This window comes from Humulus lupulus, chromosome 8 (assembly GCF_963169125.1).
Source record: "Humulus lupulus chromosome 8, drHumLupu1.1, whole genome shotgun sequence".
NCBI lineage: Eukaryota > Viridiplantae > Streptophyta > Magnoliopsida > Rosales > Cannabaceae > Humulus > Humulus lupulus.
Genome location: NC_084800.1, coordinates 10,830,012 through 10,902,100, shown reverse-complemented (window position 1 = coordinate 10,902,100; position 72,089 = coordinate 10,830,012). Strand labels below are relative to the sequence as shown.

Sequence of the window (72,089 nt, the reverse complement as noted above, 5' to 3'; positions counted from 1 at the left end):
ATTTGATGAAGAAAAATAGTTCTCTAATCACTTGATAAAAAATAAACTATCACACAAATTTATAAGATAAAAAATTATATGTATGCCTTTATTATTTATATATATATATGATTTAATTATTTAAATTATCATAAAATATTTTTAAAATATTATATTTCCATTAATTAATTTTAGTTTAAGTTTATGTGTTCTAGTTTTTTAATTTGGTCCTGACAATAAAAAATTATATATTATATATTTAATATAATATTCTTTGTGTATAATATTAAGTTTTTATTAATTAAAATATATGGTTTTATTATTTTTAAATAATTATCATGGTAAAATATCTCAAAAATATTATATTTTAATTTTTTTGTAATTAATTATTTATTTAATTTTATTTAAATTTAAGTCATGTTTATAATCTACTGTTAAATATAAAAATATTCAGTTAAAGTTAATGAAAATAAAAATAAAAATCCGTTAAAACCAATAATTTCTAATATCTACACACTTGTTATATAGAAGAGATTTTAATATCATATATTATTATACTTGGGTGTGAGCTAGTTTAGCTTTTGGAGTGAATGACTAAGATTAATAAAATTTCTTAATATAGTTCAAAACCTCTCTCAATTTCCTAAATAGACAAATAATAATAAAATAGAATGTCAATCAATGTAATGAAGAACTTTCCGCCTTCGTAATAACAATTTTCACAGCACAAAAGTCAGTTATATCTATTAGATTGCAAGACACTGCCACCATATAATACTGTACTTGGTTGAATGTGTTTGGTTTTACAATAAACATTTGTGTTTCAATACAATGTTATTTATTTTCACAATTTGTGTTTCAATGTTATTTATTTTTATATGTTTAATAAATTGTTTTGTTTAGTACTAAGTTTGAATGGTTTTATTTCTATGTGTACGATCTATATGAACAATAAACATATTTGTTTATAAATCAATATTGATAGTTTTATTTAACTTAGTTTATTTTTCTAATTTTATAATATATAAATAAACCTTTTTGTATTAAATATTGTAATATAATACATAAATAAACACATTTGTTTATGAATCAATATTAATTGTTGATAGTTTTTTTTGTTCATGTTTATAAACCTAGTAGCCAATTTATTGATTTTGGTCGGCAAAATTATCATATTATACTTGTTTTGTTGCAAGAAAAAACCTTTTACCTTTTTTGTTTTTTTCTTCAATATCTTAAGTGAATAACTTAATAATAACAATGCTCATTTAATATAATAAACACTTTTTGTTTACAGATTTGTTTTTTTTTTTTAACTATACTGTTATATTTTTTTCAATTATATATTATCATATACTATTTTGTTTATAAAGCTTCAGGTAGAGTATTTTGAATATTATAAAAATATTAAACTTTATATTACCAAAAGAAGAACTTGTTGGTTTATTTCAATGAGATAAGTGAATTAATTAAAGATTGATAAGTCATTTGATGTAATAAACAATTTTTTTTATTAATGGGCCTATGTTTGTGCTGTGCAATGTAATCCTTATTAATATTGTATTTACTGTAAATTTTGATGTAATAAAAATAGTTATGCAACAATATAATCATTTTTTTCGATGTTAGTTTTTATAAAATGGGCGGTTGATGATTCTATAATAAATAATAAAATCTGTATAAATTGTTATGTATAATCAATTAAGATCATTTCTTAAATGGAAAGTGTATATTCATTATCATTAATTACAAATATTTATTTTGGTTTAATTTGTATATATTAATGTAAATATTTTCATGTATTATTATTGTTATTAAGGAATTGTTGTTATAGTATTATATAGATAAAAAGACCATTTAAATTTTACTGTGTCAATCCTCGTTATCATATCATATAGCAATATGGTAGTAGTAGTAGTAGTAGTAGTAGTGTGCAAATCTAAATGATCATTATTGGAAGATCGAAATAGGGTATATATGTATGATAATGGAGAAATAAAATCTTATTTACCATTAATCCAAGTCCAGATTTTGAAACAAAGATATATTATTATTGTCCACAAGTATCTACCCTTTTATGTGGGGTTTGTTATTAGAGCGCATTGGAATTAAAAACAATAAAGCTGAATGATCAATTAACCAGAGAGTCAGTCAACTGGTAGGTCCAGGTTTCAAAAAATGTAATTGCAAAAAGTGTATATATATTTTTTAGAGTAGTAGAAAGCATAAAAAGAAAAGAGCCCCACTCCACAGTAGAGAGGTGGCGCTGAGCTTAAGTCCAAGTAATAGTTTCAAACGTATCATGATCACTCTTTTCTCAGAACATAATGAATCACATAAGACCTTTGAACAAACTAATAAATCAATTTGAGCTAGATATTGTAATAAATAACCTTTAGGATCTCATTCAGCAAAAAAAAAAAAAACCAATATATAGGATCTTAGAATGACAGTAAATATTCAATAACGTGTATTTTACAAGAGTAGCTGGATCTCGTCAAAACCAAAAGAAGGAAAGTAAAAGAAAAAGAAGATAACTTTTACATCATTTTTGGAAAAAGCCACAGCACTATAATACAAGATTGTGTTTCACACAGTCAAGAAGTCTTTGGTATAGTCAAAGAAGCATACTAACTCAGGTGAGCTTTAGACAGTGTGCACTTCAACCAACAATTGTTGTTTATATTTTTTAAAATCACAAAAATAAAATCCAAAAGCTTTTGCTTAACATGGGTAGATGAGTGTGACACTACCAATGTTGGAAAGAGGTGTATTGAAGGGGAAAATGAAGCTAAGAGGAGATATTTGATTTGGATTCATGAACATAAGGCTAAAGGGAGAGTTAGTTGAGGCACATTAAAGGAGAAGGAAGGGGGCATGTGTTTTGGGGCAGGGTATACAGAGGTCCTAACAGTCCTCACCTCAGTGCACTTCTCTGACACTTCCCTGCCAAGTGACACCCTTCAAGAAAAAAAAGAAAAAGAAAAGAAAGGAGAAAGAAAAAAGTGCTTTCAAGTGCAACCAAACAAATCCATACCTCCTTGTAACCAATAGTTTTTCCTTTGCCTCCTCTCCTGACATCATCACTTACACTTATCTTAATGCCTCCTTACCACCCCCCAGCCAGTTCAGCCCAGCCCCAGCCCCAGCCCCAGACCCAGACCCAGCCCCAGCCCCCTTCAATACCATTTTCCTAAGAATATATTTATAATTAATAGAAAGAGAGAGAAAGAAAGAGAAATAGGGATATCTTTGTTTCATTTAAAACAATTCTTTTTTCCAAGAAAAAGAACTTTGGTCCAATCCTATTATATAAGAGAAAAGAAAAGTATTGTGTAGTAATAATGTTTGTATCAGTAAAATGCTCACAAATAATTGAACAAGTATGAACAATCTGTAATACGTGTAAGAGAATCATATTGCAAGCTCTAAATTTTATTCCACCTGCGACCAATTAATTTCCAGCAAAGCTTTAAGAAATGTCATTCTAACCGTAACTTTCTAAAGCTAATATTTTTGTAGAGATTTCAGGTCGGTTATATAGATTTGACAGCAGTCTCTACCTGCTGTCCAGTGAGGCTTAAAGTCTCTATAGTAGAACTGGAGGTTTTTAGCTTCTTTTCTTAGCCTTGACCTCTAATGGAATCTGATCAAACAATGATATACATCTTTGTACTGCTACAGTAAAATACATTTGTCTATTTTGCCTTCTTTTTTGTTTTTGTTTTTGTTTTTTTTATAAAACATTTTCATTCATTCAAATTGTTATGTTCACACAGTAGGTAAAACATTTTCAATGAAATGTGTGATGGTAAAAATAGGATAAAAAGTAAGGTAAAAAAGAGAGAAAAAGCATCAATCCGTACCCCAAAGCAGTGCTGAGCTGCTCTTATTGGCCTCTTATGTCTCTCAATAAGAGCAAGACATGTACAGACTCTATTACTGACTCACGCCAAGCTTTAGTACCCTCTAAACATCACAAACAAAAGAGATTTACCAAACCCACTAGCACTACTACTACTACAACTTCTGCAGCTTCATATTCATATATACATAGGGCACCCTTAAAATTATTTATTATTATTATTATTATTCATATTGTTATTGTAATTTTATTTTTACTATATATATTTCTTTTTGTGGGACTATATGATGTGTATACATCAAAATAAGAGGTGCATAGAAGTACCCATATTTGAGATTTTAATCTTTATTCTTGCTTTCCACATTTGTTTATGAATTTTCGTAAAAATTTCAGAGACAAAGGCAGCAACACAGGCCTCTGCAGAAAAGAAGCAGTAGCATCAGAGATGCAGTCATAATAAGAGCAGAACTCAGAAGAAGAGAGAGAAAGAGAGTGAGCGAGTGAGTGAGTGAGAGGAAGAGAGAGGTTGTGGCAGCGGTGTCATCAGGGCTATAAGTTTTATTTATTGACAGAAGAATCTGCAACCATCTGTTTTTGCAAAAATACCCCTCAAAAACAAAACAATGAGCCAAAACAAGAACAAAGCCGCTTACTCTTTGTCTCAGAGATATTTATAAAGCTCATCTTCCATCTTTGTTCTTACTTTTCCCCTTCTTCTTTTTTTTTGTTTTCTTTTTTCTTTTTTTCTTTTTGAATATTAGTTTAGTTGCCTTTCCTTCTTTTTCCACACTTCAGAAAATGATAAGTCCAAACTCAAGTGCAGCACGAAATAGGTCTCCTTTCACAGCAACACAGTGGCAAGAGCTTGAACACCAAGCTCTTATCTTCAAGTACATGGTTTCAGGAGTGCCCATTCCATCTGATCTCATATACTCAGTTAAAAGAAGCTTGGACTCCTCATTCTCTTCAAGACTTTTCTCCCAGCATCCTAGTAAGCATTTATAATGAACACAAGCCTCATTTATGTGACTACTTTTACTAATTTTTCCTTTGTTTTAAACAAGACGATGATCTTCTTTTTAAAATATTAAGACAATCAAAACTTGCGATCTAAATCTGACCCTGGATTTGCAGCTGGATGGGGATGTTTTGAAATGGGTTTTGGCCGAAAAGTAGACCCGGAGCCCGGAAGGTGCAGAAGAACAGATGGAAAAAAATGGAGATGCTCAAAAGAAGCATACCCAGACTCCAAATACTGTGAAAGACATATGCATAGAGGCAGAAATCGTTCAAGAAAGCCTGTGGAAGTTTCTTCAAATACTACAACCATATTAACATCATCAACAACTGCTATGCCAACCCCATCTCCGGCCATTTCATCTGTCAACCGAAATCTTCCCGGAACTGGTCCCACTATCTCTTCCTACTCTCAACTTTCTTCGTCATCAATAATGTCTGAACCCCTTTCCGGCCATAACCCCTCAGCTTATCCCTTTGTGTACTCTCATTCCTCTTCTTCTAGACCTCCCGACTATGGCTTGTCACCACAGAACAATACTAGCTCTCCTTACTTCTGCCTGAAACCGGAGCCTGATAAAGAATACAGGTGTTTTAGACTTGAACTAGTTCCTTGTTAGTTTTCCTGTATAAAGGTTATAGCTTTATTTTAGTTGTAATGAGCGAGTTTTCCTTTTTGTGTTATTTTCCTTTTTTTTTTTTGGCTACAAATAGGTATTTTCAAGGTACGAAGGAAAGCATGGACGAGCTAGCTTTCTTTCCTGAATCATCAGGGAATGCAAGAAACTTTCCTGACTCATGTCATTCCCTAATGAATTCTTATAGAGGCTACTCTCAACACCAGTTCCAAGGCCTTACAGACGAGTCCAAAGATGCCATAAAGCAATCAGCTGATCAGGACCAGCAGCATTGTTTCATATTGGGAACTGATTTCAAATCAGAAAGGGCAACAAATAAAACTGGGAAAGAATCAGAAACCCAAAAGCCACTCCACCACTTCTTTGGGGAATGGCCACCAAAGAACACAGCTGCAGCAGACTCCTGGCTAGACCTTGCATCAAATTCTAGAGTACCTAATGGTAAAAATAACGTATTCATTTGATTTTAATCTTCTTCAGTATTCAACATTTCATTTCTTTCAATATGCAAAGGAAATAAAAATAAAATACTTTCATTTTTTTCTGCGCAGATGGTTAAAAGTCTCAAAGTCTCAATAATGGCTTTTCTCGATCAAAGGCCAAAAGAGTACTTGGCCTTGGCCCCCCCGCGTGGGTCAGTATACTTTTTCCATGTTTGAAATTGTGGCTAGGGAGGCGTTCTTAGGATTTTGATTGAATAATGTAGGGCCACCGGAGGATCCTGTCCTTCTTGCTATTATATACTTAATATCTTCATCCCTCGTAAGAAACATGTCTGATATTTTGAGACTTGCTTGTTTGACCGGAGACATAATATTCTATGGACTATTTGCTTCGGGGGCCTCTAGGCTCTATCTAAAGTCTGCATTTTGGTATCTTTTATAGTAAGAATATTTTCATTTGTTTTCTTCTTTTTCTTTTCAAACTAATACAACAATGCTAATTACAACGAACTGGGATCACATACTCTTCTTATATAGACTTGCAGCGAGAGGATCCTTTATTTCATCTGCAAAAGTTGTTATTACTATTTGGCTCACCCAATTCCAGGACCCCATAAGAGTTTATAAGGTTTTGCTACTAGATTTTATGTCAGAATTTAAGCATACATACCAGTTTTTTTATTTTTTTTGTCGGAATATATAAGCACACTGAATCACTAACTATGTTTCAGTTATCACATTTAATGTCCAACAACTGTAGTCACTGAATAATAAATTTGAAACTAGGGAATCGTTGAAACAAATGTTTAAATATATTCCAGAATCTTAAGAACACGTGAACGTGGATTCCTAGCAAGCCGTTTTTACCAAACAAAAGCGAAGTTTAGTCTTTTTTTTTTCTCACCAGGCTTTACCACTAGAAAGATTTATACGAGTTACACTAAGCTTCTTCACTTTGTGCACTTTTGCACCGAATCTATTCTAAGACTTGAGATTAAGTAGGGCATTATTCTCTCCAATGAAGTGGTGTAATGCATCCTTATCTACGTTTCTATAAAAAATAAAAAAACGGTGTAATTTATTTCTCCCACGGGTCAATGTTGGAATATATTTCTCGTCATTCTGGTCATTTGAGGACAGTACTTAGTTAAATGGCATACGTGATCAGAGGAGGTGTGATGATTACAGCTACTCATCTCATATCAAACAACACAAAACAACGTCAAGAACATACACCAAGTCAATGCCTACATCCAGGGCTACACTCATAAGATTATACACGTGCTTGTTACAATTTTTCTTGTGATATTTTCAGGTTCCAACACACAATCTCATGAATACAAAACTTTTCTCTCATAACATAATTAACTACTACATTTAGTCCTCTCTCCAAACATCTCTATATAACTCTTGGCTGATTAATATAAGCCAACTTGGTCACATTTGTTATATTTTCTTAGTCGAATAGCTGAGCTCCAACTGGTGTGCTAACCTAGCCTCATCCTTTTATCCTTCTGAACAATCATCCCAAGGTTTGAAGCAAACAAACCTTCCTGCCCTCTTGCTCAAAAACTTCTAATCGACTCATCAAGATCTTCTCTTCCAGACTGACACGTAGAAATAATGTATTTGTTTCGCTACAGCTGGATCTTGTATATTAGTCATAGCTATCGCATCGAAAAGATATTAACACACTAATATATTTGTAAAAATTACAAGTCATTCCACTTAGTTTAAAACTGGAACTCCATGCTTCTAATAGTTAACTAATACACCTCATGCGTGGCGTGGCAGGTTTTCTTTGATCCACTTGTATGCCTCATTGTAGATTTTGTTATCTAGTACGTAGTTCTAAGATATCAAACACACAGATTCAGAGAAAATGTGTAGAAAAACTAATAGCTAGGCAATGAACAAAACAAAATATACATGAAAATCCTTCCAAAAAAAATTATGGCAAACGAGAGAAAATTTACTGTCAAAAACTAAATGGTACAATGTACGCTCAGCGATACAACCACAAAACTTCATTTTTTCTCAATATTGTATTGTACCACAGCACTACGAGTTTCTCAAGCTGTGCCAATTACGAAAAGAAAATCTAGAACGTAGCTTTAATTATTTGCTGAAATACCATTCACAACACCATTATTAAGGTTTGACTTGTCTAGTTCTGATCATTTGTTTGATCCATTTCCACAACAAATTCCTTATATAATCTACCATGGTTTGACTGATGTACATCTAGGAATATGAGCTTATAATCAACATGCAATCAAAAAAAATAATAAGCGGATTGGAGATATATAGTTTCAAATTATTTTTTCTATTGTCGCAAGTTTAATCACAATACCATCCCATTAAAGATCGTTAAAGATGCAAAATCGTACTGCGACTTGTATCAAGATTTTGGTGGCAAATGTTTTTTTTAATAATAGTATATCACTTTCTTCCTTTTTTTGTGGCAATTATGAAATGTATTGGCCACCAAAAAAAAACATAAAAGAAATGCATTAGACCTTTCAATTATTTGACCACATACCAAACTGTAATTGAGACACACGGAAATGCCTTTGAAAATACCGGATGGTACTTCTCCAATAACATTTTCAAACTATGGTATTTTATAACTATGTTTCTGTTGAAATATTAAATTTGATTTATTATTGTTAGTTTTTAGAATTTTCATGAATTTAGAATTCTAGAGTTTCCATCTATTTACTAAATTCTAGTGTCTTCATATATTTACTAGAGTTTCTAAAATATTCATGTATTTACTAGAGGTTGGTGAGTCTTTAGTATTTTTAGAACTCTCATTTCTTAGTTAGTAGATGAGAATTATCTAGAATAATCTACTAGTTAATAATTTAATTGTGTTTCTAGAAAAGTCCATAGAATCCTATAAATAGAGATATAGTCCCACCATTTTGTATCAAGCCAAAAACACAAGTTGAGTTCTATAAAAAAGCATCTTCCATCATAATATTATCTCTCATATTAACATTAGTTTTCAACAAAGTCTTCAAGTTCTCTTCCAAATTCATCTTAATTTTCAACAAAGTGGTACCAGAGCAAGGTTATTGAAGAAAAATGGCAAGTGGAGGAATGATCCCCTTCCAAGTTTCAATGCTCACCAAGAGCAACTATGACAATTGGAGTATCAAGATGAAGGCGCTATTAGGAGCTCAAGATGTTTGGGAGATTGTTGAGAAAGGCCATAAGGAGCAAGAAGATGTTGCTCTTTCTCAAGCTCAACGGGAAGCCTTGAGGGATTCAAGAAAGAGAGACAAGAAAGCTCTCTACCTCATCTATCAAGCGGTGGATGAAGATGCATTCGAGAAAATCTCAAATGCAATTACGGCCAAAGAAGCATGTGAGAAGCGTCAAACTTGCAACAAATGAGTGGAGCAAGTTAAAAAAGATCTGTCTTCAAACTCTTAGAGGTGAGTTTGAACTTTTGTTCATGGAAGAATCTGAATCAATTTCTGATTATTTTGCTAGAGTATTGGCAACTGTCAATCAATTAAGAAGAAATGGTGAAGACATTAGTGAAGTGAAGGTTATAGAGAAAATTCTTCGCACTGAAACTCCAACCTTTGAATACATTGCTACAAACATTGAAGAAAATAAAGATTTAGAACCTATGACTGTTTAGCAACTCATGGGATCTTTACAAGCCTATGAGAAGAAACAAAAGAGGAAAAAGAAGCACAAGGAGACGGTGGAGCAATTACTACAACTCAACTTGAAGGAAGAAAATTTTGGCAATTATAGAGATCAAAGAGGAAGAGGATGTGACCAAGGAAGTGGATGTGGACGTGGACGTGGACGTGGACAAGGAAGAGTAGAAAGGGGTGACTTCAACAACTTCACTAATGGAGAAAGAAGTCGAAATCCACAAGCAACAAGAGGACGCGGAAGAGGCAACTCATGGTCAAGGAATGATAAATCCCACATCAAATGCTACAATTGCAATAAGTTCAGCCACTATTCCTCTGAATGTAGATCAAGGAAGGTTGAAGAAAATGCCAATTTTGTCGAAGACAAAGGTAGAGAAGAAGGAATATTGCTACTAGCTTGCAAAGACAAAGACAAAAGCCAAGAAAATAGATGGTATCTTGACACCGGCGCTAGCAATCACATGTGTGGACAAAGAAGAATGTTCGTGGAGCTCAATGAAGCGATAAAAGGAAATATCTCTTTTGAAGATGATTCAAAAATACCCATGGAAGGCCAAGGTAAAATTCTCATACGCTTGAAAAATGGAGGCCATCAATTCATCTCAAACATTTACTTTGTGCCCAACATGAAGAATAATATTTTGAGTTTGGGACAATTGCTAGAGAAAGGGTACAATATTCACTTAAAATAAAATAATCTTTCCTTAAGAGATGATAAAAGTAATTTGATTGTCAAAGTGCCCATGTCAAAGAATAGAGTGTTCCTCTTGAATATTCAATATGATGTTCCAAAATGCCTAAAGGCCTGCTATAACGACCCATCATGGCTTTGTCATCTCTATGCTTTGGACACCTTAATTTTCGCGGGCTCAAGCTTTTGAAGAAGAAGGAGATGGTGAGAGGCCTTCCGTGCATACACCAACCAGATCAACTTTGTGAAGGATGTTTACTTGGTAAGCAATCTTGGAGAAGCTTCCCGAATGAGTCATCTTCAAAAGTCACCAAGCCGCTCGGGCTCGTACATACTGATGTCTGTGGACCAATAAAACCAAACTCTTTTGGTAAGAGTAAATACTTTCTCCTTTTCATTGATGATATTCAAGAAAAACATGGGCTTATTTCATAAAGGAGAAGTCAGAAGTGTTTGAGAATTTCAAGAAGTTCAAAGCTCTTGTTGAGAAAGAAAGCGGTCTTCCTATTAAGGCCATGAGATCTGACCGAGGAGGAGAATTCACATCAAACGAGTTCCAAAAGTATTGTGAAGAGCATGGAATCCGTCGCCCTTTAATGGTGCCAAGATCCCCCCAACAAAACGAAGTGGCAGAGAGGAAGAATCGAACTATACTAAACACGGCTCGTAGCATGCTCTAAAGCAAAGGAATGCCCAAGGAGTTTTGGGCTGAAGCAATGGCTTGTGCGGTCTATTTGGCAAATCTCTCTCCAACAAGAAGTGTGTATGAGAAGACACCTCAAGAAGCATGGAGTGGAAGAAAGCCCAAAAAATTTCACCTCAAAGTCTTTGGAAGTATTGCCTATGCTCATGTGCCCGATGAGAAGAGAACCAAGCTTGATGATAAAAGGGAGAAGTATGTATTCATCGACTATGACTCAAGGTCCAAAGGCTACAAGTTGTACAACCCAATTACCGGCAAGATTCTCAGTAGTCGTGATGTAGAGTTCGATGAAGAAGATTCATGGGATTGGAACACACAAGAAGACAAGTATGATTTTCTTCCTTACTTTGAGGAAGAAGAAGTGGAACAACCAAGGATGGAAGAAGAACCTCAAGAGCCTACTACTCCACTGATCCACCAACCAAAAACTTATTGTATCGCCCTGGTTACTCCAAGACCGTTACTATGAACTTTAAACCGTGCTTAACTCGCTAAACGAGTCATTTGGTTATAAACGTGTATCTAGGTGTCATTGATAGACTAAGGTGAAAATATCGATCAAAAGCAAAGGATATATTTTATTTAAAACATAAAACTGTACATGGGCCCATAAAAGCGTTTACAAGTTATTTACAATCCAAAATGGTCATTATAGTGCAAAAATTACAACCCGCCGACCTAAGCGGCAAAATATAGGGTTAACCCCTAGTTTCTCTGAGAAACACATTGGCCGTGGTGGTCAAGCGGCCGCATATGTACACATTGCCACCTAAACTCTCTACTCACGGCTGGGTGAGCTTTTCTTTCCCTTTACTTGCACCATATAGCACCTGTGAGCCAAGGCTCGACAAGAAAACTCATTACTGCATGTATTCAATATCAATATCAATTGATGATTATGATAATCATACTGGGCTTGTAGCCCAAATCAGATAATATTGAGATTCTAATAATCATGTTGGGGTGTGTAGCCCTAATAAGATGGTGTCGAGATTCTAATAATTATGATGGGGCGTGTAGCCCTAACCAGATAAGTGACTGATGAGTAAGTCACGAACTGAAACCAGATGAGTGATATGGAGTCACAAACTTGAATCAGATAAGTGACTGATGAGTGAGTCACGAACTTGGGCTCCGCACCTTTAGCCATGTGACGATGCAGTCACTGGGCCTTCTGGCCCTGGCTCTAAGTAACTAGCCTTTAGACTAGACAAGCGCTTTTATTTTCATTGAACTTAAGGTCGATCAAGCATTTCATGCTTATGACGATAATGCTTATGTCGATTAGATCTAATCTTTTCGGCTTGCGTTAAACACGCTAATACCATTCTTGACTCATAAGCCAATACCATACGACTAGTGCTCAGTACTACTGCCGAACTTGACTAATGAGTTACAACTTCACAGTCAATACTGACTCCATTGTCGATTATAACTAATAAGTCAGTGTCATTCACAAGTATGCAAGATTGCTAAGCATTTAATATGCAATCAATGTCCACATTTAGAGCACTCAACATGCTTCATCAATAACCATGCATGTCACATACTGGGTACAATTTTCCTACCTCTGGTTCGAGCAAGAAATAATAATAGAACAACCCTTGAGAATGATCGATCATTTGATCCCTTAGCAGTCACCTAGTCATAACCAAATATGGAATCTCATCAATAAAATAAATCAATAAAAGGTTTATAATATAAAACCTCGCTACTGGGACCAATCCCGTGTTCTCAGGACTCCCAATCCACCCAAAAGGGTAGTGGAACCATCCCCCGAGCCCCCAAAGTCATCCCAAGCCCTAAAAATAGGTCTTGCTGGAAATGACCTAGCGCTGGGGCACTGCCCCAAGTCAGAGAGAACCCCATTCTCTCATCTGCCTAACGATGGGGCGCCACTGATAGATTAGAAAATTCTAGTCTTTTCCCCTCTGATTTCCCCTGAAAACCAAGCTTCAAAATAAACCCTAAACATCATCCAAACCTATAATTTAACCCCAAAACTTCATCCATACCTCAACCTCATCAAAACCCAAGCAAACTTTCCCAAAAACCTCCATCAATTCTCAACTATCCACTTCAAAATTCCAGCTGAAAATCAAATGAAAAACAGAGTATAACCAGAGTTTCTATGGCTGAATTCTTACCTCAAGCTCAAGATTAAACCCTCTTTAATGGTTGAACTAAGGTCCTAAGCTCCAAACCTTGATCTCTTAGCTTGAATCCTCAAATGGAGTTCAAAAATTCCAACGGAAGAAGAAGGAAAAATGGTGATCGTGAGAGAGAAAGAGAGTCTCTGTTTTCAACTGCCTAAAGCTTCTACAACCAGCCTAATTTGAATATATCCTAAGGTCAAATGACCAAATGCCCCTAGGTTATAATTATTTCCTTAACAGGCCCCAAGGGAAAAATCGTCATTTCTCGACTATCTCGTTAATTATAATTAACGTCCTCCAACTCCCGTTATTCCCAATATTCTCAAATGCTAATAAATCATATCACATTATCATTTAATTCTTGGTAATGTTCTAATCATTAAATTACCCCCGGACTCACCCTGAGCCCTGTAAATAACCTCGTTATGACCGAACCGCTAATTTGCATTCTAAGATCGTCTCATGTCGAAAAGCTCGAACATATCCACATAATAATGTGGCCTCGTTCATAATTCACCAACATGCATGAAAATATACAAATATGCCCTCAACAGGCCAAATTATCAAAATACCCTTATAATGAAAAGTGGACCCACATGCATGCATTTATCATCATATAATAATATAATTCACATAATCGTGCATATAATCATTTAATGGCATAATAAATCAATTATGGCTCTCTCGGCCTACTAATCCAACCATTAAACCTCATTAGGGATTTTGGGGCATTACACTTGCATGTAGATTCATCAGGAGAAAGTTCGAATGAGAAGATGCCACACTTTGGAAGCCTACAAGAGCTTTATGAGGTAACTAAAAACCAAAATGATATCTCTTTTATATGTCTATTTGGTGATTGTGAACCTTTAAGTTACCAAGAAGCGGCAGAAAGCAAGAAGTGGAGAGACGCCATGGATGAAGAAATCAATTCAATCATGAAGCATATCACATGGGAGCTAGCTACGCTTCCACAAGGACACAAGGCGATTGGAGTAAAATGGGTGTACAAGAAAAAAATGAATGTCAATGGAGACGTGGAAAGATACAAAGCAAGATTGGTTACAAAAGGCTATAGTCAAAGACTATGACGAGGTATTTGCTCATGTTGCTCGTCTTGAAACTGTTGGATTAATTATTTCCTTGGCAGCCCAAAATAGATGGAAGATATACCAAATGGATGTAATGTCTGCTTTCTTGAATTGTTTCCTCAAAGAAGAAGTCTACATTGAGCAAACATTGGGCTATGAAGTAAAAGGACATGAAAATAAAGTATTGAAGTTAAAGAAGGCTTTGTATGGACTAAAGCAAGCCCATAGACCCTAGAATACACGAATTGACAAGTACTTTCAAGACAAGAATTTTCAGTGTCCATATAAGCATGCACTCTATATCAAGGTTACAAATGAAGATAGTTTGATTGTATGCTTGTATGTAGATGACTTGATCTTTACAGGTAGCAACCCGAGTATGTTTGAGGAGTTCAAGAAAGACATGGCGAAAGAGTTTGAGATGACAGACATTGGGCTAATGTCTTATTACCTCGGCATTGAAGTGAAGCAAGAAGACAAAGACATTTTCATCACTCAAGAAGGCTATGCTAGAGAAATGCTTAAGAAGTTCAAGATGGATGAATCTAATCCAATTTGCACACCGATGGAATGTGGAATCAAGTTGTCAAAGCATGATGAAGGAGAAAAGGTGGATCCAACTCTCTACAAAAGACTTGTTGGAAGTTTGTGCTACCTAACTTGTACGAGGCTGGATATTCTCTATGTTGTTGGAATCATTAGTCGCTATATGGAAGCTCCAACAACAACTCATTTCAAGACTGCAAAGAGAATACTTCGGTACATCAAAGGTACAACCAACTATGGCTTGTTTTATTTATCTTCTAACAATTATGAGATAGTTGGATATAGTGATAGCGATTGGAGTAGAGACTTGGATGATAGAAAGAGCACCACCAGATTTGTGTTTTTCATGGGAAACACTGCTTTTACTTGGATGTCAAAGAAGCAACCAATCGTCACACTATCAACTTGTGAAGCTGAATATGTTGTTGCAACTTCATGTGTTTGCCATGTTATTTGGCTAAGAAACTTGCTGAAAGATTTGAATGTGCCACAAAAGAGTCTATCGAGATTCGTGTTGACAGCAAATCAGCACTTGCACTAGCAAAGAATCCTGTATTTCATGAAAGAAGCAAGCACATCGACACACATTATCATTACATACGAGAATGCATTGGAAGAAAAGAAGTGAGGTTGGAGTATGTGAAGTCTCAAGATCAAGCGGCAAACATCTTCACCAAGCCACTCAAGGGAGAAATGTTCGCCAAGTTACGAAGCATTCTTGGAGTCACAAATCAAGTTTAAGGGAGGGTGTTGAAATATTAAACTTGATTTATAATGGTTAGTTTCTAGAATTTTCATGAATTTAGAGTTTCCATGTATTTACTAAAGTTTCTAGTGCCTTCATGTATTTACTAAAGGTTGTTAAGTTGTAATGCCCCGAATTCTCTGATGAGGTTTAGTGGCGGTTTAGTAGGTCGGGAGGGCCGTAATTGTTTAATTACGCCATTAAATGAATATATGCATGTTTATGTGAATTTTATTATAATATGATGATATATGCATGCATGTGGGTCCACATTTGAAATATTATGATGTTCTGATCATTTGGCCCATTGAGGGTAAGTTTGCATATTTGGGTGCATGATGTGATTTGTGAATGAGATTCCATTATTATATATTCGAGCTATTCGGCCTGAGACGATCATATTTAGTGGATTAGCGGTTTTGTCATAAAGGGGTCAATTTTGGGGTAATAGGAATGTTTATTTGATGATAAATTGGGAATCTTTGAGATCATGGTGAAATTCTGGAAGTTTTGACTATAATGTCCTCGGGGGTATTTTCGGGACCCCGAGCATTAGGTTTTATTTGAGGTTACGTAAGCTTGAAGTAGCTGTCAGATAGAACGTACGATTAGAAAACCTCTCGTTCTCCTTCGTTAGTTCATTTTTGCCACCCGAAGCATATTCGAAGAAATCTTGAGTTCTAGGAGTCAGAATCGAGCGAGGATCGAGGCATAACGATCCTAGGAAAGATTAGAAGCTTCTTGACCGAAGGATTTGACAGAAAACAACCTAATCGAAGGTAATCTAAGTTTAAAGTTTTGAGTTTTTAGAGTTTCTAAGCTTTGAATTGGACTTTGTGAATTGTTGGGTTTTCGATTTGTTTGAACCTTGGGTTTTGAAGCATTGGGAAGCTTGAGAACTTTGATTTGATGATTGGGGAATGTTTAGGTGTGATTTTGGAGGCTTTGGAGTGTTAGAAACATGTTTTGGAATGGCCCAGAGTTGGGGGTCGCGGCCCTGTTCTTGGGGTGCCGCGACCTTGTCTTGAAGAAGCAGGTGGGGCTTTTTGTGCCTGCTGGGCGCCGCGGCCCTTGCTTCAGGGAACTCTGGGGGCTGCGGCCCAAGGTGCTAGGGCCGCAGCCCTTGCCCTGTTTTCGCCCCGTTTGCTCGTTTTGACCCCGGGAACCTAGTTTTAGGCCTCGGGAGTGTCCCTACTACTTGGATTAGTTTGGATTGATCTCTCGAAGGCTAGATATTGGTTTGAGAACCTTTGATTATCATGTTATTGATGGTATCCTATAATGTGTTATTATTAGGTAACCGCTAAAGGACTAAAAGCTAAACCGTTCTCAAGGGTCGTTCTTTTGTTCATTCTAGCTCGAATCGGAGGTAAGAAAACCGCACCCCAAATGTGACATGCATGGTTATTCATGAGGCAAGTTGGTTGTATAAATGTGGACATGGATTGATTGTGGAATGCTTAGCAAATGTTGCTCACTTGTGCATGGTACTGACTCATTAGTTAGATTTGGCAAAGGTGCTAGTATCAACTGTGAAGGTGTAACTCATTAGTCAGGTTCGGCAGTAGTACTGGGCACTAGTCACATTGCGCTGACTCATTAGTCAGGACGGCCTTAGCGTGTTCCACGCAAGCCAATAAAGATTAGATCTAATCGACTTTCTGCATTGAATGACTCAAAGAGCATTAATGCCGGACCGACCTCAAGTTCGATGAATATCATAAGCGCTTGTGTGGCTTACCCATCAGTCACTCATTTGTTAAAGTAGGGACTTACCCATCAGTCTCTCATTTGTTGAAGGCTAGTGGCTTACCCAGCAGCCACTCTTCCATTTGAATTAGTGACCTGCTTGTCAGTCACTCAGTATGGTTTACTAGAACCTCATGTGATATTCACTCATCTGTTTGAAAGCTATGAGCTCTGTGTGATTATAATGATAAATCATTTGATGATGTTTACATATGATACTGTGTTTTCTTGCTGGGCTTTGGCTCATGGGTGCTATGTGGTGCAGGTAAAGGAAAAGAAAAGTTCACCCAGCCTTGAGTGGAGAGCTTAGGTGGTGATGTGTACATATGCGGCCGCTTGACCACCACGGCCAAGGAATTCTTAGAGGAACCAGGGGGTTTACCCTATTTTTGTCGCTTAGGTCGGCAGGATTTGAACTTTTGGAATAGTAATGACATTTTTGAGTTGTAAATAACCTGTAAATGTTCTTGTGGGCCCATGAACAGCTTTATGTATCAAATAAAATATATCCTTCCCTTTTTATTGGTTTTCACCTTAACCTGTTAATAACACTTAGAAAACGTTTTTAACCAAAGGACTCAGGCAATGAGTCAAATTTCATGTTCACCGTAACTGTTTTGGGGTAACCAGGGCGTTACATAAGTCTTTAGTATTCTAGAACTCACATTTCTTAGTTAGAATATGAGAATTATCTAGAATAATCTACTAGTTAATAATTTAATTATGTTTCTAGAAAAGTACATAGTCCTATAAATAGAGTTGTAGTTCCACTATTTTGTATCAAGCCAAAAACACAAGTTGAGTTCTATAAAAAAAAACATCTTCCATCATAATATTATCTCTTGTATTAACATTAGTTTTTAACAAAGTCTTCAAGTTCTCTCTCAAATTCATCTTAATTTTCAATAGTTTCCACAATCAGGTATTTACAATGTGGTATTTCTATAGCCAAGTTTATTTTGGTATTGCGAAAGCATAAAATAAGAATATATAATAAAAAAACCATACAACTATTTTTGTAGCCAAAATGGTTACCTTAAGCTCCATCTATGGTTATAATTGATTTTTTTTTTTAGGGGAGTTATAGTTGATTATTACTGTGTGAATTGTAACCAGATCAGCAAATTGTTAATGGTTGGTATAACTCATATTTAATGGTAATATTTTCGTATCATAATAGAAATAGATCAGCAATGGAGAACGAAACCCGAAACTAAAAAGGTTATAATTACCGATTACAGTTACCCCGGGCTCATTTTATTTATTTTGTCCTAAATCATATTTTTACTAATTTTAACTCTGTTAAAGATATCCAATAAGACATACGGTAACTTTCTAAGTTACATTTAAACTATGATAAATTTCTAATGAGTGTGATGAAATCTCTTTCTTTTAACCTTTTTAAACATAAATAATAATTATTTTAATAAAAATTAAGATTATGTATTATATATTACTATTATAATAATATTTTATAATATTTAAATTTATATTAATATAAGTATTAAATATCTAGTTTTGTATTAAACATAATTATCATAATAATATTTTATAATATTTGAATTCATATTAATATAATTAGTAAAAAATAATGATTATATATTATTATCACAATAATACATTTAAATTTATATTAATATAATTATTGAATATCTAGTCTTATATTTTATAACATTTGAATTTAAATTTATATCATAATATTTGAATTTATATTAATATAATTAATAAAAATCTATTTTTAATTAATTTTAAAGGTATATTCTGTTAAATATTTAAAACATTCTATTAAATTTAACAAAACAAATTGTTAAAAACAAGAATTTTTATTATCTACACACTTTGATATATATAGAAGAGATATATATATATATATGAATAGTATAAGTTACATTATATAAAAATTTACAAAATATAAATAAATATGTACATGAGATAATCTTTTATTAATATTAAAAAATATAGGTAAAAAAATTTTTAATTAAAAATTAATTTAATTTGTAAAACTATTAAATATTTTTTTAAATGTCATGAAAATATATATTTTTCAATATTATGTTTGGTATTGTCATAAATTAAGGTCCACTTTTTTAAAAATTGATTCACCATTTTTTATATTTTATTTAGAGTAATTGGTGAAAATTGTCTCTTTTTTTTAGTCTTTTTACACTCTGGCCTAGTTTTGATATTTTTTTGCAAAATGACCTGTCTAAAATTTCTATCTAAAAATTTTCAACCAGCTGTCTGGAGTGTCAGAAGTCATTTTACAAAAAATTATCAAAACTAGGCCAGAGTGCAAAATGCCTTCAAAAAATAAATCAATTTTACAAATGACTTTTTGTATTTATGTATTTTGAAAGAAAAAAGAAATTAAAATTTAAAATGATACTTGTTGACCTGTGAAATTGGCCAACGGTCGTATGTACAGTATACGACACATTTTAAACGAACTAAATATAATATACAACAGAGTACAAATATATAAACAAACACACAGAAATTTATAGTGGGACAACCCTGTTCTAATGAACATTAATAACCTAATTCACTTAGTCTTTAGTATTGAATGACTCGATAGACAATTACACAAATGAATTGAAGAGTTCACTCGTCACTAATTTTCCCAGAGTTTTTCCCCATAAAATATCCGTCTAACAATCGATCCAAAAGTCCCATTTATGAAACTCTGGGTCATTTATTTATAGTACCCAGTAGTTGTTACATGATCAGTAATACTGGGGATCATAGTTTGGTACACGATTATTAGGTAGTGGAGATATGTGTCTACATCTCCATGATTATGAGATCGTGGGTTTCTCGTTGTTTCTCTAGATTGTGGTTGACAATGCACGATTGAAACCTTCAGGAAAACGCTAAGTATCAGTTGGTCTATGAAACTTAGGTGCTAAGCTCGATGACCCCTCTAGGTGCTAGGCATGTTGATATTTTGTTTGAACGAGCATAAACTTTATCCAGCAAAGTGTATTTGAGAGTTTAAGCCGATCACCCTATGAAAAATAGGGTGGGCCGACCACCTCATGCAGTCCTTGATGCCAGGCCGACCATCCCTAAGGGTTAGATTAGGCTGACTACCCTTAGAAGGTTTAGGCCTGGTCGACTTCCCTATAGGTCCTGGACCTATCCATTTTTATTCATTGGTCTTTTTCAATATTTTGTCATTTTTCCATGACTTGTGATGCCACGTGTCTCTTTCTCATTCACCACGTCATCTTTTGAATTTTGATAGATAACAATACTACTTACTACTTAAAAATATTTGAGATCTAACTATTACAAAATTAACTTTTGATTTGTAAGTATTACTTTACCTAAAAAAAACTCTTAAAAAACTCTATAATAACTTAAACGTGCTGAGTGATGTATAGAAGATTTCAGTGCATTTATAATTATTAAAAATTAAAAATATTTTCTATTTCTTTTCAAGAAAAAAAAAGTTGAGGCTAAAACTATTTTTTAAAAATAAATTATTAAAGACATCAGGGACTGAAAAGTTAGCCTAATGGGTGGATCGTAGACGACCCTCCATTATTCGTACCATCTTCCTTTAAATTCAGTTCTTCAGTCCCATCAGCCAACTAAGTGCTTGACCACCCATAAATACACAAACGCTTCCTCAATCCTCAATCAACAAATACATAATACAGCAATCCCCAGCCAGTCATGTCATATGATGTTAGGAGGACAGAGTCAGAGTATTCCAGTAACGAGTCACTGAGCTCATCAGATACTTTACATGATTCATGAATCACATATTTAGAACGGTTTATTGAAATAGCCGAAAAACAAAGCTCGATACCATACAAACTTCTTTAGGAAAAATGAAAATGCATTGCATTTATTTGAAATACGAGAGAATGCGATACAAGAACACTTTGGTACAAGAATTTGTTCAATAACTGACCATGTGTCGATTGTCATATTGGTACAAGAACATTTTACAATCAATAGCCAGACCATATCGACCTATAGTAATGTGATCATAACTCATATGTAAGTCAACCAACCAAACTGTATTGACCCAATAGTGAGTCATATGACATACAGGCAAGTCAAGTAACCAAAGTGATAAGATGTATCGATCTAGTAATGTGATCAAAACTCATATGTAAGTCAGTCAACCTGTTGACTCGGTAATGTGGCCATAATTTGCAGGCAAGTCTATTCAAACCCAAGTAATAAGCTATAAACAGGAGCAAAACTGCCACTAGAAGAGAGGGCTTGAAAGAAAACGTGTCCTGGAAGGCAAGAAATAATCCCAAAGGGGAAGTATCAATGGTAGGCTAGTAATCAAAAAGTGAGTCTTAAATGTATTTATTCAACTTCCTAAGCAAATTAAAACATCCTTTTCAAGGAACATCACTTAATCAAGGTCAGGATTAAAGATGAACACAACACAGAATTTAAGATGACAAAGAGATGCTTAAACAAATATTTAAGTGGGACATATTCCCAAGCTAAGTATCAGTTATTAATAAGCAATAAACATCACAAAAAGATTAAATTTCTTTCCTCCCTGCAACGCAAAGTTCAGACTATATAGCTGCTCACGAATGTGACAACCTACCTTCTAATACTTTACAACGACAAAGAACCAATCTTCAAAACTATAATTAGTATGAAACAAAATAAAGTACACACCTTTACGGCACATATTGCAAGAAAAACATAATCAATTGCAATTCTTTCCATGATATCTAACATTGTTACAAACTCGAACTAGAAAAAGGTTAGCAACGAAGAAAAAAAAAGAAAGCATGAACCTCTTTTTTTCTTCATTTCAGATCGTAGGACGTGTTCTAAATAAGTTATAGAACCAAAGGGAAAAGGAAAATCAACATACAAACTAGATGAAGAAAAAGCCAATTAACAATTACCCATTTACAGAACAAACCCGAGGAACAAGATGGCTTCAACATCACCATTGATATATCAGTCGTTTGATAATTCACAACGCTCCCTCCCTTCACTAAAGAAATGGAATTCAATCACATCCACCACAGTAACGCTCTCCATTCAAAGAATAATCTCAACCCAACAACAAGATTAGGCCCAACTATAAACTATGCTCCGCATATGTTATAAAGAATTGATGAGAAATCTGATACACACGAAAACAGAACAAAAACAAAAATCAACTTTCAAGAACAAGTTTCGTATCTGCCATTGACCTTTAAAAGCTGTCTCCTCTTGAATACCAAGAAGCTTATAACCCCAATCTGAAGAATGGCGGCGATTCCCGAAAACAACAATCCGATCTTCTTCCCTGCGTTGATCTTGTGTTCGTGTGGCGGCGGTGGCTGGGATTGTGGATTCTTGTTGCTCGGGGGAGGTTTAGCAATATTGATGGGTGACTTATTCGGTTGAATGCCATGATGCAGCGGTGAAGGATTCCGTGACGGGGACCAAGAAGGAGGAGGAGCAGGAGATGGTACTGGCGGAGGAGAAGATGGTACTGGTGGCGCAGGAGAAGAGGATACTGGTGGCGAACGAGACGGCGGTGGTGGTGATCGCCCAAGAGGAGGGGAGGCTGAGGGTGGAGGTCCCGTAGGTGGCTCTGGAGACCTATTCAATCCATCTAATGACAGAAGCTCTGACTCGACGTGAAGGGCGCAAACGGAAATCAAGAACCCAAAAACCACAAAGACTAGGGTCGACAATGGCGGTTCCATGAAACAGCAACCACAGGATTCGAAACCTCAAGAAAAATCAGGGTCCCGGATCAGGGTTTACGGAGTCTTCTCGCATCTGGGTCTTAACCCCCTATTGACTTCCGCCTTCTCAGCTCTAAGTTCTAAGAAAAACCTCGCTCTCAACAGATTTAAGGACCACAAAACTAGGGTTTGTGAATCGTTGTTTCTTTTTCCGTAAAACTGGGCATCTGTAGCATAATCAAATTAACGAAAAGGGTCTAACATTACAGTCTCAAAACGATTAATTTCTGGCCCAAATTGAGTGAAAGAAAGGGAAAGAAAATAAGGAGCTCGTATCAAGTAAGTGTTTGAAGGTGGGTCAATCAGAGTATGCTATGCTGTTTTCGGACGAAGAAGAAAAGTAAAATAAGAAATTGGTCAATTGAGGTGTTGGAAAAAAAAGCAGTGATGGGAACGTGTGCCCGGTGTGAGCATATGATGAACACCTTCGCAGAAATGAAGAAGAAGATACAGAGAGAGAGAGAGAGAGAGAGAGAGAGTTAAATTGAATTGAGGTGGGTGTACGCGGGCTTCAACGGTTGGGCTTATTTTTGGGTAAATTAGATTGGTTATTCACAATCTTTTACTTTTCTTGATCTTAAGAGACACAGACAAGCTAGCAAAGACTACTATTCATATTCTCTAGTGGCCATATCATCATTAGTCTCTCCAATGTTAGATCATGTGGGCCCATTCCTTGGAATCAAGGCTTCGGCCTTCTCACGATATTGACAGGCCTTCAGGCCCAATCTTAACATGTAGAAATATGGGATATTTTCCCAATTCATTATAATATCTTTTTTATTTACTATATTAATACCTTCCAACATATTTTCATTTTTATATACATATCCTAACCAATTTTGAATTTTAATTACTATGATTGTATTTTTTTTTTCTTATACTGATTTTGTATTATCTATTTCTTTCCGTGATATAAGTTTATATATTTATTACTTACATTTTCAAACTTGGTTGTCTTTTTGTTTTTATTCAATTAAATTCCGGAAAACTTCTTAAAAAAGCTTCTGCCATTTTGTTTCCCCAATAAAGTTTTTTTCCCATTTCAAAAACAAAACCCCAAAATTCCTTCTCTTTCTATTCCTTACCGTGATCATTTACCCCCAAACCCATTTTTTTTTCTTCTACCATTTCCTTTACCCAGAAAATGCTTGTTTTCCCATTTCAAAAATAAAACCTCATAATTCCTTCTCTTTCAATTCCTTATCGTGAACCCTTACTCCCAAACCCATTTTTAATTTTTCATCATCCATTGTCATGGTCTCAACTCAGAGTGCTGGAGACAATCTATCCATTGAGTCGCCGGAGAAGGATGGTTCGATCGATGATGACTTTGAAACCGACGAGTCCGATGACGATAGAGATTCTCCACCGAGTGTGAAGATGCATGCAACTCTAAAGAAGATGAAAACTAGATCACCCACCTTTGTTAAACCTATAACTAACAAGAAGTTGAAAATTGTTGATGAAGTTGTGCTTGTTCAAGACTCAGTTTCTGATTCCGACCCAATCCCCGAATCCCCATTATAAAGGTTTTTTTTTTTTATGTATATTTTTTTGGATTCTTAAACTAGTAAATATTTGTTTTCTTTAGTTAAGATTTTTATCATAATAGAAAGTTATAGTGTTTTAATGTAGGTATTATTTTGGTGTATTTCTAAAGACGGTTTTTATTTATTATTTTTTTGCAATTGTTTGTTATTTCAATTGTTTTCAGAAATTTTATATTTTTGTTTATTTTTCTCATTTGTTTGCACTTGTTTATTTTTTCATAATTTAAAAAATTTATTTATTTTTTAATTTTAAGTGTTTGATTTGGTTTTATTTTTTGTGTGTTAAATTTTTATTCATAGCAACCTGTTTTACATCATAATTTTTTTTTTGTTGCTGAAATGTTGTTTTTTCCTGTATATTAATTTGTATATTTTTTTACAGGATTGAGAATTTTTTTCAGACCCGAGAATGGACCACAAACTCATTGCTGTTATTGTTATATTATTTTATAATATAATGTAATATTATATTATTTTATAATATAATATTTTAGATTAAATAAATGTGACATAGAGTGTCACATATTGTAACATATAATAAAGAGTTACATTATTTGGATATATGTGAAATATCCGTTTATGTAACATATTTGGTGTTACAAATTCATCACAAATTTGCAACTCCTAAATATCACCCATTATTGTGTAGATTTGTTGTTACACAATATTGAGATGAATTTCTTAAAGCCATATGAAAAATGGCTGATAGAGATGTGATTTTAACTCTCATATTGTGTATGGAAGTTACAAAATCAAGTGGGAATAAATTGGAACGTTTTGGAAAAAACTGAAAAAATGTGTTGCTGAAATTGACTAAGGGCCGCGGCGCCTGGAACAAGCGCCGCGGCCCTAATGGCTGACAGCTTCATATAATTTCGGTTTTTATCCATTTTTGAACGATTCCAACAGCCAAGTAACTCTCAAATCTCTATTTTAATTCCATAAAACACTCAATTAATCATTGGTAACAGCCATGGGGGTTGGTGGAATTTAAAATTCAAATGGTGTCTCTAAACTCTATAAATAGGAGTCTAATGCTCACTTGTAAGACACACAATTTCTATTCACTAAAGCACTTGGCTAGAAACACCTTAAGGCTTGATAATTCCATAAAGCATTTCCAAAAATCTGAGAGAGATCCCTTAGTGCTTGAGTTAGGGGGAAATAAGCTTTTGGACAAAGGTTTTAAACCTTGTTCAAGTTGGTGATCCCCAATCCTCTTCACTTAGGTTGTGTAAGTGAGAGTTTGTTTGTGGTTTATGTTCTTCCTTTTATTCTATTGTTCTTCTTCTTATTCTCTTGTTTTATTTACTTGTATATTTTGTTTAAGAGTTGTAATCTTTTCATTTGGTCCAAACACTTTATTTTATTTGTAACTTTTGTTTTGAGTTGTATTTTACTATTCTCTTATTCTTCATCATCTTCTTCATTTCCTTTGTTTTATTTGTATTTTCAGTTATAGAGTTGTAACACTTTATTTAATCAATCTTGTCCATTGTAATATTTTGCATAGAGTTGTAACATTATCTTACCATTTCCATTAAGGCAATATTATTTTTCCTAACAGTTATCATACTTTGTTTGTCTTGGAAGACATGCCCGGTTTTTATGTTCTTAATCTCCCGATCCCCATACAAGAATGGATCATCATCATTTTCATCTACAACCACTATTTGTTCTTCATTGTTTATTATTGATATGGCTAGATTATGTGCTACCCCATTCCAATGTGGTTCAAGTTAGATAATAACCCTTGAATTACTGATTGTTATCATTTTTTTCATCATGCCATTGAAAATAAACAAAAGGTTTTGAGTTACACAGATTTGTTTTAATTTCACACATTATTTAAAAAAAAACATATCTAAATTAATAATTAAAAAAATATAACACTATTAGGTTATAGTTTTATAAAAGTAAATGTTAGTGTTAATTAGTTATTCAAAGAGTCCTTTTAAGTTTTATAATTTTATGTTTAGATTTACAATAGCATTATTTATTTCCTTCCTCATCATAGTTTATTTTCTTCTGTGTTTTGTTTATATCCTTATATAAGTTATTCTAATTATTCGTAAAAATGCATCATAACATAATTATTTGTTCATGTCCACACCTTACAATTTTTTTGAAAATGGCACCTGAAAATAGTGATTACATATTTCCATTTTTGTTTGTGTAAATCAGATATTAATTGTATGATATTATTTGTGTATATTTATTCATATCATATCATTTATATATAATATTACGGTTTTGTTGTATGTATTTTATTTATGGGAAGTTACAAATTTTGAAATTAATACATATAAGGAAAGTGTTTGAATTTTAGGGATTGCATTTTCATAATTATTTATATTAAAAAAGTATAGATTGTATATATTTTTGTAATTAGTTTTATTGATGTTATTACAGTAATTTTTTTTATTTTGTTGTATATAAGTGAAAATTTCCCTAGAAATATTACATTGAATTTGGATTATTAGTCGGTTGACAAACTTTCACTAGTGAGTAAAAAAAAATTTGGATTTTTTCATCAATATACACATTACATAAAATAATTACAAAAATCACCAACCACTTTTTTTTTACAAAAATATATTGTCTCGCCATCAAAAGATACCAAATTTAAAAAATAATATACCAGAAAATGAAAAGTTCACGAAATCCCAAAATTTCAATTTTTCTGGGATTTTAAAAGTAACTTTTTGGTTACTTATGATGCTAATAAGATACTGATTAGTTAATTTTTTATAAAAGACTTCAATTTTATATCATATTAATTCACATTTACTTATGTTGACGCGGTTCTTCGGCAACAGATAATTAAGAGAAGAAGAGAAAGAGATTAGTACTAAAAGTAGAACCGTCACAGATATGAAATCTTTGTGGAAAGAACTAGGTGACTCCAGACACGTTTTTAAGTGGTTCGAAGGTTAAAATCCTTCTACTCCACTAGTCAATATTATTGATATTCTCTGGGTAATTGGTTTACAAAGTATATAGTTCTTAAAAGACTATTTTTCCAACCCCTATCAACTCCCAGGGTCTCCATATTTATAGGAGAAGGCACCTGGAAGTTGGTAGGGAGGTCATCCCGTGACCTTACCATTTGTCATATCAAGTCTGTGATATTCATGATTAATTCCTAAACCTGACACACAAGTGTGGTCTAATCAGTATGGAAGGAGATAATGGGCCGCACGGCCCAACTCGTCCGTGGGTGTCTGAATACGCACGTTCCTGCTGCGTGTCCGAGAAGTCAGGGGGATATCGGACACGTGATGTCAGGAATATGCACGTTTATCTTGCGTGTTGACTTCCCATAAGGTCAGAGCTTCCTGAGAAGCTCGCCGCCGGAGCAATCCATAACCCGAGCTTATCCGTCCGTGGTCGCCGGATATTATTCCCAGCTCCTGGTGCAACAAGTGCGAGCTAGAAACAGGACCCCCTCGAGCTAGAAAGGGCCCGTCCTGGAAATAGAGCCTCTGGCCTGTGGGAGTCTCGGACTAAATCATGTTTAGTCCGAGGCTCGTCCTACTAAACAGCCCGCGTGAAAACCAGGGCGTACAACTTATGTACCTCCAAAACTTATTTGTTGAAAAATAGTTATCTTAAGATACCAAATAGTAACTTTTAGGTTATATTATAGTATCTTATTGTTTAAGATACTTTTAGGTTACAATAAAGTATAACAAGCAAAATTTACTTTTAGTACACTACATAGTAACTTTTAAATGAAAAGTTTAAATACAATTTTAATAAAATGAGCTAAAAATGTAACTTTTTTTTATGAAAATGTAACCAATCAATATCTTATTAGTATCGTAAGCAACCAAAATGTTACCTTTGGAAACCTAGAAAAATAAAAATATTTGGAATTCTGTGAACTTTTTTATTTCATGTATATCTTTATATATTATAAATGCGAGTTTAACGGAAATTGTTATATTCCGTTAGATTTAACAATTTTTCTTTATTGTGTTTCTAACAATGCTAGTTTTAAAGTCATCTAAATAAAGTAAATAAATTGGAAAAAAATTAATTATTTATTTAAATTACTATCAATTATACTTTCAAAACTATAACAAAAAAATATTTGCGTGCATAAATTATTATTTTTTTCATTAATTATTTATTTTATCATTCAACGTATTTTGTTTATCCAAACATATATGTAATAGTAAAATAAGACATAAATACGCATATGTTTTTATTTCGCCATATATTTTTTTCTTGAAAAAATACTTATTTTAATTACTCTATCCACTAATTAAATAATAAATATTTTTATATCTTTTTGTTGGCTTTAAATAATAAAAGTTTGATCAAATAAACTTTGATCTAATTGAATGAACCCAAGAGATGCATATGCCAGGGGAAACTCTTCATTCCTAACCTTACAGAAAACTAAAGATTATATTAATAAATTAGTGTCAGTGGCAATAAAGATCAAGAGCAAAAGAACATATACTTCAAATCCCCAAATGTGTTGACGTGGCAATCAATTCAATAGTCATCATAATCATAATAATGCAAGAAAGACACCTGAGTTAACGACAGATTAGCTAGCAAAGTCTTTCTTGGATCCCTCTACAGCTTACAGACATATTTGTTAAGAGAATCTTAATCAAATCCCTCAGCAAAATTATCAATTATAAATTAAGGTAGCACAAAAGTCAAATCTCGCATCAAAGACCACTACAATCATGCAACATGCAACATGCAACGCAGACGAATTTCACGAGAAGACCTCAGAGAAGTAGATATTGATATTATTAAGTATTCGAAAAGGCTTAGTAGAAATAATAAAGTGTTGACTCATTTTTAAAAAAGTGATACAAGGAAAAGTGAATCCATATACAGCTGATATCCACAACCAATTAATTTACTCTGAATATATATATATATTTTCACAACTCACAATCGAGGTTGAAAAAATCGTAATAGCTGAAAGACTTTTTGAGAATTTTTTTTACATAGAAAAACTAAACTAAACTAAACTAAACTAACCTGACATCTTAAAGTCAAGAGGAACACATCATAGATGGATGCTGATATCATCAACCACTTCGCGATCACAAAGTTAAAATCTTCATGACAAAACATCAGGGAATTTTATATAATAAAAACTGACCTTGAAGTCAAAATTGGTGATAATAATGTTTTAATAAGTCTCAAGATTAGTAATATCGAGAAGATAAGAAGTGAGGAAAAAAAGAAGGTGACCAATTCGAGTTGAAGATCAATTATAACTTACCTTAATAAGAGTATTAAACTTTATTAATCTTATTGTGTTTTTGTTTTTCACTCTGCTGAATAGATATGGTGTGTAATAAAATTTATCGGGCTTGTCATTTAATATGGTATTATATATATATTTTAAAAAAACAATCACATACTATTAGAACATGTTTGGTCTATTTTTTTTTCAAGAGAAACTACTACGTGTTTTGGCTAATTATGTGTTTGAACTTTATATTTTACTAAATTATATTTAAGACACCGTATTTTTTCAAAATATATCAAAATGATACCTAAATTTGATTTTTGTAAAAATAATTTAGAATATAATCTTTCATTTTCTAAACTCATTGCATTATTGATGATGAAATAATCGATATTATATTTGAAATTATTTTTACTAAAATTGGGTTAAGAATATTATTTTGATCAATTTTACATAACACAAAGTCTGAAAATGTAATTTAACAAAATATAAAGTCAAAATAGGTAATTATGCAAAATATTGAGATGAAAATAGTATATATTTTTTTAAATTATTATTTTCAATGTGGCATTTTAAAAAATGAAAATAGAAATTGTTTACAAGATACATGTTTGTTTAATATTTTTTAAAAGCAACTATTTTTTAGAACTCGGGATAGAAAAATTAATAAATACATTTAAAGAAAAAAATTATTGGTAAAAGTTCGTGATAAATAATAAAAGAAAGTATAAGTGATGATAACAATGAAGAGATGGATTGATAAAAAGAAAGAGAATGAAAGAAAAGTAATAAAAGAGAAAAATATAAGAAAAAAAAAGGAATGATAGAATATTATAGGAGAATGTTATGAGATAGAGGGTGATAAGTAAACAATAATAATGAAAACTATGAGGAAAGATAAAATAATGGCGAGAGAGAAATTGATATGAAAGAAACTTATAAAAATAAAAAAACAATACAAGAGAAAATAATCTATTCTATATAAAAAGTGTGTAGACAACGGAAATTTGTTGTTTTAACAATTTGTTTTGTCAATTTTAATGAAATATTCTAAATATTTAACGGAATATACTTTTAAAACTAATTAAAAATAAATATTTATTAATTATATTAATATAAATTTAAATATTATAATAGAAATTCAAATTCAAATATCATTATTGTAATAATATACAATATAAGACTAGATATTTAATAATTATATTAATATAAATTTAAATGTTATAAAATATTATTGTGGTAATAAATAATCATTATTTTTCACTAATTATATTAATATGAATTTAAATATTATAAAATATTATTATGATAATAATATTTAACATAAGACTATAAATTTAATACTTATATTAATATAAATTTAAATATTATAAAATATCATTATAATAATAATATCCAATACATAATCTTAATTTTTATTAAAAAAAATTATCATTTATGTAGTTTAAAATAGTTATCATATTATATATATTTTTTAAAAAATTATGAATAATGTTTTGGTTTAATTATTCATTTAATATGTTTATATCATTCTTTTATATATAATATTGTTTATTTATTTAAAATTTATATGAAAATGATACAAATTTAATAAAAATTATTAATAAATTCTGTAAATAAAACTAAGTATTGTATCTAGTATAAAAAAATGGGGAGAGAAAGTAATAAAAAATTATTTTTGAAAAATATAAAAAATACTTTTTATACTTTTTTGAAGTAATAAAAAAATAAAAATTTGTGATAGTGTTTTTAAAAATTCAGAAGTGTGTTGAGATTATTATCTGTACGTTATAGTGCGTTTTAAAATTTAATAAAATTATCTGCATCATAATTATCATATTAAAAATAAAATAATTAGTATACAAATTATAGCCTCGAAGAGAAATCACGATGAGTATTTAATTTTTTGCTTTCATTTATGTAATTCTACATCTTTTACCATATTTTTAACTTTTCTAAACTTTTTTATCCATTAAATTTCAGATTTTCTCATAACACCATATATAAAACATTCTAAAATTAAAAAGAAAAAATAGCCATACAAACCACAACAAATACAAATTCCTATAAAAAAAAAACTTAAGAGGCGAAAAAAGCTATATATAATATAATTTCTACTATATTAAAGACTAATATTAATCATAAGAGCATGGGCCGTGGAAAATGTAGTTGGGCCTAAAGAGAAGGAGTTAAGTTTATTGGGCTGGACTTGCAAATTGAATTAGTAATGAGCCCATAAATATATGCAGGAAAACGACGAAGGAAGGTTGGAATGGAGACAGAGCACAGTCACATGGGGGGGGAGAGAGAGAATTGGATTGTAATGTAGGCGTTAGGCATAGGCAAAGCCCTTCGTACGATGCAGTCAGAGCAAGAAGCATGTTTGGCCGCTTCAGCAAACCAGCCGCAGTTTACCACAGTACCCTTTTTACAGTGACAGCACGAACTGTCTTCCCTCCTGTCCCATCAAACAATACCCTCTCAAATCACTATTTTATATATTTATATTTTAAAAAATCAAAAAGAAAATTAAGAAACTTAACAAATCATCAACTCAGAGGAATTTGTTCTCATTATATATGCATTAGAGAATGATTAATGTTTAGATTTTTTCTCATTAATCATCAAAAAATTAGACATAGAGGGACTCTATATTTAAAAGTTTTAGACCTCTTTGAAAATGCCCTAAGTGTTCATGCATATGTACTGGTTACTTCAAACTTATTATATGTCAACATTTAATTAATCTTAGAGTGAAATTTCAACTGTGAAGAACAGAGCTTTGTACGTATGATCCAACTTTTGTTTTGTTTTATTTTTCATGGCAAAATGGTAAATTGATGAAAGAAGTGCTTATGGGTGAGGATGGGATGAGACAGATGAGCCAAAAAACCAAAGGATAAAAGGTAGCCTCCTCCCCATATCCTGAATCCATAAACGCCTTGCCTTGGAAATTGTTGCATTTTGTTTCTTATAGTAGTTATATAGACCTAAAAACCAAAACAACTAGATCCAGTGTGACCCTTAAGATGAAACCATGAATGCTCTTTAATAATTTTCAGCACCTTTTTTTTTAGTTCTTAAATTTTGAGAAGAAATCTTTACGAGAGCAGAGATTAAGAACTACCGGTAAATTCTTGGGTGTGCCCCCTTGAAGGGGTACAATGGTGCATCCACTAGTATTTTTAGCTTGGAAATTATTTTCGGTGAATTTTTTTGATAAACGTGTAAATTATAATTATGTAAAATATTTTATAAATTTTTAAAAAATTTGTAATAATTATATTACTGAAAATAAAATTTAAACATGTTAACTTTTATACGCATAAAAAAAATTAATTACCCATATAACATTCTTTTTATAGCTTAGGTTTTGTTACTTTAAATTATTAGAAATTTTATAAAATATTTATACAATATTTTAAATAATAACAATGTAATATAATTAGTTGTAAAAAAAAATTCCCTGATGATACTTTAAGGGGCAAAATCACTAAGGCTGCACCCGAGCATTCTCGAGAACTATATATACCGTACCATAATTTTGAATAATTATTAAGCGATTAGTACACAATTATTAATTCAGCTGTCCGAGCAAATTTAAACTGCCTTTACAGATTACAGAGAGATTTGTCATGTAATTATTACACAGTGTCATTTATTTGGGTTTCTTGTGCCGAAAAGCTAAGACCAGATTCTTCAGTGAATTTAAAAATTAAAATAAAGATATAGACATGAATTCAACAAATACCGGTGCAATACTATTCCGCCACGCTATATTTATGAGCTAAGAACATCCCAAAATCCTATAAATACTACTACACATTTAAAGTATCAACAACCAAAGGCGCCTCACGCAAAGTCATGGGAGTGGAATACATGTATTACAAGAATTAATAAAAGACTATCACACTCTTACAACTTCATCATTATTTTTGCACCATAATATTACAACAACCAACAAATAGAACCAGTTGACATAATTCAAAATAGCTGATTAATTGTCACCAACAAATCTTATATTTCATAATGAACTGCCCTACACAAATTTCTCTAATTAATGAATTAACCTCAATATATAATGAAAAGAAAATAATGGAAAAATATTAGCTTTGTCACTTTTGTGGCAGAGTGGAAAGAGAGAATAAAATGAAAAATATAAATGAACCATCAAGTAAGACACTTTTCTATTCATCAGCAACAGTCTAGGTAGACCCAGCTGGCATTCTAGAGAGAGAGAGAGGAACCGTGGGGAACATATATATAATGTATAGCTGAAAACTGAGGACAAGCTAAAAAGGTAGGGACATCTAAGGCTATAAAAAAACGTAGGAGGAGAGATCTAATAATACTAGTACGTAGGCGTAGAGAGAGAGAGAGAGAGAGAGAGAGAGAGAGAGAGAAAGAAGGTTATTATTTAATAAGTAATGATAGAGAAATGTCTCTGCATGAGGTATCTTGTCTATATATTGTCTCTTTCTATAACGTATCTACGTATGTGTACGTGAATGTCCCGTGGCTCGCTGCCAATTTTATTAGCTAGATTTATGTTGATTTCCTTCTGCTCCCATATCTATCTCAATTTTCACTGCCCCACCCCTAATGTCCGTACGCATTCTCTACTCACATACACCTATTAAAATTTACATCATTTTTTTTTCAATTCAGTTTCCTTCTCGTGTTCCCAGGTAATTACAAATCATGAATAATATCTCATAGGTCATTGTCCCTGAACACTATATCTTCTAGTAGTACTACTAGCTGATACAAAATTTATGTCACAAGGGGGCATTTCATTTTTGTTTGAAAATTACCGAGTCTCTCTTGTTTAAATTGAAAGCTTTCCAACAACTCATTGTTTGTATCAATTAATATCCTCTCATAATATAAAGAACGTGTACTTGTGATCAAAATTTCAGGCAAATTTAATTACTTAACAGGTGTATAATAAACACCGAAGAGAGAAAACGTATATGTAAAATGTTCTTTTAAAAGTAGCCCTTTGTTAAAAGTCTGTATATGTAAAAAAAATGTTCTTTTAAAAGTAACCGTTGAATTATCATTTGCTAAATGTCTGTGTCAAGAAATCGATTTTAGGAAAGAAAAAAATATTGTAGAATAGGGCCGGGTTGAAAGAGGTAGACTAGATTGATGGGTGATTTAAAATGTGCAGAGGGGAGGATTTGAGAGAAGTTTAAGCATTTACATTAAAGGAAGAAAAGTCCAAAAAAAAAAAAAAATACTAACAAAAAGAGATAAAGGGAGTAAATAGAAGTTAATAAAGCCACCCTTCGAAAGGGCACGCAAATTAAGAAACGTAATTTCACTTCACTGCAAAGTGTTTACTGCTTAGATTCTCTCTCTGTCTGAGTCAAAGGGGTCCCCACTTCTTTGACTTTTCTTGCGGTGCACCTGGTCACTGTACACCCTGGTATCTTCCCAGACTTATTAACGTACGTACTGTTATCTGTATGAACACCGATATTTTGTTGCCCTGCCAGAGGGAGCATCATCATCCCCTGCTGCGCCTCCCCACCGCAACATCTATCACTCACGCCTTGCTGCTGATTATTCGCACCAGCCCCTTTGAACGTAAGCGTAACCATACTTTTTACCAATGCTGAATATATTAATTAACTTTGGTGACAATGATAGATGATCATATATGGAATGTAGTCTACACGTGTTTCAATTGCTCTTTTCAAATATAAAAATATAAATCTGACGCCAGTTGTATTTTTCCTTTTTTTTAACCAAAATCTTGCTCAAGAAATAAGATAATACATACATGTAAATCTTATGTATATATACACTGCAGTAATAGGAATAGCTAGCTAGTAACGTAGTACTATCTTAAAGAATAAGTTATTTGTTTACTTGTACAGATATTATTATGCTTGCTTGCCAAAGTTTTCAAATAGTTAGTCCGTTTGATTTACGAAACCTAATTTTTAGAGATAAATTCTTCAGGCTTTTTGGTATTTCCAATTTTAAAAATCCAAGTGCTAGATCATGATGAACAAGGTCTGGAATATCACAATTATTAACCCGTGTGCCATCCAAACGTTGTATGAAAAATATATAATAAACAAATAATAAAACAACTTCATGGTCAACCTTCTAATCTTTTCTTCTTCACTTTCTCAGAGAAAGCGTCCAAAAGAGTTCATAAGTAAAATTTAAAGCAACATAAAACAATTTTAAATCCCACATTGATAAGTGTAGCTTTCCAACTTCTTGCACCAAAACCAAACTAAGTTTATAGCCAGGATACTTCTACCAACCTACTTACTTAAAGAGCCATTTTCTACACAAAATCTTGTTTGGAAATTCATTCACTAGACTTCCGCGCTACTCATTCCAAAGCGCAAATATGGGAGCATGCTGTTGAACCAGACCAATATTTCCACCATTGGCATTCTGATCGTACTTATTACCACTAGTACTACTACCATGCATAAAATAAGCATGAGCAAATTCGCTGGCACCTCCTTCGCCAAACTCACTACTATTTGGTCCGAAAGAGCATTTTGGGCTCTGCGGATTCGATGAGTTCCGACCATTCAAACCCACAAACGTGTTGTTATTGGTCTCTGAATTAATCTCCCGCGGCTGGTGATGACGATCATCCATATTGGGAGGAGTACTATTACTCCACACCATGTCAACAAGTTCGTCCGAGGCCTCGCAGCTGCTTTCTATGGCCAAAAGTGGCTGCGGTGAAGACGTTGAAGATACACGAGAGTTGAAGTCGTTGTTGAGAGTCGCCACTGCAACGGAAAGATCTTTTGGAGAGTTGCGTTTGGCCAGGTCACTCGCGATGAGCTTGGAGCTTGAGCAAATTCTCTTAACGTCGTATCGGCTTATGTCAAAGTTGGTTACTGCGCTTGTGCCCCTGAACTTTATGGCTGCAATGTCGTAGGCCTCGGCTGCTTCCTCTTGTGTGCCTATTTGACCAAATACATCAATATTCTTACGTACTGTTCGTTATATATAAGATCATTAAATTAACGACTTTAAAAGATAACCAAGTTCCAAATATTATTTCAAGTAGTCCTTAATTTCAACCACAATTTATATGGGAGCTTTCATGGTAAAAACTGTTAAGAATATATATATTTTTTTAATTTAAGACATGTGAGGCTCAAATTATTTTTTTCCATAAAGGAAATGAAGTATATCAAGATCGCAACAACAAAAAAAACAGTATTTTTTTTAGGATAAAACTTACTAAACGTTCCAAGGTATAAATCCTTGTTTCCAGCAACTCGTCCGATCCTAGCTTGCCACCTTCCATGTTGATGGTGTCTGACAGGACAAAAAGAAACCGGCCATTAAAGAAATGAGAAAGAAAAAAAGATAAACATGTACGACCGATGGTGACCTAATTTTACTAATTTGGCATGTCCAATATATACCCAACATTGTTCGTATATTATTGCCTTAGAGATATATTATTAATAATAGAATTTTAAAAAAGGCTGCAAATGCAATAATATATAATGGGAGTTCTCCATTATTAAAGTTGGCTTTCTGCCATACCTTGTCACTCCTCTGTACATAGAAGCTCCTCTTGAAAAGCCACTACTTTTCCTGTTTAGATTGTTACAATAATAATGTAAAAGTAAAAAAGGTCAAACTTATCATTAAGAAAAACGGCAAAAACAAAATTTATGGTGGACATAAGGTACTACATATATGTTTGTGAATTAAATGTATGTAAATTAAAAAGGCAGTAGTATATGTATATATATGCTATATATTATGAGTGTTGCTATTTGGCACCTTAAGGTGCCCAATAACACATGAGGTGTCACTTTATGATTGGTTAGCGATATTCCATAATCCTTATTAAATTCAAATAAGTAGAACCCGATATTGGATTGCACAAATAACAGGATGCCACGTGGTGTTGCGCACAAGCAGTGGCCCTTAGCAATCCTCATTTATTATATACCTTCTCAAGTTGGCTACGAATTCTTGTCTTGTCATATTAGTCATCTCCTCCAGCTCCTTTTCGTAAGTGCTTAACTGAGAATTAATAAAGTCAATTAACAGCCAGATAGGATGAGTTGCTCAGTAATAATGGTTTAACTTTATCACACGTAAAAAAAGGCATGTAAAAGCTGAGATTGCTACTTGCATTGAAACACCCAACAAAAACTTACAGGGAAATTTATATGAGTTGTTGGTCCCCAGTACTTGAGAGCAGCCAAGTCATAGGCCTTTGCTGCCTTTTCCTCCTTATCATAACCACCTGATTAATAGATACTTTAACGTTAGGGTATGAAAATTTTAAAAACAAAATCTTGCACACCTTTCGATGCTTTATGAAACATATATAATATATATAAATATTATTTCTTAAATGATTTTAGCGTAAAAATTAAAGTACGAGAAATTAATAAATAAAAAAAGAAGCAAACATCCAAATAGATATGGCCAAACAAAGGAATGAGAATTTATCAGCTTTCACCTACCAAGGTAAACTGAAGTTTTTGATCAAGTGAAACAAGTCGTTCCCCCAAAGGTATGCATGACAAAGTAACAAACAGTTAGCACAATATTATTCCTTAGCAAACAAAAAAAAATGTAATGAGCGTTGTTTTAGTTCAACCTTTGATTCAAGATTCTTGAACAAATAAATAGAATTTTTCCTCGTTAAGTAAACTGGCCAAAATATATATATATTTTTTAAAAATGAGACTTTAGATGACTTAATCTCACCTTGTCTTCCTTTCCTTGTTTGCCCTTCTTTTCTACAGCTATTATCCCACAAATGAGCCTCGTATCTCCCAGTCCATCTATGCCTATATAATCACGAAATGATTTACGTACATATTAATGGTTATTTAATGAATATATTTAACAAACCTCAAAACCCAAGATTCTAAATTTTCATCCTAAAATAGTAAAATATGAAAGTGTTCTCTTTTTTTATTTTTAAAGAAAAAAAAGTCACTGTTACCTCGTAACTCCGCGGTACTGAGAAGTTCTCTGCCCGAAAGTATCAATGGATTTTCGAGGAACAGGTTCTTTAGACTTTCCGCCTGACCTTTTCCGGCCACCATCTACCGCTGCCACGGTAGCCACTTGCAATGACGAAACTTCCCCAACACCGTTCTGCGAGCTTGGACTCATCGTAAGAGAAAGAGTCTGAAAGTTACCACCGCCGTCGGCCTCCGACGTTGTTTTTTCAGACGCGTTAGTATAAGGCAGCGTTTGGCTCAGCCAAGATTTGTACATGACATTATCACTATAATGAGCATAAGACTGGATTAAGTTTGAAGGGTTTGTGGGATTTTCTATAGCTAGTTCCATCTCGACCCCATTACTACTATTAGGGTTGAAACTCGAACCCAGATCAACTTTGATTTCGGACATGGATTCTGGGTTTTGGTCATGATGATCTTGGTTTTGGCAGTAGACTTTGGATTCGTCTTGGTGAGAGCTCGAGTAACAACACCCCAAGAAATCTTCAAGCTTCGGACCCTGATCTTCCTCGTTCGGATTTTCGTATCGCCAATCTTAAATAAATAAATAAGCATACACACATGCAGTTAAATATCTATATTTATAAACCCCATTCAAAAAATATATAGGTATATTAGATTTTCAACATGGAGGGTCTTATATTGGTATATATATATATATGTATGTGTTATTTGTGGGGTGGGAGGAATACTATACCTTGAGCGGGAACACAAAGAGATCCATCAGAGCGCAAGGGCATGACAGACATAGAATGATGATGAGGATGAGTAAAGCCATCTCCATGGACGTTTTGGTCTTCTTCTCTCCCATTTTGAAACTCTTCATGGATTCGCAGGTGAGGAGTCAAAGAAAAACCTAACCAATTACTCATGATGATGTTGCTGCTGTTGTTATTATTTTCAATCTTTCTCTTTCGTTCTTTGTCTTTCTCTTTCTCTCTCTGAGTTTGGTTTTTTTTTTTGGTGTTTGGAGCTCAAACTTCGAAGCTGGTAATGGTGGTGGGGATATGGAGGTGCTTTTACTTGTATTTTTCTTTGTTGTTGTTTTTTCCTTTATAAATTTTTTATTTATAGTTCAGTATCGAAGGAGTAGTACTCGTCATGCAAGCCTCATTTTGTTGTGGACCCGCCATGAGAGTGGGTGTGATGATCTGGTGGTCTGGCTAATGCATTTATTTTTATTTTATGCAAAAACCCTAAAAAAGGATTTTTACAAAATTACAAAGTGCCCTCTCGTCTTTATTTCTCAGCTCTCTGTTGCAGTTTTTGTATTTTAAAAAATATATGTACATATTGGGCTTTGTGCCCTTTTTTTCTCTCTCTTTACATTTTCTTCTCAGATTTTTGCAGAGATATGGCCACGACACATAGCATGGTCTGTGGATGACAATATAAAAAATAAAAGTGAAAATGATAATATAAAACCGACTGAAGAGAATAAGCCAAATATGGTACGAGCTTTGGTCAAATTTTGGGGATGAAGTTTGGCCTTTTGAAATTTGGTGTACTTGTCATTCTCATACCTAGCCAGGGAACACGAGCTTTTGCCCTTAATTCACATGACTAGCATATACTACTGAAAAATGTGTATTATATTTTATGATATGATGATGCCCTTTCCTTTTCTTTTGTTTTTTGTTTTTTTTGGTTTTGCTCAGATTTTACTGCCAGCAATTTGGAAATTCTAATTTAATTCTTTTGTTTGGTTTCTCTGATTCATTGAAAGAATACGAAACAAACAGTGATGAACTATTCACATCTAATGCCTGTTCAATTTTTATACGAAAGAGCTGAATGATTATATTTAACATATTTCACCTCCTACATAGATGGTAGATAATTATTTGAACCACATGTTCAAAACTTCACCTTTTTTTCTTCCATATATATGTAGCTGTAGTAACCCCTTAAGAATAAGTGTTACAAAAAAGTAGGTGATTAATATAAATATAGGATATTAATGCATCAAAATTCCTTTTTACTATTGAAAAATCTTCGGTGACCATTTATGTCTACTCAAAATATCTTCGTGCCAACCAGAGTTACTTGGTTCGGTTTGTTATATATGCGACATTGAATTATACTTGATACGAACAAAATTTTAGATAATAAATGATTGAAAAAAAAAAATCTCATAATATTTCATTTCAAATAATAGATCTTTCCAAAAAAAAAAAAAATCACACATACAATAACTTACAGTGAATCAACCAAAGGAGCCGACCTCCAAAACGAGAAGTAGGCAGCTCCGGGTAACAATCATTGCCAGAACAAATAAGACAAATCTAAATAAAAACAGCAGCCAAATCAAATTAAAATTGCAAAATTCCAGCGAAAATTAAGATTAAAAACCAAACTCAAAATTAACCTCTCATATTTTAACTCAAGATTTAAAAATCAACCCAATTTTTTAGTATATTAATCAACCAAATTCGAATTTGCATTAAGAAATCGAAAACAATTGCGATGTAAAAAAAAATTCTCCCGAATAATTACAATTTGTCCACAATTAAATATTTTAATTTTATTTTAGAACAAGATCGAGAGCCAAAAATTAGTTGATGTAGTTGCAAATAGCAACACATAATTATTTATTAGTTGATTTAGTTTTCATTTATAAATGAAACCACACTATAAAACAAACTAATATATTTGATGAAGGTGATAATGTAGATGTGGTAACTTTTATATACTTGTGCTAAATATATTGAAGTTGATGAAAAATAATTCAAATATACATATTGATAAAATATAATTATCAACCAAAACAACAAAATTTTAAATATTAGTCGTTGACGTGGTTGACGCTTTCATAACAAGACAAAATCAATGAGCTAGTAAACTGGATCATTGAAAATATAAACTTATTAATATAGTATTATCAATGAAAAAATAACATTTTAAAAGGAAAAAAATGGGGTTGTAAAAATTAAAAATAAAACAAAAAAACTTTAAAAAGTAGTATATCAATGAAAAAATAACATTTTAAAAGGAAAAAAATGGGGTTGTAAAAATTAAAAATAATACAAAAAAACTTTAAAAAGTAGTAATGGTAGTAAATACATTATTTTTAAAAGAAATTATATTATAAATATTTTAGTATTAAATTAGTATTATTTTAAATGCAAAATATGGTGACAAAGAAGTGATGACTTGATATCATTTTGTTATATATTAATATAATCTATCCTTTCATTTTAGTTAAAAATTATAAATATTTTTTAAGTCTAATAATGACATAGAAATATCACAAATAATAAAAAAAATTAGATAATCATAATTAATATTAAATATTAAGATTCTATTCATATTATTTTGCTGTTTTTGATGCCTGTTGGATTCCTTATTTACAATACTAAAACTTCATTATTATTTTTTAGTGAAATATAATTGATAAAAAAAATACTTGTATTTTGAAAAATTATAAATCACAATAAATAGTAACCTCCACCTTATCTACGCGTTTGATTCATTGGAATAAACTTTGGAATGGAAAGCCAAATCCTACAAAGAGGTCATTCCATTGTTTGGTTTGGTTCATTGGAAAGAGAATTATTATTCCTATGGAATTACAATTCTAATGTTTCAAAGGAATTCTTATTCTAACCCTCTACCATTTGAATAAGCCTTCCATTCCCAAACTGTTAAAAAAAGTTATTGTTTTACCCTTCTTAGTTTAATAGTGTTATTCAATCATATATAAATCTTTTTCTAAATGTAAGAATATTTTTGTCAAATAATGGTACTTCTATTAACAAACTTTTTCTTCGTCTTATCATCCCCTGTCTAATTACACCTCTAATAAAATTTAAAAATTGAAAGTTTGAAAAATTCACACACTTTTATTTGGTACAAAATGACCCTTTTATAAATAAATTGAAGAAAAAAAAACAAAATCTTTCTACACTTTAAATTTATTAAAATAATAATTTTTTTGGATACATCTCCATATTAAAAAAAATTGTAAAATATAATTTTTATTCCCCTAAACATAAAATAAGAACAAAAAATATTAAAATAAAATATAAATATGCCTTATAAAAAATTAATAAATTACAACATGTTTGTCTTTCCTATTTGTAAAAGTATATATAATTAATTTTATATACTTATCATTTAGTTAATATGTTGAAAGTATGTGAAGATGTATAGTTTTATTGTTAAATAAATAGTGAGGATATTTGTGTAAATTTATAACCAAGATATATTTTATAAAATTAATTAATTAAAGAGTTTAGAGAGAAAAAAGAGGAGTATGAATAGTAGCACCCATAAAATAATTTTGATTTCAGTATGCATTTCAAAAGCAAACTAAAAAACAATAGAGCATATATAATTTTTATTATCCATTCAAATTTCATTCATTTATTTTTGTCATCACCTTTTGAGAAGTTTACATAAATATAAAAAAAATAAACATAGTTTTCATGTTTTTCAATAATTATAGAAAATATGGTATGATTTAAAAAAAAAAAATGACAGTTCCATACAAAATAAAAAATAGATTACCATAAACATAATTATACAAAACTCTCTCTTACTTTCTCAATCTCTCATCTCCCCCCACGACATCTCTCAATCTTTTCTGCTTTCTTTCTCTTTCCTCCATCACTTGGTTCCATCATCTCACCCATCCGTCGGCGACGCCACCTCCACCCCTCTAGTTCTTCTTCTTTTGATTAGAATATTACCATAATTGATTATTTTTATTCATATCTGATTTTTTTTTTCGGACCTAGCTGTAACCAATTATGATAAAATAAAATTATATTTTTTTTATTTTTTCTTTTCACACATCACTAGGTAATCAGGTACCATTGCAACTGGTTCTATTTCTTTTTTCAAATCTAGCTATAAACAGTTCCAATAACGATCAATTTATATTTTTTTTGCTTAGAACTATTTTTTTTTTCACAACAGGCTAAGTAAACATATACCATCACGATAGATTTAGTTTTTTTTGTCCTATTTTGAGATCTATTTTTCTGTCATAGTTAAGTAACAAGTTACAATCACATTACTAAAAAAAATATTATTTTAATGATAGTAACCGGTTACCACCATATCACTAAAAAACATAAAAAAAAAAAAAATTGACAATAGTAACTAGTTACTATCAGATACATTTTTAAAAAAACTTATTTGACAAAAATGTGGTAAAAAAAATTAATATTTCCAAAATATGGGGAAAAATCTCATAAAAATGCACAAAGTTGAAAACCCTGTATTTATCAAACATAACGAAAAAAAAATCATACTTCATGTAATCTCCTCTTACCATTTTAATTTTATTCCATTCAACAAAATATCACGAAAGGATTAGGTGGTAATTGCCAGATTTTATAAAGATAATTTATAATAATTGACCAAAAACAATAACATCAAGAAGCTAATGTCATTCTTTTAAATTTTTGTACAGAAGTAATCCTTTTATAACAAATGACATCTCCTTTTTTAGAATAATATTTAATAGATGTCTCTTACTTTTAAGTTAGAGAAAAATAGTATTTTTTCAAATTTTTATTTTTATTATATATTTATTTTTCCAATTTTCTCTTTTCTATAATTTTTTTTATTTAGAAGTGTATGACTTTAATATAGTGGTATATGTATATTAGTTTTGTTCAGGTAGTTTTTATTTTAAAGTTAGATTGATTTTTTTTAAAATATTTTATGGGCTATTGGTATATTATTTTCCAACTAATGTATATGTTTTTTGTAATATGATATATCGTTGTTTTGACGTTGATATTTAGTTTCTATATTGTTATACATAATAGTAGTATATAATTTTGTATCATGGTATATACATTTTAATGGTAGTATAATTTTGTTAGCATAACATAATCATTTTTTAGTAATAATTTTGTAAGTTTTGTTGGTATATTATTTTTCAACTCATTGTATGTATTTTATGATATGATATATCATTGTATTTTAGATAATATTTAGGTTCCATCTTTGTTATATGTAATGGTGGTATATAATCTTGTTAGCATATGGTATATACATTTTTTTAGAAATCATTTTTTAAGTGTTGTTGGTAAATTCTTTTCCAACTCAGTATATATATTTTTTGTGGTATGCTATATCATTTTTTTTTGTAGATGATATTTAATTTTTATTTATTTTTTTTATATATAATGATGGTATATAATTTTGTTAGCATTGTATATACAATTTAATAGTGGTATATAATTTTTTTAGCATTATATATACATTTTATTAAAGGTGTTATATAATTTTGTTAACATGTTATATATATTTTGAGTAATTTTTTTTTTTCATTTTTTAAGTGTTGGTATATTATTTTCCAACTCAGTATATATGTTTTTTTTTGTGGTATGATATATTATTTTATTTAGATGGTATTTAGCTTATATCTTGTCATATATAAATCTGTTAGCATGGTATATATATTTTTTGAGTAATAATATACTGATTTTATTTTTTCTAAACAAATTTATAGTGTATATTGATTTTTTTCTTATGGTATATAAAATACTATGGTACATATGGTATATATGTTTAATAGCATGATATATTTATTTGTTGTACTATGATATATCAAATTAATATATCATGCTAGTAAACTTATATATCGTAATTTTTTCAAAATAAAATAAAAACAAAATCAATTAATATAAAATAACAATAATGAAATTTGATATATTATAGCATAAACAATACATACGCCATGTTAACAATAGTTAAAAAACACATGTAATATTTATATAATATTAATCATACAATGTTGATATACCATCCCACAAAAATATATATATATACTCTATTAGAAAAATGATATACTAACAACCTATAAAAAACGAAAAAAAATCAAAATAAATTTAAAATAAAAACTAATTAACCAAAACTAATATACATATACCATAATATTAAAATATTTAGAATGAAATAGTATCAATGTAATTTACTAAAGGACATATACAGTAATATGTAATATTAAGAATGTGGTTAGGATATTTTACTATAAAATTAAAAGAATGGACTTTTAATTACTTTCACACGTCATTAAATGTTGTTTTGCACCAATCCCCTTTAATAAATAACTAGAGATTTTTACATAAAATACTTAATTTCGCTAAAAAATTACATTTTTACGATATATAATTTTTTTCAATTTTACGGTTTTAAGGAAATTTGTACATTTTTACGGTTTGGTCTGTTTTTTTGTGTTATTTTCAAGTTCTTTAAAAAATAAAATTTCTTTTATTTTTTGTTAATATTTAGTTGTTTTGATATATATTGTTTTAAGTTTATTTTGGGTTGGTGTAATGAGTTGTTTTTAAATTGCTTTTTAGTTGTGTGTCTTAAGTTATGAAACTTTGAAAATTGTATTTTTTGTTTATATTAGTGTAATTATTAAACTTTGCAAATTGTATTTTTGAAAATTTGAGTACATATTTTTTAAGAAAAAAAATAAGGAGGAGTACAAAAGTGAAAGAAACTAAAACTAAATGTCTTTAAGAAAAACTTCCAAATAACTATGTTAGGCCCAACTTTAGCGAATGAATGGATTAGGTTGAAAGGTAATGTAGAGAGCTGCTTTAGGCCTGCTTTAGGCCCAACTATTGTTTATGAATGGCCCAACGTGTATATATGCGGACAGTTTTCTAACAACTTTTTCAAACGCATTTAAATCGTTATTTAAAAAAAAAAAAGTAAATTAAATTAGGAAAAAAAATTCCAATTCAAAGGATGACTTATATATTGGTTGATACAACTGAAGTGCAAATAAATTTGATCACAAATATTGTAAATAGATAACACGGAATCGTAATAAATAAAGAGATACCAAGTTTTTTAAATTTATTTTAGCACGTTAATCTAGAAGTAGTAATTTGTTGCTCAATGACTAACTAGGTTACCCACATAGAAAGATTTGTAACCTAGTTGGAGATTTCTTGTAAGCAACATGGATAAAAACAGTAGTTGTTGAATTAATTTTTTTATTTAAAATAATACTTCCACAGAAAGGGAAAAAAATACGAATTAGAAATATAGCTTATTGAAAGAATAAAATTAAAATAATATATTTCTAATTCAAGGTCATGAAAACAAGTGTTAGAAAAATATCATAGTTTTAAAACTTAATTTGACAAATAATTTATACTAAAAATGCGCTTAGAATGATTCAAAAAGTATGTCATATCTGTAATTATGTTAAAATAATGTACCTAGATGTAACTTTTTCTTATAAAAAAAAAGTTTGTAATATAAATAGGGAATTTTTAAAAAATATGGCTTTTTAGCCATCAATGTGTAAAAATATGGTAGTTAAACTTTCTTTAATTTGTATGAAAAAATTGAATTAGCAAAAACTTAGTTTATGGGAAAACTAATCCCATATTGGAAATCAAAATTAATAAAAAAAATAAGCAAAATGAGGGGTACTATAGTAATTAACATAGGCAAAACTCTTTCAGCCAAGTCACATTTTCTCTTTCATTTTGCCCTAGTCGCCTCACCTTCTCCACCATAGCCAAAACTCCTCCACTCGGCTTCCTCACCATCTCCACCGTCATCTCCGGCCACCCACCCTCACCACCTGCCAAGAACACCCCAGCCGCACTTCCATGAAACCCAGCCACTCCTCCACTCAAAAATTGAAACCCAAAGCTATTTCTATTTCTCTCTCTCTTCCTGAAAACGCAAAGCTCGAAAAGAAATATCTGAAACCCTAGCTTTCGATTATTTCGATTTTGATACTTTGTTTGGGTTGCTTGTTGTGATCGAAACGTCAAATTCTATGTGATCTGAGAAGTTTGTGAGAAGTGTGTTTGGAGGAGTGGAGAGCGAAGAGTGAGTAGTGTCATTGTGATTGTTCACAGTCTGCCATTGGATCATTGATGAAGCGGTTCAGACGATGCCAGAGGATCCTCATCCTTTCTCTGCTTTTCCTCTCTGTTTTAGCTCCCTTAGTTTTCGTCTCCCATAGGTGGAAGAATCTCGCTTTCGTTGGTATTGATTTTTTGTTTTGTTTTTTTTATATATGTATATATTTATATTTATGATTGAATATTCTTCTACGCCATGCATTTCTATCTCTTTTATAGATATTCATATTTATGTATTGATTTGTGCATTTGATAACTTGCTTTGGAGGACAGAAATAGTTTATTGAAGATTTAGCGACTATCGTATGAATCTTTCTCCCTTAATCTCAGTTTTTGTCTTCAATAATATGATATTACTCTATTCGATTGCTCATCGAAATGAGAGAAATAGAAAAATGGATTTCAGATTTCTGAATTGATGATATTTTAGTACAAGCAAATTTTAAGTCCTTGTTTAAACTCATAGGAATTTCGTTTTGTTGCTTATTGGTATAAACTATTATGAAATGAAAGTTTTCAACCCCGTTTTTTAGTTTTTCTTTCATTACATTCTAGCTACTAAATACTATGTTAGTATTGTAATTTCGTAGTAGATGCCTATTTTTTGTTTTTCTTTTTGGTGAAGTTGAACTAGAAGATGGGTTTATTATTTTTTCTTTGGTGTAGAAATATAGAAGAGATGATTTGAGACTGAAAGCTATTCAACAAGTAGAATTAAAATTCATTAGTTTGAACTCAATGTGATTCAAATCTTTTTCTTTTCTTTTCTTTTTTAACTGCTTTGAATTTGGTATACTTTTTTGTAACAGGAAGGTGGCGAAGGCTTGAAAGAGCCACTCCTAGTTGTTTATAAGGATAAGGATTAGAATTCTACAGCTAGTTACATTTCATCCGAAGATATTCGTGATTTGGAGAGGTCTATAATCAATGGGGACACGATAAATGCTGTGGATAATAGAAACGGTTGGTACTCAGTCTGATGTGTATTATTTCTTTGTATGCGACTTTTATCTTTGTCATTTTTTTTACTGTCGGTCTGCTGCATTCATATAGTAGAAAGGAATAATGAGAAAGAAGAAAGAGATGAACAAGTTCATTAGAGAGGGATATCGAACGTGTTTCAAGAAAAGGTCTGCATTTAAGAAAATTCAACGTGACACAAACTTATTTAGCTTATGTGAAACAGTTTTGACATGGTTGATTCTGGTGCATGTTGTGGTTTGCATGGATGTACTGGTGGTGGTCGGAGGCGAGGAAGAAGGGTGGCGCTTGGGCTGAGTGCGATTTGTGGTGCTCGGAGCTGCGCAAAACGACGAGGATGGCTAGGTTTGCGACGGGGTTTTGCGCGCAGGGGATGGGGGTTTCTAGTAGTGGTCGGAGGCGCAGGAGGAGGTTGGTTCGTGGTCAGATTTGTTTTATTTTTTTCCTGTCTTTACATCTATGGTAACTAGTTACCTTCACGTTCTTTGTTAGTATATTTTAGGAGGTAACTGGTTACCTTCACATTCTAATGTGTGTGTATATTTCTGGATTCTATATGGTAACTGGTTACCTAGGTTACTAGGTTACCTAGGTTACTAAATCATACTTACTCTTCTTTTTTTTTATCCTTCAAATGCGATGTTTCTTTTCATTTCTAATATGAGTGACTCATCACCCCTCTTATGGTAATTGGTTACCCCTCTTATGGCAGTAAGTTACTAATCTCACTGTAACTGGTTACCCCTCCTGATACATGTTATTTAACCTCTAGTACTATTTTTTACATAAATGTGAAAAATCAAACAAGTAACTGGTTACCCCTCTAGATTAATGTTATTTAATCTAGCTGTAGGATTTTTTTGTACATAACTTTGAAAAGTCAATTAAGTAACTAGTTACTTTACCCAGATTTTGAAAAAAAAATGTTTACAATAAATAAAAATAATAATAAACCCAATTCATATTAAAAAAAAAATTGCAAAACAACCATGGAAAAATTTAATATAAAAATAGTTATATAAAATTAATATAAAAAAAATCAAATAAGCTAAAAAAAATAATCAAATTACAAACATATCCTTCCAAATTAAGAAAACTTGATTAAGAGTGAAAATATGGCATAAACAAACTTTTATACAAAAATATGAGAAGCTAAACCCATAAAAGTGAAATTAAAAAAAAAAAAAAAGCCATATAATAACTTTTCTTGAAAAAAACACATATTTTTGCACCATCTATTAACAATCCCATATAACATGTAATTTTCACACATAAATATCATTTACATGTATATGAACATCATCACTGAGCAAATGAGCAAACAAGGCCCATGGAGAAATAAACCCATAAATTTAGATGGAGAAAATTGCATTTGTGAAAAAAAATATGGCTTTCTTGAAAAAAAAAATTTATGGCTCTTTGTTAGGACTAGTTTTGGTATGGTTTTATGACATGTTTTAAGAGGCAATTTTAATCTTTTATTTGGTTCTGTGCGATATTATGCCGGTTTTTATTGTGTTTTCAGGATTTAGTGTGGTTATGAAGGAAAAAGTTTGAAATTGAAGGAAAATTTCTTAATTCTTGAAGAGAAGGTGTTAAACGGGCTAAGGAATGGAAGTTAGTGAAATCGGGGGTCAAATTGAAGATTTGGTGAAAAAATGCAATTTGAGCCGCAGCTCTATGCACTAGCGTCGCGGCCCTGAGAGTTACAGAGAAGGCAGCAATTAAAAGGCAATTTAAGCCGCGGCTCTATCAATTGGGGCCGCGGCGCTACTTGAAGTCAGAGAGGAAATGTTGATCGCGAATTGCACTTGAGCCGCGGCTCTATTGAGCAGCGCTGCGGCGCCAGTCCGTACGGAAGCCGAAGTTAGGGCATTTTTCAAGGGCAATTTTGTCCTTTCGCACGTAATTAATTAGGGATTATAAAAGCTTTCTTAATGACGTTTTTAGAAGAGATTAACCTAGGAGACGGCTGAAGGCACATTGTAGTGGATTGCAAGCGGAATTGAAGAATTCATCATAGTTTTCTTCTTTTCTACTTTGAATTTCTGTATTTTGGATGCTTTTTATTTCTTCTATGGTTATTATGGATTTGATCATGAACTAAACTAATTTTCTAGGGTGTTAATGGATTCTCCTGAACCTTTATTTTAAATTAATGCAAGTTTTATAATTTCAATTTTATCTTGTGATTTATTCAATTCGAACCTAATGCTTGTGAATGATTGATCACCATTAACATGAAATATATGATTTTGATTCGAAATCTGAGAAGTGAGAATTGAATATGCTATAATTGAATAAACATAGATTTCATATTAGGACGAGAGTACCTGTGTGGTCTGTGTAGTTTTAGGGTTGTTAATCTTAATGCCTATTTTATGTTTATTTATCACAGAGATGTAGAAAATTTGCATAAGATTGAGACTTATATATCCTAGTACGAATATAAGTTATTATTGTTGACCTACTATCACAAGAGAATAATTGAATAGTAAGATTTGTGTTAATAAGAATTAAAGAGGATGGTTGATGAAATTGATTGCCCTAGTTTTTAATCCATTAAATTTTCTTAACGTTATTTATTTTCAGTTCTTGAAGTTAATTTTAGATTTTTGTTTTACAATTTTAGTTAATTCTTGTGACTTAATTATTGTTAGCCAAATAGATATAGGAATTAAGTTTTGGTACTTAGTATACAGTCCTCGTGGGAACGATCTCACTTACTCTTTATTACTTGTTACGATTACGTGCACTTGTGTATCGAATTTACACAACAAGTTTTTGGCGCCGTTGTTGGGGACTGTTTTTTATATATTTAAAAAAAAAGAATTACAAAAAATAAATAAATTTTTTTTATATTTTTTAATTGTCCAAAAATTAAGTGGTGGTATTTTTTTTATTTGTTGAAAAAAAAAAATTAAGAAAGAAAGTGAATGAATAATTAATAAGTTGGAATTGATTATTATAATACCCATTTTGAATAATTATTTAAGTGATATATTTTTTTATTCAAATAAATAAATTAACCATTGGATTATGATCTTGAAGTAGAAAAAATAATTATTAATTGGATATAATATATATTATAAGACACTTATGTAAATGTACATACACACAATACAAATGGGCAAAGTTGGCCTGGATTAAAGTGAGGCAGACCCACAATTATTGGCCTTTAGCTCAAAGGAGTCCCAATTTATAAACTTTTAATTAAAGTGTATATATAAAATTAAAATTTTATTTTATTAATTTTTAAAAAATCATTAAAACAAAATATTATGGTACCTGAATAAAATTTTGCTGGGCCCATAAATATGAGGACCGGCTTTGAGTATGGGAGCTTATATCTCTCAAAGATATCCACATCTAGGAAATGACAATGAAATAAGTTAGTGCCTTTACTATTATTTCACACATCGACAAATTAATTGTGGAAAAGTGTAATTTATGAATCTGGCATATCATTTAACTACTTAGTATTTAATGAATGTCTCCTTTATGCTACTCATTAATTTTTTCACACTCAAAATTTAAAACCTTATTCTATATAAAAAATTGTATTTCTCTTTCAAAATTACCATGTGTATTAAGAGTGAATCTAAAATAAGATGAACATTATTTGGAGGTGAATTAAGTTCCATGTTCTTTTTTTTTTTTTTTTTTAAATATGGGATGATCTTCTAATTGTTATTATAGAATAATTTGTCTAACCTCTTCATCACTGTTCCTATCACGAGGTTAATTTACTCATAGGTATAGACAAAGCCAAGGGTATTCTTGCAGCTTTAATTACCTAAGAAAGATATAAAGCAATAAATCATAAATAATAATCAGTGCAATAATGACCAATCCGAATGACTCCTTGTGCAATCACTATATGTACATATCATTTATAGACAAAACTTCTATATATAAATATACTAGCTTTTATCTCCTAGCCTCTTAGATATCTAATTTGAATTTCCTAATTCTGTGCCTAAACTTTCTGGTGTGAATACCTCTTTTGTTTACATTATTCATGTGATCACATGCAAATTGTTAATATATACATCATGCTTGATCGATCGTGACTATAAAACAGTACTAATTTTATACCTATAATATACATATACATATACATATATAGAGCCACAACATGACAAATTTCTTTCTACCTTATATGAGACCTCTTACTTTGGGCAATATATCCGATTGTTTTTATCCCACCATTGACTATTAAATAACTAATTGAACCTGCTTTTTCAGACCAAATTGCACGCTTTTACACAACTTTTTCTTTGCTATAGTCTTTCACTGATAATTAAAGAATTAGTTTAAGCTAATGGATAGTGTATGCGCACCAAGAATATATATATGTGTACCGTTAATAATTAATAATAACACTATAGTCTACATGAATATAACTATGCTCAGCCTTTGAGTTAGTGTACACGCACATATTTATATATATATATATATGTATGCATTGAGAGAAAGAGATAGAGAGAAGAGAGAGACCAATACATAGGTTGTTGTACAATAAATTAACTTTATGGCAGTGATCTCTCATTTCTCAATCATGATGTTCTCTCTCTCCCGTCATTCATGTCTTTTTGCTTTCATAGCAGCCCTCGCGCAATTATGATATCAGTGGTAGTTGATCATATATATAGCTAAGCTAATCACTTATAAGATCCTCTCCACCAAATAAACTTATCAGATTAATTATATAATAATTAAGTAGAGAGGGGTTTTCCAAGACTTGAGAAATTCTCTCTCTCTCTCTCTCTCTCTCTTCATTCATAATTTTCATGACTGTAGTAGTCCAGGAGGAAGTGAACCCACGTATGGCTCCTGCGAGAAACGTAGTCCAGTCGATTTCGAAGCCAATTGAAGAACATAACAACTGTGATCAATCGACCAAAAAGGAGATCAACAAGGGAGCATGGACCGCAGAGGAAGATAAAAAACTAGCTGAGGTTATTGCACTTCATGGTGCAAAAAAGTGGAAAACCATTGCAGCCATAGCAGGTATATATATATATATATATATCTATATGTTATAACTTCAAACTGGTTCAAAACCCTTTTCAATTAATGAGTAGTTTTCCATTTTGGTTCCTTGGCAGGCCTCAATCGGTGTGGTAAGAGTTGCAGGCTCAGATGGTTGAATTACCTGAGGCCCAACATTAAGAGAGGCAACATATCTGATCAAGAAGAGGATTTGATCCTTAGGCTACACAAACTTTTAGGCAACAGGTTATTACTGTTTTTACATACTTGTTATACATTACGTACGTACGTACATATATATAGTGTAATTAAGAGTATATGTATTGTACTAATTGATATGATGTGTGGGTTACATTTAATTGATTAGGTGGTCATTAATAGCGGGGAGATTGCCTGGTCGAACGGACAATGAGATCAAGAACTACTGGAATTCTCATTTGTGCAAGAAAATAAACCAGAGGGAGAAGAAACAAAAAGTTTCAACTAGTTCTTCAAATAATACTATAAGACCAAAAGTAGCTAGGTATGAGAAGGCTGATGCACAGGTCAAAGAAATGAAAACAATTTCTGAGAAAGTAATAATTAGAGATGAAGATTCAAACATGACTGCCCACTTTGATGTTGATGATTTCTTTGACTTTTCGAATGAGGGATCTCTCAATTTGGAGTGGATGAACACGTTCCTTCAGCTCGAGAAGGCTAATTAATAATAAGCAACTCTTTCTTAGCTTTGAGATAATTAATAAGTTGGCGTTTCTTCAGCTCGAGAAGGCTAATTAATAATAAGCAACTCTTTCTTAGCTTTGAGATAATTAATAAGTTGGGGGATTATCTATGTATAATATATGATTATCTATAGAGGTAGCTGGCCTATTTTTTTGTTTTTTGTTCTTTTTTCCTTTTCTTTTCCTTTCTCCCCAACACTTTAGCTTCTATTAGAATTCGTGCAATCAGTGGTGTAAATGATGAATAAAATAATGCATACATTTTTTTAAAGTGAAATTAATAATGATGCATATTTTGAACATAATTAAACTATATTATATATCGTGTCTTTTTTTTTTTGAGAAATAGTGTAGCTCATGTTTAACCGGTGAGGTTAAAAAATGATAAGGACGCCACGTGTCGATATTATAAAAGATGAAAAAAATACCTGTCTCCTCTGATCTTCTATTAGTACTGCACATTCAATAGCAGTACTATATTACTATTTATTGTGTATAAAAACAAAAGTAAAGGCAAAAGTTCGTATATATAGCGCTAGTCAGAGATAAAACTTAAGAACATTGGTATTTATCACGTGGGAATTATTTTCGCCATTCACGTGGTGATCAGGGAATGGTTTGGACCTTGTTTTTTCGACCTTGTTTTTTCATGATGATTTGGCTCTTCGAATTGTAATTTGTGTACATGTCCCCTGGGTCGGGTTAAAACTTAAAGCGGACGGTGGAGAATTTTTTAAAAAAAAAAATCGGATATTTGCGTCGGTATACTCAAGTGATTCCAAATCATACACAAGTGATTCCAAATCATTTCAAATCATACACAAGTGCCTATTTTATTTTATTAAACGCAAAAGTATTTAAATTTAATATTTACTTGCATTATTAGTACTGACAATGTAAATAAAAATTAACTCCGAGTAATTTTACCGTAAAAAAAACTTAAGTACTTAAGTGCAAATTTAAATAATTTAAGTACTTTACTTACAAATATTATTTTTTTATTAACTTTTATTATAAATTTATAAATTCATAATGTCAATTAGAATAACAAATTATTAAAATCAAAAGGAAGATCTCCAATTTTTTTTTATTTCTTATTTTAAAAGATATGATAAAAATGATTTTTTATTTTTATTTTTTAAGATAAATAAAATTAAAATTTAACTTTGTTTTAAATAAAAAATGATATATTTCTTTTGATTTTAATGGTTTGTTATTCTATTTGAGATTATAAATTTATAAGTTTATAAAAAAAAAATATTTTTTTCTAGTTACAACCGACCTACCATGTCATTTAAAAAATTATTAAAGATATATTCTAAATTATTTTATAATTTTTTTATTTTAAATTATAAATACTATTAAATTAGTTTATTTTATTTATTTATAAAAATTAAATTAAAATTTTTAATTACAAATAATTAATTGATGTATTCATTTATTTATACTTAAAAAATTATAATATATGTCATATCATTAATAAATATATATATCTTTTATATTTATTTCATAGCCAAATAAATTGATATATTTTAAAATTCTAATAATGTAAAAATAAATTAGAGTATCTTTAATAATATATTTTTATAATAATATGGTATGTCTGTTTCCACATACCTGACTTACTATGTCACATGATAGGTCGATTGTCACACCTACCATGTCACGTGAGAAGTTATCTATCACACATCCGACCTACCATCTCATTTAAAAAATTATTAAAGAGATAATCTAAATTATTTTATAAAGTTTTTTTTTTATTTTAAATTATAAAAACTATTAAATTAAAACATGGTAGGTTGTTTTACACATAACCGACCTACTTTGTCTTCTACAAGCATAGGAGGTCGGTTCACATAGAACTGACCTACCATGGCCATATACTAGGTCGGTTCCCGCGCAAGCGATCTCTCATGCTTACATTTGACATATATGATAGATTGGTTCAGTGTAAACTGACCTATGAATATGTGTTAAGTCGATTTAAGCAAAATCAACCTTACGTAACTGATGACTGAGGCCAAATTGTAATAGTGTTCTTTTCCAACCTATCTCTATGTTTTTTGTTTCACTTATATATTAAAAATTATATAACTATTTTTTGGTTGCTCCTAACTAAATTTCCACACTCCAAAGTTATATTAATTATGGAGCGTTTGGTATGTAGCTAACAAGCATGAGAATATATAGTAATCTTTAAATATTGGACAAATAGGTCTCTTGTCCCATCACTTTTGCAAGAAGTTCTCATTTACCCATATCACTGGTTTCTATGTCTTTTTGCGCCATAATTTACAAATGTAGTTGTAATTTGCCCGATTTCTCTATTCTAAAACTAAATCTACTACTTATTATGTAAATGGAGTAAAAACAAGAAACTATACATTGAATATACTATTTATAACTTTTTAATTAGTAATACACATATGAAAATGAAATTTTTAGGCATAAATACCTATTAAAAACAAGAAACTATATAGTGAATATACTATTTATAACTTTTTAATTAGTAAATAGACATATGAAAATGAAATTTTTAGGCATAAATACTTATGAAGTTCGTTTTGGCAGCACAAATACCTACTGTTACTCTTTTAGTGTGGACGTTGGTTTCTGGGCTATTAAGTGTGCCAACAAGTGCTAGCACCTGATTGTTGGCAAAATTCACTATTGGGAAATTTGCAGTATAAATACTTATATAATTCGTTTTGTTATACTTAAATGCCTATGTAAAAAGTTTGGCGGGAAAAATACATGCTGTTAGACATTGGTCTCTAGGATGTTAAGTGTGTCAAGTGGCACGTGGCAGCATCCGATTGGCGATAAAATTCGCTTCTATAAAATTTGCAGCATAAATATCTATGTAGTTCGTTTAGTTATACTTTAATGCAAAAATTAAATAAATAAAATTATTTATCTAAAAAAATTAGTAAAATCTAATTAATAAATTATTGAAATGCTAATTAAACCAAAAACAATTAAAAATTCATCTTAAAAACACTATGAATTTTAAGATAAAATTTTAAATTCTTAGTTCTTATAAATTCATCTTAAAAAATATTAAATTCTTAATTTTTTTAAGATAAATTTTTAGTTGTTCTTGTTTTAATTAATATTTTAATCATTTGTAAATTAGATTTTAGTAATTTTACATAGTCATTTAAGTATAACAAAACAAACTACATAATTATTTGTGCCACAATTTTCCTTTATTTATATCTATATTTCTATTTTATATGTACATTACTAAAATATTATAAACAGAATATTCTATAAATAATTGTTTGTTTTTACCCATTTATATAATAAGTAGTAGGTTTAGTTTTAGAATAAAGAAATGGGGCAAATTAGAACCACATTTGTAAATTATGGGGCGAATAAACATAAAGACAAATGATATGGGATCAATGACAACTTGCAGAAGTGTAAGATGTCTGTTCTAACTACAATAATCATTGTTATGTAAAAAAATTGAGATTATAACTTCTACAAATATATAAACTGGAACATGCAGTATGGTACTGTATAAAAAAACGTGTGGTAACGTAACCGCTCCCTAAATGTATATATGAAAAAAAAGTATATAAAAAGTGTGTGAAAATTATATAATTTTTTTTACCAAAAACATAATAGTAGAAATATATAAAGAATCTGTAAAAATTGTATATTTTTTTTATTACCAAAAACATAATAGTAGAAATATATAAAGAAATATATAAAGAATGTGTATAAGTTATATATATATATATATTTACTAAAAACATAATAGTAAAATTTATACATAAAAGACTAATATATATATATCTTTTATATAAAAAGTGTGTAGATGACTGAAATTCTTAGTTTTAACTGTTTTCTATTTTTTTCTAATTAATTTTAATAGAATATTCTTATATTTAACAGTGGATTGTAAAAATGACTTAAACTTAAATAAATAAATAATTAAACAAATGAAAATAGAATATAATATTTTTGAGATATTTTACAATATGATTATTATTTAAACATATAATATATAATCTTTTGTTGTCACGGTCAAATTCAAAAACTCGAAGAAACATAAACTTAAATAAAAATAAATTAATTAAACTATTAAAATATGATATTTTAAAGATATTTTTATGATAATTTAAATAATTAATATTTATCATATATATCATTTTTTTTATCTTATAAATTTGTGTGATAGTTTATTTTTTATCAAGTGATTGTAGCTTTTTTTCTTCATCAAATTCACCAAATGATATTGCGAGATATATTATAAACTAAAAATAGTTGATGCATGCATGTCTAACTATGACTTTTTCTATTTTTATTTTATTTCTATTATTAATTTCTTTTTAAATATTATTGTATTTTATATATAAGTCATGTAGTTATGTAAATATATATCTATATCAATATTGTGTTTAGATGTTATATATGTAGAGATTATTGATATAAATATTTATATATACTATTGAACTATAACTCATTCTATTATATATATTTAAAAAAAATAGTGAACCAGTTTTTATTAAAATTATAGACAATATTTACAATTTTAAAACTAAGCAGGTGTATTGCACATTATTTCTACCTAATATGTATAAATACACATAAAGTGAGGGTGAGCAACTGCCTACCATCGGCCTCAAGTAGGTCCGCTTATGATTTGAATGAATTTTTTTATTGAATTTTTTTATATTAATCTTTCAAAATAAAGTAAAAGTTCTTATATTTTTACCAAACATTATAAAGGATATTCCTAGTAATCTAAACAAGATTACCATGCACATCCAAACATAATTTTACAAGTTTTCAAATAATTATATTCTTCTATTTTATATTCTAATTAATTAATTGATAATTAAAAAGTGGAAGATAGAAAGATAAAGTGTAGCAACTAGCAAGCATTTATGTTTGAATTAGTAATAATTAAGAGATAGGAAAATTACAACCCACTTTATAATTAGTGTGACAGCGCCAAGCATGATGTCAAATATAATGACACTTTTTAAGCAAAAAGAGTTGAATGAAATTGAGGAGGAAAAAGATCAATAAAGTTTTTCATATTTAACAATCGATCTTATTCTTTCCATAAAACATTCATTCTTTAGGTATGAAAACGAACGACTGAAGTAAGAATACAAAGTAGAGTGTAGAGATGGGCTCGACCAATTTGACAATTGAGAATTTATTAATTATGGTTTTTGAAAATTTTATTGAGAAATATGGGCATGTTGAAAGAATGGAATCTAAAATGTTTATATTACCTGACTTGTGGGACACAAAATGTTCCCATATTTTTCAAGTTATGAATATCAGATTTATATCACTTCCATGAAAATCACATTTTTTTCAAGGACATCAAAATCACTTTGTTATACTCAAATTTCAGAACGTAATAAATTATCTCGAATGTAGGCTCGGAAAGATATGGTTCGAAGAAATAATTTTGGGATAACTTGAAAAATACTCAGTTTTAGGATTAGTTAACTAAAAATAGCTACTAATAATATTTAGTTGAATATTACCAACTTTTTTAAGCACATTTCTCATATTACCCTTAAAACACTATTAAAAGTCCAATGTAAAAATCTCAATTTTTGCCTCTGTCGTGTTATTTACTTTCCTCTTTAAATAATATTCCATTGTCAGTTCCACTAGACCATAGACCATTGTATAATGAGTATGGTCATTAATAGTTTGGGTATTAATCAAAGAATTTTAAAAAGTGGGTAAAAATTAAAGATGTTATTAACTTAAATTGGGTACTAAGTGTAATTTTCACAATAATTTAATTAAACACATGTATATATATTATCAAATGAGTACATGTATATATATTATTGCCAGATTGTTATTCGGATAATACTACAAGTATCAGCTTGAATTATAGTGTAGGCTCAAAAGTGTATATTAGAGAGATATCAAGCAATTACATATAAATAATCAAAGCCTACATTTTTGGGTTTAGTATTGATACAGTATTGTTTATATTTCAAATTTAAATTATATTTTGTTGTAACTTGGGAAGAATTATTTGAACTTAGTCTATAAATACTGAGATTATTCATTTGCAAAAACACTGAATTTATTACTAAAAATTATGTGAAATTGCTTTCAAAACTTTAACACAGAGACATTGATAATAATGACTCGTAAACTTTTTCTTCTTTTTTTCTAGTTTTATTAAAGATTAATTGCTTTTGTTTTTTTGTTGATGAAAAAAGTCGTAACACACAACTTTACGTGTGCATATAATTACTATAAACTCCCAATGTCCTATCCGTAGAGTTGAGTCAACTTTATACTATACTTCGTATTTTTTAGTATTTTTTTTTTTGAAAGATTAGGTAATTATTATTATCAAATCTTTCGTCTTCATGTATACCTAATATCTTTATTCATCTTTTTCTTCTTCGTTTGATTGAAATCTTTTTGCTTAGAAAGTGTCATTATATTTGACATGCTTGTCGCAATACACTTCTAAAGTGGGTTGGGTTGTAATTTTCCTATCTTTTAATTATTACTAATTCAAACATAAATCCAAATGCTTGTCACACTTTATTTTTTTATCTCCTCATTTGTCATTATCGATAATGAATGAGAATGTTTAACAGATTAATATTTTTGAAAGATGAACTATTTTTTTAGTTGATTTTTTAAATAATAATTTTCTTATGTTAATTTGATAAATAAAAGGTAGTATTTCAATATTTATTTAACTAAAATAGAGAAGTATATATAGGCCAATACAAGAGCAATAGATATACTACAATTTTTTTTTTTTACATTTAGATTTTAGTCACAATAAAATTTGTGATTAAAAGTAAAAATGTTGTGACTAAAAAAATATGATTAAACTTGTGTTATTATTAAAAAGCCAATGACTAAAAATATTATTAGTTATAAGTTTTACAATTTGTTGTGACCAGATGTGTTTTTAGTTACAAATCTTATCATTATATATATATATATGATATATTGTGACCAAAACTATATTAGCAACAATTTGTGACAAACAATTTTTTGTTGTGACCAAAAGTGAATAAATATTGTGATTAAAATATTGTCATGTTGAATGATGACTTTTTTATAGTAAAAAATGTGTAAATCCTACCAAATTTGGAGAGCTTATAACTACCTCCAATTTTATCTAACTCTCGATGATTTTTCATCAACTTTTCTTCCCTAAGTTGAATAATCCAAAGTTTATTGTTAGCTTTGAATTTTTATATATATATAAATATAATTCATAATAGCGAACAATGACGATTGATTGATTTGGTATATGTATTAATTATATGTGTGAAACTATATTAATACAAACAAATCAATGAATATTATTTTAACAACAACAAGCATTGAAGAAATGACAGAAGTCGCCATAAACATTTAATAAATTAGGTGACATATATGAAGTGAATGATATATATATATATATATATATATATATGGCATATGTTTTTGGGATAGAAAGTCAAGTATGGGATGCGCTCTCGCTTGGGGAGAGGGACCACGAACGATCATTGATCAGCATCGTAACGTACGGGGCTCAACTATATACTGCACATGTGAAGTCACAGCAGTGTGTACGTACTGTTGTGACTTCATAAAATTAATGATATTGTTACACATGAGATGTCGCTTGTGTGGCTTTTATAAAATGTGACAAAATATTATATATTAATAACATTATCAAATATGTCACATAAACTGTCATTTTCTTATTTTCTTCCTAATTAATATCTATATGTAGTAAGGAGTCCGACCGTAGAATATCTTTTTTTTTTTTATATTATATTGCCTAGGGAGTGAGGGGGGCAGGAAGTTCAATCAAGAGATCAAAATATTAAAAAAAAAAACAAAAATAATAATTAAGGGGGGGACCTAATATGTAGCATTTGAAAAAAAGTAAAATTTAGGGGGGCCAAGATCCCTCTTTAAGTCTAATTACATACATCTGTTCCTACAATGCCAATTATTGTAATGAAATTGAACACTTTTTTTAGGAATATAGATATATCTAAGTTCTATATCATTTTGAAACTTGTAAAAAATATATTTTGATTTGACGAAAATACTAATAGTTGAAAATTATATATTATAAAAAATATTTACTTAAGCATGCAGCAAAAATTCTCATATAATTATGTTTGTAACACTTAAATTTTTAAGTAATTTTTTTTTTGATGGTAACAGTCTCTATAGTTAGTATTTTATTGGGTAGTTAGTACCCAACTTTTAACACAATTAATGGTGCCACGTGTCCATTCAAGATTTGATAAAAAAAAGTAATATATAAAGACTTAAGTGCTACAAATATGAGTACATATATTTTTTTGCCCCCCATACCTATATTTTATATTATTATTTTTAACCATATTTGTATTTTATAAATAACTAAAAAACATAACCACACTTCGAGTAATTTTTGTAATGATTAAAAAATTTATATTTTAAAATTTTATTGGGAAGATTGTGTGGTAAGGAGTGTTTTTCCCCTTACCCGTACAACATCACTACTACAAAAACACTATTTTATGACACTTTTTTAGGGCACTGCGAGTTCTAAAAACAACTCCTGGATGAGTCCTAAAAACTATGTGTGTCCTAAAAGTTTAATTTTTTTTTAACAAACACCTCCTCGACTTACGAGTCCTAAAATAATTTCTTTTAGGCCTCGCAGAGCAAGTCCTAAAAACTATATGTGTCTTAAAAGTTTGAATTTTAAAAAATCATAAATTCCCTCAAATCCCTTAAATCACTCAATATTATAAAAAAACACAAAAAGAACTCAAATCTCTCTCTCTCTCTCTCTCCTGAAGCTCCCTCTCTCTCTAGCTCGTCTTTGTCGTGGCCAAATGGCTGCCTTGCTGTCACCGGCGAACGCCACGCGCCCCCCCGCGAAACCTCTAACCCCCGAATCTCAGCCCCTCACGCGCCGCCTAAGACCCTTAAAATGCTCGTCGAAGTTTATGCGATTTTGGGTTTTCCCAAACTTTCTGACCACTTTCCGGCCACCTTGAGCCACCACAAGATGAACCACCACCACCACCATATTCCTTGCACCTTGGGCTTCAAAATCCACTAAAAAATTAGATCTAATGGCCACCGTGGAGTGGTGGCGCCGCCAATTACTTCGGCCGTTCTTTTAGGGCTCGCAATGCGAGTCCTAAAAACATTCTTTTAGGACTCGCAGCACGAGTCCTAAAAAATATCTATTTTTAAGGCTCTCAAATAGAGGACTTGCACCCCGCGAGTCTCGTAAAAAGCCTTTTTTGAAGCAGTGCATGTTCTTTATATGGACACGTCTTGACCCCAAATTTTGTTATTAATGTGTTCATTGTATAACAAATAATTAAAATGCTGAAAACAAAGTTCAAACAGCTTGTTGTACGCATAATTTTATTCATATATTTATTATTATACACTTTGTATGATTTTTTTTTATAAAATGTCTAAATTATGTATAAAGAAATTTATGTTTTGTACTAGAGTTATTTTGCCCGATTACCCTTCCATTTTTAAAAATTAACTTTTACACTTTGTCTTTTGTCAAAATGTTAAAAATATAAATAAATAGTTCGATTATTTGAACACTCTATTTTGAGCGATTACCTGTTTTGAACTTTTATTTTTTAAAATTAACATGTGGACCATGTATGTATTCAAAAGGTTCAAAATTCTTTATAAAAAGTAAATTATATTTATAATATGTTTTGTGTAAGGGTTCACACCATTTTGAACCTTCTTTTTTAGCCGATTACCCGATTGGACACTTTATTTTAAAAAAATTAACTTTCAGACATTGTGTTTTGTCAAAACGTTAAGAATAGAAATATATATAGATAGATTATTTGAACCATATGTATTTTGGTCGATTAATAATTATTTGGACCCTTTATTTTTAAAATTGTAAAAGAAATTTTTACAAATTTATTGAACATGTATGTATTCAAAAGGTTCAAAATTCTTTATAAAAAGTAAATTATATTTATAATATGTTTTGTGTAAGGGTTCACACCATTTTGAACTTTCTTTTTTAACCGATTACCCGATTGGACCCTTTATTTAAAAAAAATTAACTTTCAGACATTGTGTTTTGTCAAAACGTTAAGAATATGAATATATATAGATAGATTATTTGAACTACATGTATTTTGGTCGATTAATAATTATTTGGACCCTTTATTTTTAAAATTGTAAAAGAAATTTTTACAAATTTATTGAACATGTATGTATTCAAAAGGTTCAAAATTCTTTATAAAAAGTAAATTATATTTATAATATGTTTTGTGTAAGGGTTCACACCATTTTGAACTTTCTTTTTTAACCGATTACCCGATTGGACCCTTTATTTAAAAAAAATTAACTTTCAGACATTGTGTTTTGTCAAAACGTTAAGAATATGAATATATATAGATAGATTATTTGAACTACATGTATTTTGGTCGATTAATAATTATTTGGACCCTTTATTTTTAAAATTGTAAAAGAAATTTTTACAAATTTATTGAACATGTATGTATTCAAAAGGTTCAAATTTTTTTTATAAAAAGTAAATTATATATATAATATGTTTTGTGTAAGGGTTCACACCATTTTGAACCTTCTTTTTTAGCCGATTACCCGATTGGACCCTTTATTTTAAAAAAATTAACTTTCAGACATTGTGTTTTGTCAAAACGTTAAGAATCGGAATATATATAGATAGATTATTTGAACCACATGTATTTTGGTCGATTAATAATTATTTGGACCCTTTATTTTTAAAATTGTAAATTTTTACAAATTTATTGAACAAAGAGTTCGTATTGAATTTTCAGAAAAAATATTTGACTAAAATAGAGTAAATGAGAATATATTTTCTTTTATATAATTGTGTTGTAGTTTAATTTTTAAATCATTTGAATATATATATTTATATATGCAAGCACGTTTCATTTTAATTATAATATATTTAAAAAAAATATCTCATATAAAAATACATTTAAATATCTCTATCTAAATTAGTTGATTAATTTATCATTATATATAGGTAGAGGTTTAGAAACTAAGATAAAATAAAATAGTGTTAATAGTAATTAATTTATTATTATATATAGATAGTGTTTACCCTAAAAATGTCTGCTGATGACGTGGCGAAGATTTCTCACACGTGGTTGACACGTGGCAAAAGTGCTGCTCAACTATCGACCAGAGGCACATCGCTTCGCCAGCGGTTAACCTTTAGATACGACCAGGCTGGTCGTATAACCCGATTTATTTCCTTCTTAAATCGTAATCTTATAATAATTGCATTGAATATTTCTTCATTATTATCTTGATACGCGATTATTAAGGAAAGATAGGGCACGTTGGCATATGTAACCCTCCTTGAGCCTATAAATATGCATGCAATAGCTCAAGGAAGGGACTTTTGATTCCTGAATCTTTTTGCTAAGATAGAGAAAAAGAGAGAGCTATAGTGCAATTATCCATGGTTTTATTATATTTCTTTCAAAGCTTGTGAAACTCAAGAACCCTAGTTCTTTGATCACTACTTTGATATTCAATCTTACTAATAGAACTAAGTGGACGTAGGCCATTACCATCTTTTGGGGTCGAACCACTATAAATCCTTGGTGCTTTCTTCTCTTCCATTAGATTATCTTTCTTACTTGTCGTTTTATTTTTTGTTGTATATTTGACTCCGTGTCGTTGGCTAAATCGTGGGTCAACATTCTGGTGCTGATACTCTGAATATTGTGTCGGTTGAGGGACTGTCTATGTCAAGCATCCAACCAGAGGAGACCATTATGGTGATCCAGATGGCAGATACATGGATGGCACCATATGTAGAGTATCTGACGCAAGGCGTGTTACCAACGGACATAAACAAAGCTACGACCCTTCAGCGGCAAGATGCTAGGTATATCCTGGTCGATGGAATCTTGTACCGAAGGGGATACTCAATGCCACTCCTCAGATGTATTTCAAAAGAAAAGGCCAAAGAATTAATGAAAGAGGTACACGAAGGCTTTTGTGAAGACCACGCTAGGGGGAAAAGCTTGTCACTGAGGCAAGGATACTTCTGGCCCATGATGAATGAAGACTCGATGGAGTTAGTGTGGAGGTGTGACAAGTGCCAGAGGTTCTCCAAAATCCCACAAGCAACCCCTAATGAGCTTAAACAGATGCAAAGTCCGTGGCCGTTTGCAGTTTGGGGCATAGATCTAATTGGATCTTTGCCCACATGGAAGGGCGGCGGCAAGTATGCTGTGGTTGCCTTTGACTACTTCACTAAATGGGTCGAAGCTGAGCCACTCGCTGTAGAGTCCAAGAACTTTACTTAGCTAGTTAGATAGTAGTATTATAGTATGTATAGTATTATCTTTGTTACTGTGGATTTTTAGTTTAGACCGGGAATTATTTGGACACTCATAGTAGTACTTATAGACCTTCTAAGTTTAACCTATAGTTTAAGAATATTAAGTATAACCTAAGGTTTGATTATATGGCTGATATTAAGAATAATATTTATTATATTATAAGGTTTAGATATCAACCAATAGGATTTTAAGCACATGTTATGAATGGGTAATTAAAGATTAAGTATTTTGGAGGATTAAATTAAATAAGGGTAAAGTTTGAATGTTATAGGGTCAGTCAGCAGCTTTGAATACGTTGAGGGCTTAGTCAAGGCTGTTTACCCCATTCAAACTTAGCTAAAAATTGTAATTTCGTGTTTAATTAATCAGCGTGTGCCGATATATCGCAGCTATAGGGGGCGATATATCGCAGCACGTAGATACGGAAAACACGAGACGATGCACGGTCGCCTCGGGCATACTGGCCCAGGCGATATATCGCCTACAGGGGGCGATATATCGCCTCCTTCAGTGTATATTCAAACGTTTTTGAATTCTTTTCCCTTTCAGCCATTCAACTTCTTCATAAGTCCAGCATCTTTTGAACGAGTCTTCAGCCTCTGCTGAACGATTATTCAAATTATTTCACCTAAAAAGCTATTATTTTTATTCAAGTAAAATTAAGATTCCTTCATTCCCAAACTCTATAAATAGGACCTAGTACCCAACCATTATTCACCTTTTACTCTAAGTTCAGAAGCTGCAAGTGCTAGGAGAGTGTGAGAGTTAAACACCTGGGTTGGGGAAATCATAAGCTTAAACATCATAAGCTTATCAAACACTTTGGGAAGTAAGGTTCTATAGTATTTCGGTTGTGGTGTAGATTGGTCTTACAAGACTTTGAGGTAAACCAAAACTCTAGTTCATTTGTTTTATGTTATGTTTCCCTTCTCTTAGTCTTCTACTCAGTCTTCTAACCTCATTCTCATTTTGGTTAGGGAATCTAAGTTCTTGAGCACATAAGTTTTGGTAAGTGTGACTTTCAAAGGTTTAGTCTTTCCATTCCTTTCATTTCATCTCTTTTTCTTCATTAGACTCACCCTGTTATATATGGTTTTAGGAGTGTTCCAAAAAGTCCTAACGCTGTCCTCTTATCCCGGTAACTTCGGTAAGGAAAATAGGGTAGAATCAATATGTTATATGCTTATGTTATCTTATGTTTTATGTTATTTGTATTATGATATGTATGTATGTATGTAGGCTTGGGCATATGACCCATATGACTAACAAGACCCCAAAAGATTATGGGCATATGACCTACTTAGCTAGTAGGACCCCACTAATCTAATGGGCATATGACTTGTTTAGTCTATGGGACCCCAAGTAACAATGGCCATTATAGTAAGTGTATGTAATAAGTGTTATGATATGTCTTTATGTTTATTATGAAATTTATGTTTATGACTATGTGTTAGATTTTCCTTGTTGGGCATTAGGCTCATTCCTTTTTGTTTTATGTGCAGGAAAATAGCTTAAGAGGCGATGAGATTCGTGGCCGTTTAGAGGATGTGTATCGATGGTGAATGGAGTCAAGGAGCCGAGCGTTATTCGATTCGAGGATGTAGTTTTATTTTATGTCTTTTTACATGTATTTTCCGCACTATTTATGTAATGTCTTTTTATTTTAAATCATGTTTTGTTTTTAAAGACAATGGGATCCCATATCCTTCTTGGTATTTATTTTGTAAGCAACTCTTATTTTTTACAAGTTACTTAATAAAATTATGGTATTTTTGCAAATGTAAGTTCTATTAAGGATGGTATGTATAGTTTCCTTAATGGTCCAAAAGTCTAGATTAGTGGGTCATTACACTCGCAACTATAACGACCAAGAAGGTGCTGGATTTTGTGATAAAAAACATCGTTTGTTGCTATGGATTGCCAAGGAAAATCGTCTCGGATAACGACACCCTGTTCGATAGTGATTTACTCACGGATTTTTGCGGATGGCATGGCATTATCAAGAGCTTTTCTTCAGTCGCTCATCCCCAAGCAAATGGCCAAGTCGAAGTAGTCAACAAAATGCTAAAGGATACACTGAAGAAAAGACTAGAAGAAGCTAAGGGGGCGTGGCCAGAACAATTGCCTGAAGTCCTTTGGTCGTACAAGACTTCCCATCGAACAGCAACATGCCATACTCCATTCTCTTTAGCTTATGGATATGAGGCTATGTTGCCTGTTGAGTTAGATTCGCCTTCGCATCGCAGAATAACGTACAATCAAGGCTCGAACAGCCAACTACTGATGGAATACCTAGACTTGGTCAATGAAAAGCGTGAGCAAGCCCAACTCTGAGTAGCTGCGTACCAAAAAAAAGTCGCTCGATATTTCAATTCTAAAGTGCGAGAAAGGAAATTCAATGTCTGAGATCTAGTACTTCGAAGAGTTTTCCTGAACATCCGCGACCAAGCTGCTAGAGTACTCGGACCTAATTGGGAAGGGCCATACCGGATTGAAGAAGTCCTTCACCCAGGCACCTACATACTTGCTCGCTTAAACGGAGATCTCGTTCCTCGTTATTGGAATGAAGAACACCTGCGCAAGTACTATCAATAAACAATCCTTCTTAAAGGATTGGCTTGTATTAATTTTACTTTTTACAAGTTATGAAAAATGGTTGGTCATTTTATGTGACTAATCACTTATAAGTGTAAGATCTTTTTGATCACTTGTACAGACACGTTTTGTCCATTTATTACGAGAAATATAAGGGACTGTACACAGCCAGTCATTCTTGCCAATTATTGTATTTTATACAAGTATTTGCTCATTATGTGTGTTGTTTTGCTCTATTACAATTTTAATTATTTTGCTCCGAGCAGTATTGTTCGAACATGTTTTGGTCAAGGCAAGTGACCAAGGACCTAAAGCTCCTCGATCACTTGGGGGGCATATAAGATATCTAGTAAGCAAAGCATATCGAAATATATGTAAACACATGAGTAAAATAAGTGAAAGCATGCTCAGGTACTTAGAGTATTTTTCAAAATTTTAATATTTTGTTAAATCAACCAAAGTGTTATGCTAAGTTCGGTCAGGCGAACAAATGTTATAATAAGACGCAAATGTATTATAATATCAAAAAAGAATTACTTTACACCGCGAGCAGTACTGGTCGGATGTAATTGTTCGATTAAAAGGAAAATAGCTGCCCATGCAGCAATAAAAAATTAAATAAGTAATAGTCTTTATATCACGACCCGTAGGTCGTGTATTTAAAAGAGAAAAAAAAACTATGAAGTTGCCGGGGGGTCTTGTGGCGATTGCTGCTGCTGTTGCTGATCGACTGCATATCCAGCTTCTTCTCGGGCGCCTTCGATGTCGGTTGCTAGGGAAATTTCTGGAGACCTTGGAATTGTTTCTTCCTCCAAGCGAGCGACGCACCTAGCTAGCTCCACCTCTCTAATATGGTCCGGGAGATAGTAAAAGTTGGTAGTGGGATTGTTCTTCCAGAACAAGTAGAAGCACTTGAACGATGCCCCCTCATAGTCTTCAAGGTCGTGGGCATTCTGTTCCTCTAAAGTAGCAACCTCTTGGCGACTTATTGCAAGCTCATCTTGAAGCTTGTGGTCTTCCCGATAATTCCAGAGCGAGACCTCCTTGTACTGCTCCTTGGATGCTGTGATCTTATCGATACTAGTATCCTTCCTCTTCAGCTCCTCTTTGAGAGAAGCAATTGTGGCCTCGATCACTTGCAACACCTCCAGGTGCTTTACCTTGACTTTTTTAAGAGCCTTGGTATGCTGCGCCTCGACCTCTTTGAGGGCCTCAGAATGTTTCGCCTCGACTGCTTTTAGCTGCTCGGCATAAGTAGCCTCAGACGCCTTGAGTTGCTCGGTGAATTGAACCTCAGCAGCACTGAGCTGATCGCTGAGTTTCTTCTCAAACTGAGCATTCTGCATCCTTGAAGATCGCCAGCCAGTGTTCAGGGTAAGCACCCCCTGCGATCAGAAAAAGATAAGGTCGTTAATAGGAGAAAGAAGAAAGCAACTTACAGCAAGCACTTCGTTTAGTGCGCGGCTGAGGACCTGGTCGACCCCCATGGAGCCGGTCTTTTGGATTCCCTCCCGGCTGCGTTAGTGCTTTGTTATTTTCGACAACCTATCTTTGGCTGAGTTAAGCACCACACCCGTAAGGTCGTCTCATGAGGCTTCTTCCCGACGACCAGCTGATTGCTGAACGGTAGATGTTGGAGGCGTAGGGTCGACTGGAGCCGGAGGAGGAGTCTGTCCGACCGAAGACAGAAGATCTGGGTTTGTTCGAGTTGGAGAAGTCGCCTCCCTGGTAAGAGCTGGTGGAGGAGTTGTCTCCTTTGTTGGAGTAGGCGCAGGGGGGTCGTCTGTTTGAGGCTTTTTCGCAGGCTGGTTGCTGCAGCCCTCCCCAGACTGGCACCTATGGGATTTCTTCTTGTTCGCAGACTTGGTGTACAAGTCGAAGGCACGTTCAGCAGGCATGTCTGCAAAAAAGAAACGAGCAAACAGTCAGGCAATATAACAAAAGAAACTAGCTAAGTTTAAGAAGCAAGGACAGAGAAATTGAAAGTATAATATCCGAGCTATCATTACTGGTCGCTACATTATATACTCTACAAGTGCTACACTCACTCTCTGGCCTGAAGAAATCTGAATTTAAAGCAGGAGGGTATTTAAAGTTGCCATCCCCGTCGAAGAGGTGACAGGGAATAGGTAGACTGTCTAAGAGCAAGAAATCAGTAACGTTCTTGTCCGACGATTCGTCAAGGGGCTCGAGAGGGACAGTGGCCTTCTTTTTTCCCTTTCCCTAAGGGGCGGGGGGAGCAGCAGCTCGTGGAGTATTGGAGGGTTCCCTAATTGTCACTCCGGTTGTCCTCCTTTGAGGTTGTGACACGTCCGGGTGCTACTTGGGAATCTCCTTGCCAGTGGCACTTCCCGCTGTTGTCTCCCTCACATCTTGGTGGGGTGCTAAAAGCCCGACCAGCCTCAAGTTGGCCTCTGTGACCAGCTGTTTGACATTTTTCTCTATGTCGGTCATGCTGGCCAGGACGGCTGATCGCATCTCCACGTCTGGAGTAGGGTCTGGTCGCAACCATGGGCCTGAAACGCACTAAATTTCTAAGGAAAATGCAGCAAAAAATTGGAGAAAGATTGGAGACCAGTGGTACAAAGACTTTACCTCCTTGAGTGAAGGCCAAGTTATTCACGACCATGTCAATCGTCAGGAAATACTCCAGATGGTACCTCCCAACGTTCGAGATGTAGGTGGTGTCAGTCAGGAAAGTGCGCCTTGTTTTCTGGTGACAGAAGTGGAAAAACCCCGTGTTTTCTTGGTTGGGGTTAGATTTGAGGTCG

The 72,089-nt window shown here is 31.8% G+C and overlaps 3 protein-coding genes and 1 pseudogene across 3 annotated transcripts; 2 read left to right on the top strand and 2 right to left on the bottom strand.

The window, feature by feature from the left end:
* Positions 1–4,199: 4,199 nt before the first annotated feature.
* LOC133794539 (growth-regulating factor 5-like) lies at positions 4,200–6,359 on the top strand. The gene is made up of 4 exons (XM_062231824.1): positions 4,200–4,835; positions 4,979–5,450; positions 5,576–5,940; positions 6,051–6,359. Exons 1-4 carry the CDS (start codon positions 4,643–4,645, stop codon positions 6,056–6,058), a joined length of 1,038 nt encoding a protein of 345 aa, XP_062087808.1. The 5' UTR covers positions 4,200–4,642; the 3' UTR covers positions 6,059–6,359.
* A 15,548-nt stretch (positions 6,360–21,907) lies between these two features.
* LOC133794538 (vegetative cell wall protein gp1-like) lies at positions 21,908–23,555 on the bottom strand. The gene has a single exon (XM_062231823.1). The coding sequence runs from the start codon at positions 22,988–22,990 to the stop codon at positions 22,460–22,462; it is 531 nt and encodes a 176-aa protein (XP_062087807.1). The 5' UTR covers positions 22,991–23,555; the 3' UTR covers positions 21,908–22,459.
* A 12,353-nt stretch (positions 23,556–35,908) lies between these two features.
* LOC133794537 (AP2-like ethylene-responsive transcription factor AIL1) lies at positions 35,909–40,061 on the bottom strand. Its single transcript, XM_062231822.1, has 9 exons — positions 39,503–40,061; positions 38,781–39,339; positions 38,540–38,622; positions 38,293–38,301; positions 37,981–38,069; positions 37,770–37,843; positions 37,355–37,405; positions 37,044–37,120; positions 35,909–36,759 (listed from the first exon to the last, which is right to left on the bottom strand). Exons 1-9 carry the CDS (start codon positions 39,675–39,677, stop codon positions 36,164–36,166), a joined length of 1,713 nt encoding a protein of 570 aa, XP_062087806.1. The 5' UTR covers positions 39,678–40,061; the 3' UTR covers positions 35,909–36,163.
* A 13,076-nt stretch (positions 40,062–53,137) lies between these two features.
* On the top strand, positions 53,138–54,795 carry LOC133794536 (transcription factor MYB114-like; annotated as a pseudogene).
* Positions 54,796–72,089: the final 17,294 nt, after the last annotated feature.

Excerpts from the sequence above, each read along its gene's own strand:
- LOC133794539 (XM_062231824.1), top strand. The coding sequence starts at position 4,643 with ATGATAAGTCCAAACTCAAGTGCAGCACGAAATAGGTCTCCTTTCACA. Across the intron at positions 4,836-4,978 it reads ACTTTTCTCCCAGCATCCTA|CTGGATGGGGATGTTTTGAA; the intron begins GTAAGCATTTAT and ends CTGGATTTGCAG. Across the intron at positions 5,451-5,575 it reads GAGCCTGATAAAGAATACAG|GTATTTTCAAGGTACGAAGG; the intron begins GTGTTTTAGACT and ends GGCTACAAATAG.
- LOC133794538 (XM_062231823.1), bottom strand. The coding sequence starts at position 22,990 with ATGGAACCGCCATTGTCGACCCTAGTCTTTGTGGTTTTTGGGTTCTTG.
- LOC133794537 (XM_062231822.1), bottom strand. The coding sequence starts at position 39,677 with ATGAGTAATTGGTTAGGTTTTTCTTTGACTCCTCACCTGCGAATCCAT. Across the intron at positions 39,340-39,502 it reads TCTTTGTGTTCCCGCTCAAG|ATTGGCGATACGAAAATCCG; the intron begins GTATAGTATTCC and ends TATTTATTTAAG. Across the intron at positions 37,121-37,354 it reads ATGTACAGAGGAGTGACAAG|ACACCATCAACATGGAAGGT; the intron begins GTATGGCAGAAA and ends TTGTCCTGTCAG.